The following is a 60,948-nucleotide window of genomic DNA, read 5'->3' on the forward strand; positions in this document are numbered from 1 at the left end:
AGATGGAATAGTCATTCCCATGTGATTATTTTCAGGAAAATATTCCCAACTTGAAGATACCTTAGGAGTATTTATCTAACCATGAAAAGAAGCTGTTCTTCTAGTTGTGTTAAAGAGCCAGAACTATCTTGAGAAGTGCTCTACAAAGGAGATCTACATGATTATACAGATAACACATCTAGCATTGTACTGTAAACTTTTGCAATGAATTTAGTTGAAACTCAGGCACTGGCCTGGGCTGGCAGGGCTTCACTGATCTGCTCAGGGTGCAGGACCATCTCCAGAGCCCTCAAAGCACACAGAAAAATCACAAGCAGGGTGGGTCTTTGCTGTATCAGCATGACCTAGACATGCTGTACTAGTGATACCTATTGTACATGTTACACAAGTAAAGGGTATGATCCTACAACTGGGCTTTGGAACTCTCCCACAGGCTGTCCAACACACAGCAGAACAGCTGAAAGTGAAAAGCTATGTGAGGCTTCATGCATCTTTAATTTTGGACAATGAAGCCTCCCTCTCTGGTTGACAGATCCAATGTTGCTCCTGGAGTGGATTTAAACAGCTGTAATGTCAAGGATTTACAAAAATTCAAGCAGTGGAGTATAGCCCAGGGCTCAAGCAAGCACAGTTTAAATGGTATAATTAGGCATTTACTAAGATGTTTCTTTCTGCAAATTATATTACCTGTTTTTCACACATACTTACAGCCTTTGTTAGTGGAGGCATAAGGTACTACCGTAAACCCTGCTGAAATATTCAATCTACATTTTAAATGCTGGATTAATAAAGCCAGCAATTCAAGCATTTATTAGAAATGCAATTTTCAGGCCTTTACATGCAACCGAGAGTTGTTAATTACTAGCCAGGTCCATTGGACCTCATACGTTCTTCAGGCATGGCCTAGAGAAGACCAGCCTGGAAGTGCAGAAGAGCAGGGTTGTCCTGGCTGAACGGCACATCGCTTTCCTGGTGATTTTGCATCCTCCCTTATCCTTCATCCCTCTTGTCTTTTTGGACTGCAAGGTCTCCGGCGGAGGAACTCACTCTCACTCACTTACACAAAGTAGTCCCAATGGAGACTGAGGTCTGTGGGCAGTATTCTAACAAACATATACATATATAACATTTTCAGAGGAATAACAAGATATTTGGAAGCAGGAATCATAGAATCATAGAATCATTTAAGTTGGAAAAGACCTTTAAGATCATGGAGTCCAACCGTCAGCCATGCCCACTAAACCATGTCCTGAGTTGTCTGCTTTTCCTCTTTGAGCTCCCTGCAATAAGAGCTGCTTACCAATCTACCAGGAGCCAACAGGTCTTGCCATCCTTTTTTCCCTTCTCACCCTGACCTTGCTACAGCTCTAAAATGTCAAGATATGATATTCCTAGTAGTGTTGAACCTTACTTTTTGAGAGACAAAAATCTGGGCACTCTCCCTCTGAAAGTACGACTTGCAGCAAGAAAAACACTCACAGGACATCTACTCTTCCAGATTAATTCCTCTTAATTCTTCTAATTCTTGAGGTCAGGAAATTATGACAGGAAATTATATAACACAAACAAAACATCATTTAAAGGGAAACTTAGATTGAACAAATAGCTTTCCTGTTAGGATGCTCATGATGAAAACTGCAAATGGCTGTCAAGGGCAGCCCTTCACGCAGGGCTGTGCTTTCTTTCCCGGCCTGAGTACTCGTCTCCTAAAAAATAGTTCACCTACAGCCTTACAAAAGACACTGAATCTGAAGCAGGAAGGAAGTAGCTGCCATACAAATGTGCCATGTGATTTTTAAAACTATTGCTGGTAGATATTCCTACAAAGAACCGCAGATACAATGGAAGTTAATGTAAAGGAAACGACCCTGTGGATCAGAAGCATTTTCACTTCTGTCACGGGAGGTACAAGAAGTAAATGACTTCAGCTTCTAGCTACAATATTTACCAGTACCTGCCACTTACATATATAAAAGTGGATGCTTAGGCTAGCACATTGTCTTAATTTTCTTCAGGGCTACTTTCAAGCAAACCTTTGAGAAGCACCGTAAGCACCACAAGCCCAAAGGCTGCGCAGCTGTGGCTGTGCACGGCTGGTGGGTGTCCAGGCACTGCCCCAGCCCTGGCCAGGACACCAGCATCACCCAGTTTGGTGCCTGGCCCCTCTGGAACAGCCACAGGTGATTTATCACTTGCTACTAACCCACCCCAGTTTCCCACCTCTGTAGAATGTATGCTGCTCTCTGTATCTGCAGAATACATAAGTCAAGAATAACTCATTCTCAGTTATTGTGGCGGCTGAAAGATGCTAGAAAGGAAATCTAAGTTGTTTCAATTCTTTCTGTGCAATTTGTTCAGCTTCAGAAAGGAGAGAAACATGCAGCGGCAAGTCTAACTGTGAATGGTTTTAGGGAGGGTGAATCTGTGGGTGTAACTATGTCATCCAGTGTACCCAAGTTCACAAAGCAGGCCTTTATGAGCCTGAGAAAAAAGGGCAGAGAAACAGAGAGAAAGAGAGAGGAAAAGAGAGGGGGGGAGAGGAAAGAGAAAGAGAGATGACAAGAAAGACAGAAGAAGAAAGAAGAAAGACAAAGATCAAAGAAAAAAAAGAAAGAAGGAAGGAAAGGAAGGAAACAGGAAAAAAAACAAAAAAGAAAAAAGAAAAAAAGAAAAAAAGGAAGAACAGAGGAGGGGAGAGAAATGTATACATCTTGTTTATAAATTATGACTTTCCACATAGCCTAATTTTCATCAATGAGTCAAAATACGAAATTTAACATTAAAAATGTACTCAGGAATTGAAACACAGCAAATACTATAATGATGGAAATATAATCGCAGACAGCAGTAAACCCAAATGGCTCAAGGGCAGGCAGACCAGCTCTGCACACTAGCACCAAACAACACTCCATCCCCAAATATCCAGAGACAAAATGAAACCAAATGAGTATCTCTGAACAACTTTTGCTCTCAAACTGTTCAAATCTATATCTGACCTCTGCTGGCCAGGTTCTTCTAGTCTCTTTACACGATCCATTTCCAGAACACCACACACTGGCTTCCCAGGCATGGCTGAGGCTGGTACGTGATGTTTTGCATATGGCTATTTTGATTCTTGTCACAGTGGGGGATTACACCAAGTTCTTAAGCAACTGAGGAATCCAACCATTGTTTCCAACTGTTTTCCAAACCCTGAGCAGACACCAGTACTTTGGAAGATGGTGAGTGAGGTATATGACCAGTCTCCCAACAGATACCCAGGCAGCGTGGCCTCGTTTCGCTCGCCTGCCTGGGAACTCCCCAGGTCAGGTTTCCCACGGGCTAACACACCTTATTGCCACGCAGCCACTGGGACAGCTATGACTGCATTGACAGAAAAAAACCCACCCTTTGCTTATAGAATACTTCCTGGCCAGACTGTTATTAACACAGATTTTCATGTTCATGTTCTTGCTATGTTTATATAAAACAGAATTGATTTTACTTGCTTGTTTTAAACTTATAGGAAGTGCAGAGAGAATGTGCCTGCATGGAAACATGATGGACTGGCCATCAAAGAAGGATGACTTCTCCTCTTCAACTGCAAAACTGCATCTGAAATGCGTGTGACAGGTAATTGATTAGTTGAACACATCACTGAGAGGCATTCACATACTGGGTATGTTACAGGGACCTGGGACAGCACAAATAAACCACAGTGAGATGCATATTGCAGAGGTACAAGTCTCCACAAACATCCTAACCCTGTGCTCAGCCCTCACAGAGAGCCATCACCTCACAGGGCTTGGGGATGCGTCCCTCGTCCCAAGTGCTGTGGGGCACATCCTGGCTCTTCGGAAATAATAACCATGTAATTTCATGTGAACATCGGACAATGACAGCTACACGAACACTAATCACACGAAGTCTCTAAAAGTCGTTTCAGACACAAAATGTAGCATTCCTCAGAATTACCAAGTCCTGTTTTAATGGCAGAGTTTGTGAGCTCTTGCACTATAATATATTGTGCGCAAGAGTCAACAGCTTCACATGTGCTTTCTTCTTTCAAGCATCAATTTGTATTACAGTTGAGTTTACACTGTAATCCTTGGCTACCCACAAAAACCTGTAGACTTTTAGATGCTTGTCCCCTGTTAATGAGACCACAAGACTGATTGCTTGGTGTTATGACATCAATGCGACCTCATATTTACATGGAAAAAATTACCGGCAGAAAATATCAGCACAAGTCAAACCCTGAAATCCTTTCCTGAGCAGAAACTGTCATCAAAATCAGTAGGCCCAAAGATGTAAGGATCACTCACGTTAAAGTTTCAGGGCTGTTCTTTCAATCTACATGTCTAAAATATACCTGTTAAAATGTGTCAGATCAGTTTGCTTTGTGTCTTTTCTTGCCAGCATGAAAAATGCCTTGATGATTGCACAATCAGAGTCCTTCAAAGAATAGCTCTGATTTGATTTAAAACACTTCATAATGCTGGCTTTGCCACATAGACTACACTTGCCTTTGGGACAAATGAGATACTTTCTGCCTATCAAGCTGAAATCCATGCAGCAGTTCTCAGATTTTAATGAGCAGAAAATCTTTGTTGGAAAGACAGGTTAGACCTGATTTATTTTTTTTTAAGATGAGAAAATACTGTCAATAGCAGCGTGAAGGAGCCAATGTGTGTTCACTGGTTACAGTAATTACAAGATGTTGTACATGAAAAAAGGATTAGAGCAGCATGGATTTCACATTTTGTAGATGTGGAAAATTTAGTTACAGGTTCATATTGGTGAACAAATGCCATGAGCTGATACCACTCCTATTGACATTAAAGGGAATTTCATCATTCATTTTCTAAGGAACAATTATTTTCTTTACTACCATACCCAAGAATCTTACCTGAGCAGCTCAGGGTTTTAACTTTGCAGCACACTCCCAGGACATTATAACACAGACAGTGCGGAAGACCTGATTTTGAAGACGTGTCTTAGTATAGGCACTCCTATGGGAACAGGAAAGGGAGCCTATTGTGTAGATAGCAGGCAGCCATGGAAATCAAGGACCGCAGGCTGAATTTAAGGGCGGCAACATGAGCTCCTAGTGTAAAGCAAAAGGGAATAATGTGATTCATGGCTGTATGAACAAGGAAGTAGTGAGTAGGAGTGGGGAGCTGATCTTATCTCTCCCCACTGCTCTGGTAAGACTAATATTGGCATAGTGCAAAAAGCTCTGGTGCCCGTATTTTAAATGGGAAAAGTTGGACACAGGTCAGAGGGAGGATGAGAGAAAATGTCTCTCTCTAGTGAAAGCCTGGAAGGGATTGCTCTGCTTACCTTATCAAAAAGATGGAGCCATGACTTGGCTAAAGTGTACAAGTACCACCACAACAAGATAATACCATATGCAAAAGATCTCCTTCATCTAGTGGAGAAAGCATAGCAGGAATCAACGGCTAGAAGCCGAAGCCAAACAAATTCATACAAAGAAACCCAGGCATGCATTATTAATAGTAAGAGCAATTAATCCTGGGAACTACTTACCAAAAGTAGGGTTGGATTCTCTGTCTCTTGATGTTTTCAGATCAAGATTGGATGTCTTCCTAGTAGAGATGCCTTAGGCAAACCCCTATGAAAGGGAAGCAAGGTGAGACATAATAGTCCATGATATACCATCAGACTAGTTGACTGGATGATCCTGTTGTTACTACTCACTGGCTCTATCTCTGCTAGTAAATTAAAGTGTCAAGACCTAGGCCCAGACTCCAGAACGTGATCACCCATGCTATTAAATTAGTAGGATAGTCCCTCATGTGCTGTTGGCCTAGGTCAACTAGCCCTCTCTCAGACACACTTAGCACAGTTTGGGAATGAGCGTAGTCCAGGGCTACAGGAAATTTGGACATGGGCACCCTATTTTGGGAAGGAAAGGAATGTAATGGCAGTACTGGTACCTGCTGACCAGACCACCCTTTGGTTGGCAAAATCCATTTTTGCCTGTATTACTTGCAAAGGCTTGAGTTGGCTATGGCTGCACAAGGTTCAACACTGAGCAAGAGAAATGCCTGTGAATCAGATATTCCAGAGCCACCTCCGAGTAGGTGGAATGATGTTGACACACTCACAGCTTTGATGAGCCCTAAAAGGGAAAAAGGAAGAATGTTTTGACATATTTTGAATATTCAGAAAGGATAATTGTTTCCTGCAGTAACTGACATTCCATAGGAGTAGTGTATTGCTGCTGGTCATGTCCATACTAGATAGAGATGTTGAAGCAGTGCTTCCCACACAACCCTCACAATTAGGCAACACGGAGCCTGATAACTGGGATCTTTTAAATGTCAACATAGCTTCCTATTCCAGTGCTCACTTGGTGCTCATTAGCAGCATTGAGTTAATGTGTTTTGCTGCTGATGGTGATGATGTACAGGGACCCAACTGCTACCCCTCAATGTCTGCTATAATAGGGAAACAAGGAGTGCAAGTTCATTACAAGATTTAGTATCTCATCTCAGGGATCCCAGAAGGATGCTCTTCACTGTTTCCAAGTGCTGGAAGCATTTCTTGCCTCCTGAATGTTAAACAGATACTAACCCTCAGGCTTTGTAGAGAAGGAAAAAATCCCATATACTCTGGCTAAAGCTTTAGCTCTAAACAATTTCTCCAGTTAAATTGCATCTACAATGCATGTTTTCCAGCACTGTTGAACCTGGCAGCACAGTAAATATTGTATGGGCCATAAAGACAGTTAGGCAGTAGTTGCTGGGCTTCCACTGTGCCCATCAGATGTCCCTAATGCATAGTCTGGTCTGTTGGGAGACATGGTACAAAAGACTGGCATTATAGCGAGCCTCTACATAAAGATTTCCAGACTTCATCTCCATTCATAAATCAACCAACACAGATCCCCCAAGAGAAAACAAAATACTGTTATCCCTTCTTCTGGTTGAAGAAATCAAGACTGAAAGGCTAGGTGCTTTTGATTCACAAGACATCCAAAGAGAACTGAAGGGCAGGTCTCCACTGCAGGTCACTGTGTAGAGACACAACGTAGCTTTGTAAGCGCTGCATACCTCCAAAACAGACGTTTTCCTCCACACTGAATACCACAGTGCCAGGACTAACCTAACAGACAGTATCTGAATGAGGGAGTCAAGCATTAGTTCACATATCTCCACAAAACACCCGAATGAGTCTTGTGCTCTGGGTGTATCGCAAGACTCTCTTGCCCAAGAAAAATGAGCAATTCTGAGTCTCACTGAAAGAGTGCCACAGTTGCAGCAAGGGAATGCAAAAAGACTGTAAAGTTCTCTTCTCCAAGCCTAAAGATCCTTTGCTGACAACAAGGTCATCTATCTCGGATCAAGGTTTATTATTTTTGTGAAACTCGTATCACTCAGCAGCTGGAGGCAATTTCCTAAGCATCTGCATTTTTACAATGTGAAGCCAAGGTGGGATGAAAGGGCAAAACCCAGTTAGCTCTCAGAAAACCTGGCACTCCTGGGCTTTGCAAGTTTGCCTTAGCTGAATAAAGTTGTCATTTGCAAGGTATCCGTGAAAAGCATCTGGTTTAAGTGAAGCAACACTGTGGTTGTGATTTTCCCTTCATTATACAGAAAAACCATATTTTAGAAAATTTCAGTCACATTTTATCCTGGCCTTAGAAAATTATGTTGTCATAAAAAGTGGATATAACACTGAAAAGCAGCTCTCTGAACAGAGGATACAAATATACTAGCAAAGTGTAGAGACACCCACAGTCTGGCCATCGCTCACCCCCAATCCAGACCAGCTTGCACTCTTGCAGTCACAGCTCAGGCACAGTTCAGGAGCTGGACTGTGGCCGATAGGCATTTTGGATGTGGCCACTCCGTTTGGGGGGGAAGGCTGCTTACCTGTGTGGCCATGAGGCATGCCACAACTCTAGACCATGGGGCAGAAAGCAGTCCTTGAACTCTTTTTTATTCACAGTGGTGCCATCTTAGGATTTATCTTGCCAGGACATGAAAGAACAAGAGCAAATGAGGCTCTCAGCAGCACAGACAGACTAATAACATCATATATTGGTCTTATTTAAGATTATAAAGAAAAAAATCAGATAGTACTCTTATTTGTTCTAGTCAAAGCATAGAGAGGTACAGATACCAAGGGCTACCAGTGTTGATTTCCATACTTTTTCTTACTCTTCATTCTGCCATTCTAGGTACTGAAACTGTCTTTGTGACATGGTATTGCATTTTTAGAGAAGGTCATGGATGGATCATGTCTGTAGATGCAGCACTGGTCTCTAACATTTTTTAATATTTTTATAGAGCATAGAGAGCAAAGGTGGTAATAAATTCCCAGGTCATACCCACACTGCTACCACCCCCTCTACGACAGTGACAGTGAGTCTTCTCAGATGGAGGCCCTGCAGTGTGAGAACTTCCAACAGAAGAAATGAAGGTGCAATAGCAAGAAGAGAGAGGCTTGGCAAATAGCTGAGCAAGAGACTTTACTGGGCATATTCAGACTTGCCAAACTGAACCCAAACACATGACCCTGCATCTGTCAGGACGTGTCCATGTCCACTATATGCTCTGTCTCGTGATGGACGTGTTGTCAGGCAGAGGAGCCTAACTCAGACATTTCTTCTCCACTCTGCTGTTGATGGTCTGTCGGATCATAGAATCATAGAACATCTCAAGTTGGAAGAGACCCATACTTGGGTCGTAGAATCATAGAATATCTGGAGTTGGTAAGGGATCCTGGGAGCATCCCTCACCTCATTGTCGTCATCCCATTTTTTTGGTCTTGTCTGCTTACTTTTGTAACACTTTCAGCATGTGCTACTAAGCTGGGTCCAGTTTTGAACTATGCCTCCTTGAAAACCGGAGCAACCTTGACTCAGCCTCCCATTCAGAAACTTGGGAGACTAAATGACTCTGTGTACCCGCGATTAAGCAGTGTTTTCCTAGTCACAGCAGCAAGCTTTAACAAAGTGTTTTAAATGAGCAGAACTTTATTAGAGGGAAGGGAGGGAAGGAAACAGAAGGAAGCATTAGTCTGGGAAACCTGAATTAACAGTCAGCAAGCGCCAGCCTTGCTCCTTAGTGTAGTTATTAAGGAATTAGCCTGGACCCAGCTTTCCGCTCACAGCCATGATGGTGCCGAAGGGATGGCTGCTGCCCTCCTCCCTGGTCAGATTCCCCTTGAAGCGTGCCTGTGCTCAGGATGGTTCAGTGGGATGACTGGTCAGGCCATTTCCAGGGCCGTGAGTATCCCATGGACAATGATCCCAGCCTCGCTACTGGTGAAGTATGTCCCCATGGAGCCCTTAGGCTAGGCAGATGCTCCCAGTTGCCCTAGACACCATGGTGCCCAGTAGTCTCCATGCCACAGGTTTTGCCATGGGCTGCTGTGGCTTATGCTGTACCACCTCTTGCTTACAGCTAGGGATCTGCTCCCATCTGCAGTCATCACTCTCTCAGGTTACCTCCTCACCTTCTCAGGGCCATCATCACACTGGTATCCATCTGGAGCTGCCTTGGGAAGCTGGGGGTGGCTCTTCTCCAGGCTCACTAATGGGGCCAGTGGACTCCACATCTTTTGAGATGCCCAGCCATCATGTTTAGAAGTCTTCTGGGTGCAGCAGTTTTCTCCTACTATGTGTTTTCACTGTACCAAGGCCAAAAAATGTAAAGCTTCTAGCTATTACTAATGTAAGTAACAATGATGGTTTCAATAATGCAATACTACGTGGTCCATAAGAGGATTATAACTCTACCAAACAGCCAAAAGTGATGGGAGTGCAAACAGAGAGGTGGGCTAAAAAAAACAGTGTAAGTAGTTACCTGGGGAAGCACTGGCCTCTTTGCAATGGAGAATGTGGTTGATAACCATCACCCCTCTGATGCCCGAGAAGAGGGATATGTGCTCAGGTACACAGGGAGGCATGATGCAAAAGGAGGGTAAGGAAAGGAAACACAGGGAACCACAAGGGGGAAAAAGGATGAGCAGAGCACATGATGTGAGACTGGGCAGGAGAGCAGGATGAGCAGAGAAACAGCTGATCCGAGACATGGTGCAGCCATTTCCTACCCACAGTGTTCCATCTTCCCTGAGGATACCCCTTTCTCTTCCTTGTCTCCCTTCAAGTCTCCACTACCGGCACACTCTGTGTCCAGGGGGCTGAAGACCAAGATACCTCCTGCCTGGACAGCCACAATGGCACCAGTGCTAGTGACATCCAAAAGAGCCTGGAAATCCTTGTTCCTACCTGGTACTTCTCCTCCTCCTCCTTCAGCATGTTTTGGCACTGATATCAGCCTTGAAGGTCCTTACATCAGGAATGAATTGCATTTAGTTCAGGTTTGCCAGCTGCTATTATAACCTGTATTTGTATTTCTCCAAAGCCTTCCTACCAGGTCCCAGGATATATTTTCCCTCTTATTACGTGTTACAGAAACTCCCTTCAAGCCGCCTCCCCTCCCTGTGCACACAGAGCAGCATGCACGGGGTTAACCGAGCTCTTCACAGCATTCAAATTTTTGAAAAACGGGCCATGGGCATTGCAGCTTTCAGTATGTTTCCTCCTGTGCGGAGGCGCGAAGCCGGAGCGCGCCGTGGGTGGCAGACACGAGTGACACGGTACAAAGTTCCAGCCAGCCTGACTGGGCTGAAGCTGCAGCTGAGTTAATACAGGCAGTGGTGCTGGCTCAGCCCGGGAGTGGAGAAATGTCTCTGTTGGGTACGATAACGGAGTGTGAGAGGTGTTGGGAGGTGAAAGCCATGGCAGACCAAGACTCCCAGTGCCCTCCAGCCACGCTGCCTCGCTCCCGAGGATGTGACTCACAGAGATACGGTAATCAAGGGAAACGTGAAATATTTGACGTTGCCCCCACCCTCTCACAGCAAAAAAATGCGTTGGCTTTCACGTCCTGCAGGTAGCTCGCTCGCATATGTTGTGAGTTCCTCGGAGCAAGGAAACAACCAGCGGCGTTACACTGGAGAAGAGAAATACCCGAGCGGTGCCGAGGATGACGCAGGACAAGAAGGAGAAGAACAAACAGTCCTCAGCACCCGGCGCTGGGAGAAGCCGTCCTCAGGCCTGGGACACACCGGCAGCCCGAGGGGCATCAGCTGGAGCGAAGGTGCCATATTCCCTGCAGCTGACCGTGAGGAGCTGTGGGATGAAACGGAGACTTTCTCTGTGGAAGAGCCCTGGTTCACATTTAATAAAAAAAAAAAAAAAAAAAATCAATCTGCTGCTGCATGCATAGCTTGGCTCTGTCTTGACTTGTGCGTGATTTTTGAGCAGCCCTTCTCATGGCTGGAGCAGCATCAGCCATTTTGTGCTTAGGCACAGATTAAAGGATGTCTTGCCTTTGGTTTCCCATTGTCTGTCCTCTCTGTACCACGTACACCTGATTTTAACTCATCCTTACTTTATAGGGAAGAGCAAAACACCCAAGAATTCAACTGCATTGCATCAAAGATAATGCTTTAAGAAAAAAAAAAAAAACACAAAAAAACCACCCTGGGTATGTGGTGAAAGGGCCTGTCTCCCTCCCTCCCTCCCTCAGGTGGAGATGAGAATTTGGGACTTTGCAATATCAGTCTGGCAGTTTGAGCTCCTGTTTCAACGGAACTTCTTCATTAAATAAATCCTATTTAAATCTGCTTCTTTATCACCAGAAGAACCACTCTGGGCAAATCTTACCTCTCTTCCTTTTGTAAATGACTGTGATGAGCTCAGTCATGTGCACTGGGTCTGCATTGTTTGAATTTAGTACCTAACAATTTAGTGAAATAAAATTAGCATTTTAGCCATTTCTTTCTCAGATTCTCATTTCCTGATTTCCCTTTGTTATCTACGTAGGAGGAAAGCAAGCGAGATCTTCTTCATCCTCTCTGGCTGTGAGGCAATTAATTCCTCTTTTTAATTGTGAAGGTGTTTTGCCATAAATGGTTTAACTTCTACACAGGTTGTCTTCTGCATCATCTCCCACTGCTTCTCAAAACCTTTAAGAAATATAACGTGTTATCGCTGCAGGGGGTCCCTAACTCCCACATTGTGCTACCTCTGGAAAATGCCCCCATGGGGATACCTGTTATGTCAAGCGCTTTTTTTAAATTGTAGGGGTTTTAAGCAGTCCTGCTCCCTGCCAGCCCTGATTGCATTGCAGTGAGCACAGACGGCTGGTGTGTTGTCCGTGCCGAGGCTGCCCCTCTGCCCCCTTCCCATGGGGTCAAGGTGGCTTGAATCCCTGCCTGCTCCAACAAGGCTGCTTTTTTGGGGAGCAATTTCTTCATTTACCACCTCTGTGACACATGTTCACCCTTGGTGAAACATGAAAGGAAAAGAAATCACCCCATAAGTACCCTGGCAGCTAGCAAGGGTTAAAAGTTTCCTCTAGAAACCTTCTGTATCCGAAGGTTTTGGTTAATATGAACCAAAATTATTTGCTAGAACATGTGTATCTGCTGTGGAGGGGGAAAAAAGGGAGAGATTTTTTGCTTAACACAGGAGAAATTTATTCCACGAAGGTAGCTAAGAGGTCAGTGTCAGGGACCTTTGCCTAGACCAGAGTTCAAATGTCCTCTCTACAAATAGCTGGACATGAGGACAGGGACTCGACCTTTAGTCTGCCGTCTAGATCTGAGTATAAAAAAACATTTCCTGTTTAGTCAGAGGTTGAATGAACAGTTAGAGGGGAAATTTTGGCTTGGGTTGAACCAAGAAGCAGAATTTTGGGGTTTCTGGAGAAGAGAAATACTTTTGTTACCATCTAAGATATTTTTGATCTAAACCAAAATGTTTCAAGACTCTTGGGGGAGATTGAACTTAACCCTTCAAAGGGTTTCTTTTGTAAATTTAAGATAATTTTTAAATTCAAGAGGCCTTTTTGCAATGAAAAGTGAAAAGTTATATTTGGCAAATACCAGGAAGAAATACCAAAGTAATATTTTCAAAAAATATGCCTCCATTTGAGGGTCAATATTTTTGGCCAAACTTAACCCAGGTCTATAACTAGATTTGGTCTTTCTAAAGGTGGGGTTATTTTTCAGGAAAAAAATGTACTGTTTGTAAAATTCAATGTAAAAAGCTTCCACGTTCTCTCACCACACCTGGACTAAGGACCTTGACTATTTGGCTATGCTGGAGTAGGTGACTCTCCCTCACTCATATTCTTTTTTTCATCTGTAAAAATAGTGGCTTCTTCCTGTGGTGAAACAAGAAATCAGTTTTCTGGTCAGAGCTCTTGCTGGGCTGTGTCTTGTCTCCTAGGGGTTTAACTCCATTGCAAATCTACTTTCCCATTAAATGCCTGACCAACACGTGGGAGCAGTTTATGAACGGCAACACCGTCAGTAAGCCCACACGCACGTGCCGGTCCACTGGCATCTCACCAGGCTGCTGACAGGGAAAGAGGTGGCAGAGGAATTGTCTAAGGCAGTGGCACAGTCTCTTGTGGACCCAGAGGAAAGCAAGACAAAATTATCCTTCAGGTTTGAGGCTCTTACTGCCCAAGGAAGAGAAAAAACCACCAACGAATGACTTTTGGTGAGCTGAGTATCAGGACATCTACCTGTAGGTAAACACGTGTTTAATATCTTGAGCTGAGCATCAGTTACACTACTGTGAGTAGTATCAGCTGGATTATGACTATTTTGCCATTCCTGCAGACTCAGAGGATGGCAAGCCGAAATCGTTGCCCTTATCTATTCTGCTTGTTTGCTCTTGTGGAAAGCGAGGGACAGGTTTTCAAGGGCTCATTGTCAACAGCTGTAACTGCTTTCAGCACAGTTCACACCCAAAGGCAGGTCAGTGAGCATTATTTTCACTTCCCTTGGAAATGTACTGAGAACCTCCGGAGATGAGATTTTACGTAATGATGAACGTGGTACAGCACTCCACAGGCAATTTACTGGACCTTGTGATTTAGACTAGCATGAAGAAGCAAGGTTACTCTATTAAAAGCCCACTCCTGCCTCTACAGTATCGTCGAAACAAAAAGTTTTACACAATCTCAGCAACAGGCATGCTGGTTTTCAATGGCAGCATGATGCACATGGGAATGCCAGTTTCACAGCCAGTGCACGTGCCATAAATTCACACAAAAAAATAGGCTTTCCCTATATTTATAGGGCCAGGATGTTGCCATGCATACAATTGTATTTTTAGATTTTACAACAGTTCCCTTCTGTGGGCAGAAACCTTATTGCCCCCAAAATAAATACTATGAAACCAAAATAAATGCCAAAGGAATACTGGCTTCAATATAAACTGCCTAACTTCTGTCTCCTTAACTGGTACCTTGCTTGTATAATAACCACTGAGTCCGAGTATGACCCTGAATGCTTGGTCGTTACCTCCACGGGTGTTGTGGGGAAAGTGGAGGCTCATCTCCCCAGGTGCTAATTCTCGAAAGTGTGTAGTAAAGTATAACATATGAAAGGGCAGAACTAAGCTTTACATCATTTTTTAATTCAATGACTCATTCATTCAAATAAGATTTACAAAGACATGCAATTTTGCTGTACGTAGTCATCAGGGGTGTGTAATGAATACCTAACTCACAGACTGAGAGATTTAATTGGATGTAGATCATCTTATGACCATGGTCAGAAAGCAAAAAGGGACTGTGCACCAAATGAGCTTATAACAAAATATGTTGAAGTCTCTGACTCAGTTGTTGTCTTATATAAAAGAGAAATGCTAGAGAATTGTGAAACCTTGTAAATTATGCAAGGAGGGAATTTAATTACTTTTATTGAATTTATAGATTTTTTTGCACTGCTAGCAGCTTTTAATTACTCATTACATCTTGAGCCCTTGAAAATCAGAAATAAGAACTGCAGGTAAATTTGTCCTTGATACTGCTTTTAGAGTAATGGAAAATTAAACCTATCTGTACAGGTTATTTTACAGTGGTATTTTAATTCATACATAATACAATGAAAGAGAAAAACAAACAAACAAACAAAAATCTGATTCACTCATTTCTTCCTGAAAACTTGTCAAAAAGATTAAATAAACATTTCTCAGCAAACATGTAACAGCATTTTTACTTCCACTAGAAAGGTTTTCCCACTTTGAAAAACTCCAAACATATTTATTTATGTTACCAAAGAGCATTTCAGAAAGTTACCACACACACGCATCTATTTTCTGGCCTGCAGTTTACTGACAATACTGACATATTTTCTTGCAAATAAAAGGTGGAGGAAAGATAAAAATATAGTATTTATTGCTAAATATATAAAAATCTAATAATAAAAATTTGACACATGGATTCATTGGAAGAAAAAGCTATTTTTTTCTCATTTTAACTTCTAAATGTATCATCAGGAGGGAAAAACAGAAATTTAAGTATGCCTCATTATCTTCCAAAGCTGTTCAGTGCTAATGGAGTGAAAGACACAGTGATTTGATTTTTTTTTTACACAGACATCTGCAACTATTCATTTTATAGAAAATACCAGAAGAAAAACAAGTGAAAATGCATTTGATAATGACTCATACTTCCATTTGTAAACATGGCATAAGCACTTGACAGAAGTAAATGATAGTCAGATCTGAGGAGTTATGGAAAGATACATAATGTACTTTAGCCCAGAAAACTGCCGATTATTTCAAGTAATGCTGACCCCAGTCTCCCTCGACCCTTAACATCATCACCTTGCCCATGGCAAAGACAGTTACTGGATTTAACTGAATTCTCAACTACATTTGTGTTGCTACTATTGGGTTTAATGTACTTATTTAGTTTGTTAGGTAGTTAACTAGTTGAGTGAAACTAAGAGTGGAGTTCAGTTGTCTGTGATTATCAATACCAGTATTGCTCAATATTTGGGATTGCATCTCCATTGGTCTTATCGACCAGCAGGGACTAGAGTCTAAATAGTGTAACAGGGAAAAAAAGCACCACATTGGCGTCCCTGTATTTTTGCAGTTATTAATTCCCACTTAGTCTGCACTCTGCACATCCTCAGGGTTGCAACAATTCTTGCTGATGGCTGATCTCAGTTTAGTAATTTCATTTCTCTGCTTCTCATATAGCACAGTGATGGCACATATAAACAAAGCACGTCTGTTTGATTTGAGTATTTTGACATCTCTTCTAACATCTTTACAGCACGAGCACAACAATAATAAATCAGTACCATTATTTATTATTTGCACCCAAAAGCTTTGGCCAAGCTCAGGAGATGACTGTAGCAACTTCCTTCTGCATAAAAGTGATGATTAGGTCTCTGCCTCAAAGGTGCAAGGCGACTATAAAAAATAATTGGCGTATCTTCAAGGTTTCCTCCCAAAGCCAGGTTGTCCTGGTAGCCTGGAGGAGGTGACGGGATGCAGAGGGTGTTTTGGGGCTGGATGTGCCCAGATGCCGCACGGGACGGCACGGTGGCCCAGGCCAACACCACGACGTGGGTACCGGTGCTTGTGCTTGGACGTGTGCCCTGCGAGTGTGGAGTTTGCTCGTGCAAACACACGCAATGGGGCTGGGCTTTCAGCCTCCACCCCCTACCCCCAGAAGTTGACAAACCAAGCCCCAAATTACACAAGGTTCATTCATCCCCCCACCGCATATTTGTGCAGTCTTGCCACTCTCGAGCAAAGTTTTCAGCCAAGCAGTGAAGAATTTAGTGCTAAACACTGAAGCAAAAAGAAAAGGATAAGAACCAGTGGCGAAGAGCTGCGAATGCCTCTTGCTCGCCTGCCCCAGTTTTGGGTTGCACCGCCTGTGTGACTCAGCCAGGGATAGTGAGCGCCGGGAGGAGCCAGAAATAAATGTGTTTGGAAGAGGAAATTGAAGGAAGAGAAGTGTTTTCTGTAGGGGAATAGAACAGTATGTAGGACTGCGTGGTGGAAATCCAACATAAGCCTCATGCAAGTCTAACTGCTATGAAACCCCACAACTGTCTTCTCATTCCTTAAGTAATTGAGGCTTCAGTTCAGGAAAGCATTTAAGCTCAGGCTTCATTTTATACTGTCAGTAAGTGCTTTGCTGAACAGGGACTTAAAGTATCAAGCTTGTTGAATGAGATTTATCCCACCTAATTTTAGATGTTTGCAGCGTGGATATCTACACCAGAGCTAGTGACCCCAGGCTCTCCTCTTTAATGGGGAGAAATCAGCATTTCTGGAGTGCTGATCGTCAGGCCTACTCTACCTTAGAGTGAGAAATACCATTCAGTAGGAGTGTTTGCAAGCAGAGCTTAAAATAGCTGTAAACATCTACAATCCAGGTACCTACATTCATGTACCTGAACCACAACAACCTCTGATGACAGATAAGTAGAAAAAAACATACCAATTGGAAGGTATCAGGCAAATGCAAACCAAATTTTTATAGATAAATGAAACTGAAAATTATTTTCTTGGTGAGAAAGTTACAGTTTTAATTGTTTTTAAGACAAACAGCAAAAGAAAAGAATAGACCATTGCGATTCCCTTGTTTAAGGCATTCTTTCTTTCATACTTACATTGCCTGAAATTGCCCCTCTGCCTCCATTGGTTACCGAGAGTTCCTGCTCACCAGCCTTTTAGAAAGCTGCAGATAGGTGAGATTAATCTCCTCTTGTGTCAGACAGATATTTCTGGAGGAGGAATCCCAAACATTCAAGACATTTCTGCAGGGTTATTCGACTCAGAACTCGTCTTTCTCTGATCGTTGAAGACCACTGCTCTCCTTGTGTAGGCAATTGGGATGTAAACTTCTGGGAATTACTGCAAGTATGGGAATGCCTGGAATCCCTGTGGGAAACAACTGTAAACCCTTTAATCCTTGTTATCTCTGAGAGCACATATTTTTGTTTGCTTGATTAGCAGTGGAAGAGGATGACCGATTAGCGTGTTGGGCAGTAAAGCATTGCGCTGTTTCTCTGTTTGCCCTCCTCTGGGAAGGTGCTGGTTCCTGAGCAGACACCACTGAACAGAAGAGCCGCAGCAGTCCTCAGTGTGCCGGGGGTGGGGGGGGTGGGGGGGGTGGGGGTGTCAGGGAATGTGTAGCAAATGTAGTTGTTGAAAGCACAACACAGCAGCAAATACACTTTTGTTAAACTTAAGGAATTGGTGCTTAATGTGGTCTGACGCCTAAAGCAGGAGTCAAGGATGGCCATTCAAGCACTGAACTGAGGCAGTAAGTTAGGAGTAAAATCGTTTGACATTTCCTTCTATAAACAGTGGAGACAGACAGCTCCAGAAAACAATTCATCCTATCCCAGGGAAAAGATTGGAAATTTGTGGGTTGAATCTCTCTCTCAATACAGCAGCCTCTTCCTAACTGCAAGAAAGTCACCAGATCCTTAACCAAGGTGGATAGTCCAGTCCTTAAATGTTACTAATATAAACTATATGCTTCTTAGCATTGGAAAAGTCTTTTTCTCTGCAATTCTATGACATCTACCAAAATGAGATCATGCTAAGATTCTATGTGCTATCACAGGGCAGCTGATAACAGAGCTCTGGGCTCTGTGAAATCTGCAGAGGGAAAATTCACATACAGGACCACAACACATCTTTCTCTCTTGACATTTAAAGCTTTCAGATTCTAACACATGGTAGAGCTTCTACCACAAGCAGTAGCCTGGGAGCTACATGGGGACCAAATCTGGTAGACAGTTTATTTTACTTGGGGACAGATTCTGTCTGGGTGTTTTGTGGGACTCGAAGAAGAGGAAATGATTCACTGACAAAGGGGGGAACAGATGCCTTGACTCACAGTTTCCTGATCTAACCACTAGACAATTCCTCTAGCAATTCCTTAGTGCATCAAAAGGATGGATTAGTTTCTTAATTCCTTAAACATCATGAAATGGTTGTCCTGGATTATACATCCAGGCTTACCATACTGCCTATTGAGGGAAGATCTCTAGGTTTTATTCTGCAAGTTTGTAAAAAAAGTGCCAAAATAAGTGTATTTGCCCAACAATCTTGTTGATGCTGATGGAACCAAAGTGCCAAGTCTGCTGCACTGCTTTTCTCATATGTACATGGCTGGGGGCTTTGGGGTTGATATACTCAAATCTCACTTAGTTCATAAAATTCCAAATGTAACAGAACACGATTTTTATGCCTAATTCTGTAAGATTCTGGATGATGGCTAAGAAACACAAAAGGATTATGTCCGCAGGAAAGCAAATTTAAGACATTACTGTTCAATTAAATTGTTGTGGAGTTTCACTTTCCTTCCAGTAAATAGAATTTCTTTGTATCTGTGGCCACTATGAATTGTTTCTAGATCATACAAGGATAATTAGAAGAGTGCTTTATGAGGCATGGATGCCAAAACCCTTATAATTACATTTAAGCTGTCAGCTGTACTTGAGAGTCTTAAAGTAAACTCACCACTACCAGATTGTCTCATATATGCAGTTTCTTTTATAAATGGTTTCTCCTGAAGAGAAAATACACTATTTTCAAGGCAGTTTGCTTATGTTGACAGATCAGTAGACTGACTCCACAGGATCCTCTTGCAGGAGCTTTCACATTCGCAGCCCAGGCAGTGTTTCCCCGTGCTGCCTCGCAGGATGAGTTTAGTTTTAGGACTGTGCCATCTGCTGTTGGAATTGCAAATTTCCCTGGGTGTGCACAGTCTGCAACCGCCAGCTCCCACAGTCTGCCCGCGCACGGCTGTGATTTTGTTCCCACGTGAGGGACACAGATGTAGGGTGACTCTGCCTGCCATCCCCACCAGAGGCTTCAGCCTTCCCAAGACCGTTCATTCCCCTGTTTTGAAGGGCTCTGCTCTGGCACGGACACGTAAGGGCCTCCCTCTGTCCCTGTTGCTCCGAAGTAATTTTATCAAAGGTGGTATGACGCACACAGGATGCAGGGCCATATTCTGCATTATGAAATTTTAATGGAAGATTGAACCTCCTTCTTGGCTCTTCAGTTCCATGAGTAGATAAGTGCACAGACAACTAAGGAATGAGCAATTTCAGCTTCCCAGCATATTTGCTAGCTCTAGGTACCATTACAATTGCTGTTGAGTCAGGCTGTAGCTCCAGGTGAACTGAGCAGGAATGGAAGAGATATATTGGAGATTGGTCCCACAAAACGAGGAGCAAAGGGCACCACAGCTTCTCGAGGGCAGTGGGGAGCATCCCTCAGCAACATGGGGATGCTGGGTCTCAAAAAGTGGTTTAAAACCAAGATACTTCTTAGGATGTCCCATGGCTTAGTCTGTCACTGCCCCTGCCTGATCCTCATGATGAGGCTACTGCCATCCCTGAGACTCAAGAAATTCACTTGCTCACAGAAGTGTTTTCCCGAGGTGAGGAAAATACGGCCCACTGGATTGCATTAGCCCTGCCTGCTTTTGTCTGGAAGCTGTCTTGGTACATGAGTTAGTAACACAGTTATTCCAGCTGTGTTTCTAATCACACAGATGGACTCTCTTAGGTCTCACGCAGCGGTCCTGTGCTCAGGGCTCCAAAACTTTCATCGGACTTAGGGCTGTTACTTGGGCTCTGCTGGGCAAGAGGTCTGGGGTTGCAGGCGCTGCTCTGCTTTCAAGGTCTGATCTTGCAAAGAGTTATTTCCAGACTCTTGCAATGGCATCTTAATAGCCTGTGATGTCCTGACCCTTCATCTGTGCATTCACACAGGACCATGACTCAAATGCATCACATGCCCAGTCCTTAAGGCACACGCAGTACTGTCTGCTGGTGGCTTCCCGTAGCACAGAGTACTGCTTCGGGCAGTCCAGTGCAGACCTCCTCACTAGTACCAAACAAGGCACTTCTTGATCTGGAAACAGCACAGGCACATCACCATAGTACTGCAAATAATCTAATTTGTCCCGTTGGGAGGCAGAGTGAATTAGGGTATATATTGTGCAGGGCTGATACAGTTGTACGGTAAGGAGTACCAGGGCAGTATTTCAGGACAGCATTTCACCCTCCTGCACAAATGCACCCCCACATTTGTGCATTTGGAGCAAGCTGTGACAGCTTTAATGTGGCGATGAATCATGTGGCTGAGATATGAACTGAATGTCCTCCACTGGGAAGCAGCATTTTTATCAGGGCTTCGACACAGCCAGCACACAGCAGGATTGGACCATCAGGGCATGTTGAATTCCCAGTAAAAAAGTGCTAACCAAGTTCAAAATGCCATCAGTTTTCTGAATCGATCAGTTTTGGAATAAACACTCTGCTCAGGTGAGTATTACCTTAGCTGGGGCTTAGATTGGTGCCATCTCCACCACATCCAAGTGCCCTCCCCCAAGTGCTAACTCAGCACTGGTGGTTTGGTCAGCAGTGTGGTAAATGAGTCTGAAAATTAGCTGCTGAAAATGGAAATAAAGTACTAGTTTCTGTTCTTGGAGCTTGCTGAAGACTCTCATCATTTGTAGATCAGCATCTCAGAGGGGCTGCTTGTGCATGAGCATGAGAAGATCAAGAACAAGGACTGAACGCCAACCACTGCCTTATATTTTAGTTCCCATTGTTTATATGCTACTGGGATCACAGAGCTTTTGAAAACTAGACTGAACAATAGAGATATTTATTATTGAAACTGCATTACACTCTTAACCACAAGTATCTCTTATCTGACAACATGAAAGCAATACCATTTTGGGAAAACTCAAAACGTCTGTGCATCTGGGTAGTCAGATTCCTCACAAGGTTAACCCACATCCTCTGCAGGCGCATTTCTGAGCTCAAAGGTCCACCAGGGAGGACTGGTGAGGGAAGTCATGCCAAATGTATTTTCAATTTAAAAATTTCAACAAGGGGCACCTTCCTGGCAGTCACTGCAGAACAGGCACGCTGTGTTCCATACCTGTCTATGGCAGCTCAGGGAATCAGGTAGTTGGTATACGAATGAGCTCCCCAGGGGGGACAAAGTCATAATTCAAGAGACACAACTGACCTGGAACTTTTTAATCCCACTCCTGGTTCCTGTTATAATTACATCCAACTGCCTCACATCACTAGCATGTTATCTACTGACACTACTAGGAAAGGAAATGTCTTATGTTTTAGACACAAAATTATGTTAGCAGTTAGTTAATAGGTTTGCTACTGAGAGTTGTAGGACCTGGCATCTTTGGCATCTAGACTGTATAATGAGGGGGAGGTATATGCCTAGGCATCAAATGGAAAAAGGCCAGCACACCATGCAAGAAACTGTTTAAACAGGCTGGTTAGAAATACTGAGAGACATATGCCTTAAATCCCGTCTGCTTCAGGATTTAGGCAGTTTTTAAGGCTTGTTTTTCTCTCTACAGCATGAAGAACTCCCAGATCAATAAGCATCTTTAACACTCACAGCTGGCACGACACCAGTGCTCCTCCAAGGCTTTAGGTGTCCGTCAACAGCTCCTGCGCTGAAACATCACCACACTAGCCCACGGCTTGCGGGAACCTGCCCTGATGCTACTCACAGGCACAGGAAATTCAGAAGTTAAAACTGAGGCTCACAGGGAGAGCAAAGGGTGGTGTTGCCTGGAAAACTTGTTGCCTCTTGTAGCCCATGGGCTGGTGGAGTTTGAGGAGCGCTGATCTGAGGAGACAAGCAGATGAAGGATGTGAAAGCAAAGCCATTAAGTCCTGAGCTAAATGGCTTGGCCAGAGTTACCCAGCAGAGCCGGGAGGTGAACACGGTCCCCAGGGGGCATGTAAACCAGAAGGTTATGTTTTCTAATTGAGAAGTAAAATGGAAAATATCAAGAACATAAAAAAAAAAAATCCCTTTTGCAGACTGAAAATGTGGCTAATATTGCTGTCCGTCCTCCGCTTCATTTAATCATCTTAGAACTTGCTTGTAACAGCAAATGATTCATTTTCAAACAGAAACATGATGAAGTGTCAGCAGAGACCCTTGACATAATGATGGCCAGCATTTCCTTCCAGGATTTGAGCTTTTCCCACAGGACATGCCGTCCACTCCAAACCCTTTTTCTATGGGAGCTGCCTCCCCCCCTTCACGCTCCCTGTAACCTGAGGCTAATTAGAGGATTGCTGTTAAGAGGTTACGTGATGCTGAAGACCTTTCCCAGTTTCCCTGACTTCAGGTTTCGGAGGGGGCCTTGGATCAAGGGCAGGACTACAAATGAAACAAGAGGGCTGAAAGCAGGAGGCAGAATGAGCTGTGACTTTTTGACCGCGAGGGCTTCGGCGGGAGCAAGCCGTGATGGGAAGCAAGCTCCTCCCGGAGAGAGGCCTCGGGGTCCAGCCGTCGCTGCCGATTTCTCTTCAGCGGGTGGACCCGGGCATGGAGCTGCCTGCCCCAAGGCCACCATGGCTCTGCCCGGCAGCAGCACGGCTCGGGCAGAAAGCTTGTCCTGCCTTGCTGTGGCTGCCCACCATTTCCAGCCTGGACCTCCTCCTCCTGAGATGCTTTGCTACCCACATTCCCGAGCTAGGCTTAAAAATAGGACCGCCTCTGATCCACGCTGGGTAAACAGATTTTAGTGCCCTGTTTTGCATGTGTTGAATTGCATGTTTTGCATGGTAGCTAAAGGGCATGGTAAGCTGTGGGCAGCACAGTTATTGATAGCTGAGAAAAGAGCCATCTCGTCGCCTTATACAGTGAGTTTAAGCTCAATATCCTAAATTTAGGAAAATGTTACGTGAAAGGAACCTGGGGTGTAGGGAACAGCTAAAGGACTTGAGCTTGGCTTAAACATGCACTCCTATAGAGGCTCGGAAAATTACAAGATACTCCCATCTGAAAAACACCTACCAAACGCAGCCGTCCCTTCTGAAATGCTGCATTATTTGGGAAGAAACGTGGAGGAACAAGTAACCTTATGCATGGGATCTCCAAAAGCACTGCTGCAACAAAACGTTGTCGTATGGCACGGCTGGCAGGGTGGTGTGAGAACGGGGTGGTGGGATGGCTTTGAATGCTAAATTACGTCATGTTTTAAGAGAGACAACCCCAGAAAATAAACACTGCCAGTCTAAGTTACGATATAGTTGCCATGGCAATTATAAAATGGGAAATCATTGCTGTCATTGCTTGCATTGTCACATGCCTTATGGTGAAATTGTGGCTCCCTGTGTTATGGAGGGAGACAAAAATTGTTGGGTTCATCCCAAGAGGCTGTGTTTTTTTGGGCAGGGTGAGCAGAGGAGCAGCAACCCCACCGAATCCTGCAGGTTGCTCTGACACTGGCTGGATCCTTGGGGCACAACTCAGGGACACAAGCCTGGGATCTAGACAAAACAGCAGTTTGAAAAACCTCAGTGCTTAGTCATTAACAGAGATTTCTTCTGCAGAGCCAGATCTAGAAGCTTCTTCGTGATGACTCCAGGCCTTCAACCTGACTGCTCACAGGACAGAGCCTTCACTAAAACAAACCTTTGTGCTAACACGTGCATCCCAGGCAGCTACCGACCATGGGAGAGACTCAGCCCTTTGCTGCGACATCGCCTTTGAAGGAACCAGGGTCACACGTTTCGTCTTAGGCAAAGGCCAGCAAAGCTCCCTGGGCATACAGGGTTCACTCATAGGACACTTATGAACTGAGCACTGATTTCTGCACATCCGGAAGACCACAGCAATCTGCAATGTCTGAATTTTTGGGGCTTGTCTGAACAGCAATGCCCAGGAAGGATGATCTCCTTCAGGTATAAGAAGACCTGGGATTAAAGGAAGAGAAGACAAAGCAATAAATGATCTATGACCAGGTTACATCTGGGGGGCAGCAGCCCCATAAGTCTCAGGTCTGACTCCCCATGCTGAGACGATTCACCCCAGCTCCCCTGGCTGTCCCTCTAGAACACGAGCTCCAGTGATGGACCAGCTCTGGGTACTTCGCTGTGGTCTTTTACAGCCAGACTCACCATTTCTCTGCCTCCAGTGGGAAAGCACTGAACACAAACCAGGTCTGAGCAACCAGCTCCATGTGTACTGTGGCCAGAACAAATAGGCATGTACCTACAGAGCACCATTAAAATATACCCTCCGTAAGCTACTTTTATTTGCAGGAGGTATGCCAGGAATATAAGAAATCAAATGCATTTATGATAATCCTTCACTACAGAAAATGATACTGCGAACAGTGCAGAAGCAAATTTTAATCCACTGACCACACATGCCATACAGATACGATGGGACAGACTGTCTGAAAGCAACACTAAGGCATCGGGGTTTTGTCTGCTAATGTTATCATACTGACCAAGGCTACCAGCCTATGCAACAACCATAAATCTCTTCAGTATCCGTAGAAAGATCTATCTGTAAGTGCTCCAGATTCCCTGTTAATCACAAAAAGATTAACCTTCTTCTTCCCAACATTGTGATGAGATTAGTCAGAGCTGACAAGATAGACTAAGTGCTGTAGAAACATTATTTCTCCTTTGCAAGGGAAGGAACCAAGTACGGGGCGGTCACCTGCTGGCAACCAACAAGTCCTGCTAGTTTGTGGATGCCATTTACTCTAGTAGCCCAATAAATATTTTTGAATTGAAATTACTAAACTGGCTAGGAAGCAGGAAAAACATGAGCAGGCAGCTCCACTGGAGCCCCTAATGCGTTGGTGAGGAAAATAGAGCTAAAATGATCCCACAATATATATGCTAGGAACAAGTGAACAGGTTCAAAAGGCTGAATATTACTTCTCCATATGATGATGCAGAAAAAGGATGTCAAGGGGATGTGCAAAATAAAAGCCTCCAAAAATAGCACAAGATCTGGTGGAAATGCCTTTTGGTGAGACCTATAAAGAGATTTAATAACTTTTATTTGTCAGAAGTGAGTTGAAGAGGTAACACACTTGTGACACCGAAGCACTTTCTCAGGAAGAATACAACAGCTACGAGAAGGCTATCTGACAGAGAAAGTCACAGAAATCAGCGGTGGAAAACTGGAACTAGATAAGTTAGCAACAAGATGTAAGTTTTTTCACATGGAGGATGACTAAACATGAGAAGAAACCATGAAGGATGTGGTGGATGCAGTACATGTGTCAGAGCTTCATGTCTCCAGATCAAAGTGGAAGATCCTCTCCAGATACCGAGATTATGGGAACATATCTAGGGAAAACTTTGTGGCCTTTGATACCTAGATCGCATGAGAATATGATGTGGTCTGAACACTGTAGCATAAGCCACCCTTTTTTCAGTGGATACGTATTCGTAGGTTTTTGACACTAAAGCCTCCCTGTGGGTGATGATCGCTTCCCTCCAGAGTGTCAGCTGCGTCTCTCTGAATGCTGTTTTTGATAGCACTAAACTGCATGTCATCACTGATTTACTCTGTGTTCACTGTGTTGTGCGCCAGTTTGGCATAAAGCAAGGACAGACACTTATCTTGATTTTAGGAGACTTCCTTGTAGTCATCATCATCTTGAAAAAATGCACACGTGCTGCCGATCTCTGATAAAGGGACCTAGGAAGTTTTTAAAGCAAGAGCTTGAGCTGGCTGTCAAAAGAAACAGAAAATTACCAGCTGGTTTCCCAGACAGCTGGATCAGAGACACAGGCTGAACAGCACTGGGAAGAAATATGCATGTAAAGAACATAATAACAGTCCTGTCTCCTGCTGCTGAATAGACAAATCTATTTTTCTATTGTATAAAATATTTATAATAGTCTGTTGTAGGTTGCACTCAGCTTTTTTATAGAGGAGAAGGGAATAAATTCTCCTGCCAGATTCCCAGATCTCCACTGCTGACGGGATGTGCAGAAAACCTACCAGTGGTGTTGTATATTCATGCAGCTCTGCACAGGCTTTCATCCAGGAGAAGAGCAGGTGCTAAGGGTGCAAGAGCGACCTGGGGCACTTAACAGCTTCTTTCTGAATTGTTTGACAGCGATGCAAAGCTCTTCCCCTTCAGGAAAGCCAACTATGCATATTTTTATGTCTACCTCTGCTTTGCTCTCAAGGCCTTTGATTTTATCTTTAAACCAGCAGTGTTTATAGTTCTCAAGATGATCGTGTTCTGCTAAACAAGTTCCTTTGTCCCATGCTGTTGCTGACAAACTGCTAGTGAGACAATTTTACTATTCACTAGCTTCAGGTTTGCCTCCAACTTTTTCGCTGTACCCTTTGAACTGACATTGTTGCATTAATGCCTGCTATGACTTTGTCTGCCATGCATGTCATTGCTATAGCCTATTAAAAGCAGTTGCAGCCGTGCTTACCACTGGCTTCCTCCTTCCTTTTGAAGCAGTTTTCTTTGACTGGTCTTAATTAACACATAAGCTGGGAAAGTGCCTTCTTTCCTCCTTTCAAGATGTTTTTGTTTCTTTGTTTTAATTTCACGTCTTTGGCTAAATAGATGATTCCAGCATGTTCTTTATGAAAATGAAAGGGAAATTGAAGCTTACACAACTTTTTATTAGTGAAAGAAACCCAGGCCATGGTTCTTCTTTGACTGCATTACCACTGCGTGCTTATTTGACTCTATTTCTTCTTCCTATTCAGAAAAGCCAAGTAACATGATTTGAGACCTCTTCCAACTCAAAGACTTTGACAGCAAACAAAGATGGATCACTTACCAACCGAATGAATCATGTACAGGAAACCAAGGCAAGTGTTAAACATATTTACTAGGGGAATCAGTTAAGAATGGTATGCTGAAGATCTGCAACTAATTAACACCAGTTCCACGTACTGAAACCAGAGATTGAAAAGCTATTAGATAATTAGTAAAAATCTATAAAGCTGCATTCCTCAAAGCAGCCACATATGCCAAAAGGAAATGCCGGACTGCTACGCCAGATATCAACTTGTCAAGGAATTAATCATCTTATTTAATGGCAAATACCTGGCCACGTGGGCAGCCACGTAAGGAGCTGAATAGTCCGAACAGATGGAGCACTCCTCTCTCATTCCTGGTTATTGTCACACTTTTGCCAGGCGTGCAGCTAGCACGGTCCTCAGTTTCCTCATCGATAGGCTAAGCAAGCTAGGTAGTTCATCAGCTTCACGTGTGTCCATGGAAAGTCACCAGTGCACCAGGGCTTCAGACAGGAGAAAAAACAGGAAAAGTTTGTGAATTACACAAATACGTTAGAATTCACCTGCTGCGCAACTGCAGACGAACCTCGGGATTCGGTGCGAACACCCCTTCGAGCCTGTAAACAAGCCGTGGGTTGTGAGATCGTCTCAGCCTGACAATTAGCTTCGGTACAGCCCAGCAAGAGGGTCGCAGCCGGAGCGGGGCCCCACGGCAGGAGTCGCTGCCCGGGGGACATGTCCTCGCTCTGCATTTCATTACCCACGAAAGCCTGAAATGGAGACCTGCGCTTTGATCTCGGCCGTGTCCGAGCATCGGCCCGCCTGTGTCCACACGGTGCTCCCCAAAAACAGCTCCCAAACGAGGGCTCAGAAACCAGCTACCAAAAGGAGAGCTGCTCCCTGTCACTCAAACCGCTGCAAAACCCCATTGTTTTCCATGTAGTTACCCCAAATTCCCATAGTCTCAGAGAGGGGAGGACGAAGCCTTGTAGTTTTACGAGAATGGTCTGTTCTGAACAACGCAGTAAGCACCGATTGCTTCTAGTAGGGAAGACGCAGCTCGTTCTCTCCCCTCACTCAAGGTTTTCTGAGCAGCTGTTAGAAAGAAAACTCACCTGCCTTGTTTCAGCTAGGGTTTTCTGAACTGCCAGCTAAGGGAAGCTGATTAAAGAGTATTAAACACTGCCAAAAGGTCTTCTCGCTGCCCCTTGAAAGATGTTTTTGCTGAGCTAGTTTAAAAGCTTCCTCTTTACATCTCTGACTTGTTTGAAATCACTAATTTTTCTATCCCATCTGTTGCTGGTGATTAAGCACGGCAGCGTCAGAGTAGGGTACTTCTCTTAGCTTCCGTGGGTGACTCCTTAAGTCTACTGTTAATGTGTCAGGTCAGGACCTTATAATTTCTGTGAAATGTTATTAAAACAATTATTTTGTTCCCTATTTTTACAGAAAATTTCTTTTTTTTCACAGTTCAACAGAAAATTGAAATAAAAGTTTATGCTTTAATTTCAGCTAGAAAACTCTGGTTTGCTTTTACTGTGAAAACTGCCCCAAAAAAGATTTTTGCCTTTTTTTTTTTTTAATTGTGATCTGGTTTTGCCAAAATCAAACTGTTTTCATGAAACATTTAAATATTAATAAGACTGGATTTTTTCCCCAGAAAAACTCCCAAAGCCTACCTTCATCATTTCAGCACCTCGAATGACTAATGCTGCACGCAGAAGCAGTCAGGTTCAAATAAGGCCCATTAGGCATTAGCGATGGGACTGTTTTGTCAGTGTACAGTAACTGCATTTTGATCTGCAACAAATAGATGGTTCCAGCTCCTGATCATTGGACTTTCCTTCTGTGTCTGAATGGAGAACAACTCCCCATCAGACATTTGCAACGAGTCACACTTAAATAGGAAAATATCTTCTCAGGCTTGCAATAAAGTTTCAGGCTTTCCTTATAACATGACATCATAATAATTTGTGCTATTTTCATCGACCAATACTGTAAGTGATATGCTGTTAAGTTAGCCTGTATTAATACTAGAAAAAGGTCTAATATGGTGATGCTTATCTTTGATAATAAATGCCATTACAGACCAGCCACAGTAATTGCCTTTATTTTGCAGAGGGGAAAAAAAAAACCCAAACCAGAAAGGAATGGTGCAAAGCAGTAACCTCATAGTCAGTTAAGCAATGCTGACTCCTGAAATGTCTTTCAGCTTATGGTTCCTTGGGAAAAAGAAAAGCAAACTAATTTAGATGAGCTGAAAGTAGTGATATTTATTTATGATCCGAGGTATAGACTGTACGCTTTTTAACAGCTCAGACCTGGAGAGATGTATCTTCATTTTACGAACTGAGAAATCAAGACGGGGGGGGGGGGAGGACAAGTATCAAATTAAAATGTCATAAAACTAATCACATAACTGTCATTTTTTAACTTCAGGGGAAGCCCCCTGTCTCTGACATTTGCACATGACTACTCAGTTACCAGCTTAGGGCTCCAGATAGGTACAAGGCAGGCATATTCTCCTAAGAAATCAGTATCAGGGCTAGGAACAGAAACACTGACATTTCTGAGGTTTCAGACCACAAGATTAGTCAGTGCTGAACTTTAGAAGGTAGGCAGGACGAGACAGGCAGACAGAAAACAGATCATTTGTGGGATCTATGTTTAAACAGAAGCTTGCCATTCCAACAGCATGTGAAGTACCACCATAACCCCGCGGCACTCTCCTGTATATTAAGCATTTCTCCCTCCCTCTCCAAACCTGCTTCTCCTTATAAAGCCATTCAGCACCTCATTTTATCGACAATCTTCCTGTATTTTGTCCGGAAATTTCTAGAGTGCTAGGTCACCTCATGGTGCTTTCAAAACCTAGACTTGTTCAGGATGAGTTGGAATTAGGCCCGGGACATGGGAATAATCAATCTTTCATCCCTGAGGAGTTGGCAATCCAACGGAAGGATGGATAACGAGCCTTCCTCATCGCTGTCTCTTGCACGGGTATGTGTTTGGGTTTGAGCTCCAGCACTTGGATCCGCACTCAGGAGACAGCAGTCCCCACAGGGTGTGAAATAAAGCCGGGCCAAAGACCATTCCCTTACCAACCCCTTCTCTGCGCTGGCTTTACTACAAATATGATTTTTTATGCTATACAATTTACTTACTGTCGTCTTTGTAGTAATGCCCCCTTGCCCTGGCGAGTCCCACAGAGTTTGTGCCAGGTGCGAGACATGACTGTGCTGAGACACATTTCTGAATTAGGGGCTTGTTCCTTCCCTCCACTGCTATTCACTGCGGATTTCTCAGAGGTTGTCCCTCTAGAGTGGCCAAGATCAAATACAACTTGTCACTTTAAAAGAAGCTCTAAGACTTTGAAACAAGGCTTTCTGAGAGCATCACCTGCCCTTATTCATCAGGCGGGTGGAGAAATTTTCCATCCAGCAAAGCAAAGAGGTTTGTGGTTCGGGGCGCTCTGCTTAGCGTTCTGCTGGCGGTGATAAACTGTTATTTCCCCGAGGATCAGCGCTAGACGGATCATGCGCCGCGTTACACGGGCAATCCTTGGAATCGCCACAGGGCTGTTGCTGGATACTGACATATTCGTAACGGCGCCTGAGCGCAGAAGCACATTCCTAAAGAGTCTTCTGCCTGGACGGGAGAATTTTGGACAAACGCATCACTTGCCACCATCGCTGTGCCTCGACCAGACACCCGCCCCCAAACCGATGCCGCTGCCCCGCAGCCCCGCTGCTTGGAGCCGCACCGCGGCCGCGTTCCCTTTCCCGCTTTCCTCCTTCCACAGCAGAACCTCACCCCACGCATTAACCCCACGCAAGACACCCCCCCCCCCCGCCACGCAGCGCCCGGGCTCCGTCCCCCGTCCCCCCTCCCCGCCCTCCCGGCCAAACCCTTCGCAACGAGACTCCCGTCAGCACCGACGTGTCCTCCCCCCCCGGACCCCCCCTCCTCGGCTCCTCCGCCCGGCCCGGCCCCGCAGCCGCACTGCTGCCCGCTCCCCCCTGCGGCAGCCGGCGCGGCGCCGGCAACAACTTTCCGTGCGCGGCGGAGCGGAGCGGAGCGGAGCGGAGCATCGCGTCCCGCCCCCCCTCCGCCCCCAGCCCGCCTCTCCCCGGCGGGGCTGGGGGGGAACCGGCGGCGGCCCCGGGGTCGGCCATGCTGGGTCCGGCGGTGCGGCTGGCGCTGGGAGCGGGGGAGCTGGTGCCGGCGGCGGGGCTGCCGGGGGGGCTGCTGGCCCTGCTCTGGCCGGCGCTGGTGCTGGGGGCGGCCGCGCTGCTGGTCCTGAGGGGGGTCCTGCGGCGAGGCCGGGCCGAGCGGGGGGGGCGTCGGCGTCGGCGCCGCGCCGCCGGGAAGGCGCGGGAGGAGGAGGAGGAGGAGGAGGAGGAGGAGGAAGAGGAGGGGGAGGAGGAGGAGGAGGATGGCCCCGCGGGGGCGGCCGCGGCGCTGCCGGCGCGGCAGCCGGAGGAACAAAGGCGCACGGCGCAGGTAAGGGCGGCGGGGGGGCGGCTCACGGGGGTCTCCCCGGGGACCAGCTTCCTTCCCTCTCTCCTCCCCAGCGTCTTTTCCTCCTGCCTGTCTTGCTTTCTGCAGCCCCGCCGGGCAGCCCGGGGTGCACCCCCTGCTCCCAGCCCCGCAGGGCTACAGCCATCCCATCCCATCCTATCCCACCCCACCTTATCCTATCCCATCTCATCTCATCTCATCTCATCCCATCTCATCCCGCCCCATCTCATCCCACCCCATCCCACCCCATCCCATCCCATCCCATCTCATCCCATCCCATCCCATCCCACCCCACCTCATCCTATCCCATCTCATCCCGCCCCATCTCATCCCATCTCATCCCACCCCATCCCATCCCATCCCATCTCATCCCATCCCATCCCATCTCATCCCATCCCATCCCATCCCACCCCACCTCATCCTATTCCATCCCATCTCATCCCATCCCATCCCATCCCATCCCACCTCATCTCATCCCATCTCATCTCATCCCATCCCATCCCATCCCATCCCACCCCACCTCATCCTATCCTATCCCATCCCATCTCATCCCACCCCATCCCACCCCATCCCACCCCATCCCATCCCATCCCATCCCATCTCATCCCATCCCATCCCACCCCACCTCATCCTATCCCATCTCATCCCGTCCCATCTCATCCCATCTCATCCCACCTCATCCCATCCCATCTCATCCCATCCCATCCCATCCCACCCCACCTCATCCTACTCCATCCCATCTCATCCCATCCCATCCCACCTCATCTCATCCCATCTCATCTCATCCCATCCCATCCCATCCCATCCCACCCCACCTCATCCTATCCTATCCCATCCCATCTCATCCCATCTCATCCCACCCCATCCCATCCCATCCCGTCCCATCTCATCCTGCCCTATCCCATCCCCTCCCATCCCATCCCATCCCATCTCGCACACCTCGGCAGCCTGTCTTGCCTAGAGATGCAGCCCCCCAAACCTCTTTGGGTGGTTTAGGGGTTAGGGGGCTCAGCATTCCTCTCTGAGCCCTGTGGTGGCATCAGGATTACAGTGCAAGGCAGCAGGTTGCTAGAGCCTGGGATTGCTGGTATTGGCCTTTCTTCTGCCGCTTTGTCTAACACTGTAACTCTATATGGGCTTGATCCCATCTGCAGGGAATTAAGAAAACTCCAGTTAATGTCCATCATATTAAGAAGGACAATGCGACTATAGTATCTCTGCTGTGGCGTTAATACAATGTGCTAATAATGTGTATTTACTCTGAATCAAAGCTTCATTTTTATTGCATTAATATGTGCTAGTAGCTGTGAGCTACTAATACGTATGTCAGCTACTAATACTATTACCGCATTAATATGTTCTTGTAGCTGCGAGCACCTTGTTGAGTATATGTTGTGAGTTTGACATGATGCACTGCGATCAAGTTTCCATATGACATTGTCATGATTGTGTCACTGACTTGCTGTAAGCTGTCTGTAGCAGAAAATCTCAGCATAATTTACAGAAAACAATTTGTCCAAGGTATTGCGATATGGGAAGTAAAGCTCTCAGGGCAACATACTGAACATAAGTATGTACTTAAAATTAATACATCAAGCATTTCTGAACATTTTTGTCTGTTACTAGTATGTCCTAGGTCTCACTTCTGAGAAAGACAAACAAAATTAATTTGCAGGGTTTTTTTAGGTGGGCTATAAAATAGGTGGTTTTGTTCTTCATGAACACAAATGTGTCAGGCTTTCCATCATAACACTAGTTTTCACGGGTTTATTATTCGGTCATGGAAGTTTTAACTTTTAGTTGTATTGTAGTTACATTTTAATAGGCTATTCCATTTTAGTGTATTTTGTCTTTCATCAGTGAGAACAGAATCGTGGCCTGACAACATAGGTATCCCGGAATTAGTAAAGAACAATCAAATCAAAAAGCAATCCAAACAGAACTGCCTGTGTCAAGGGATGAAGAGGGATTTCAATAACAATTTTATTATAGCTTTATAATCATCGATACTAGATGACTTGGCTGCAGAATGAATTAAAATTTTGCAGAGACACCAATTATTGGAGGCAGTGCGGGACAGAAAGGGGTAGACACCCACATTGTTGTCAGAGACAGACCCGGTGCTGTAATGGTGGCGGGGTTATTAGTTCAAGCTGAAGACATTGATTCAAATAGATATTTTCTGGTCAGAGATGCTGTACCTCACAGGCCAGAATAACAGAAACCAAAGAAGAAGAGAAAGAGATAAACTGAAGGGATAAATTTGTTTACAGTCATCTGCAGTTTCTATCATTAATCTCGTCTTTTGCTGCACTGAGAGATTCCTACTCTTTATGGGCCGGACTTCAGCAGTTGCATTTACACAGAGTAGCATCATCCTCTATATGAGACCCACTGGTTATTCTGTAAGTGCAGAGGAGGCAAAACATGGTCCTAAGGACGTGGAGGATGAGAAGAGGCTGATCAAGAAAAATAACTTAAAAGATCCTAAACAAAGATAACCAAGGGAGAACGTCTTACATGCTGAAATGAAAAACTCAGGCACATGACAGTACCCTGCCCTTTCTCCTCTCTATTTGTCTCTTTTGCTTTCTTTTCCCTACCCTCTTTTGCTTTCTCCACTGCTCCTTGTCATTTCCCATCATGTTATCTCTGTCTTTGGAACATCGTATCCTTGAGGCAAAAACTTTATCTCCTTACGTAAGTGTAAAACGCTGCATGCTGCTTCGGCACTTAGCTGATGCAAGGATGCCAGAACAGCAGAACACCTTTAATATGCCCAAATTTGCATATGAAAATCTCTACGGAGGCAGCCTGAGAGATATTATTAATAACAAAGTCTTCCGTCCATAGACATGGCCAATGCCATAAGGTGGGGTGCACAGGTTTTGCAGGATGGGAGCCCCTCTCTGCCGCCTGCTGAGGTGTGAAGCCAAGAGACGAATCGCCTCCAGTGCTCAGGTGTGTTGATACATCCCAGCAGCCAAACATCTGCGTATCCTGGAGTGGTGGATAAGTCAAGATCTTAATTAAAAGAAACTAGGTGGTTAATTATTTTTTCAGTTTGGAAATGTGTGTTTGTCGGTGATTCCCAGCCGCTGCCCCCTGGGTGGGCTGTGAGACTGCCTTCCCGCGGGATCTGCTCTTGCAGGGCTGCAGTCCCTCTGATGCCGGACTGACCTCCTTCCCTCTGCCTGCCCCGATCCCCCACAACAAGAGGCAGCCAGCGCCTGCCCAGGGTGCCCTCAGCTCCCTGTGGGGCTCCTGCCCGGGCTGCAGCTCCCAGCCCCAGCCCAGCCCTCCTCCATCCTCCTCCATCCTCCACAGCCACCTCCATCCAAATCCTTCCCAGCTCCACGTCACTCAAACCCAACGGTGCACGACTATGTTAGTCTCTCCCGATGCCGGTGCTGCTGGCGGTCAGCTTTCGAGCCTTTCATCTCACTACGTGTTAATTTTGCACGTAGCAGAGTAACAGGATGGAGTGATTTCTAGTCTCGGAGCAGGCTGGGCACTGTAAGACCCAGTCTGAATTGCTGTCACAGCCCATGTGAAATTAAGTCTGTTGAACAAACTTTGTTCAAATGGATGCATGGCCTCAACACAATCATACAAGCACATCTTGAATGTAATCTCGTTATGCATCACACATAACAAGCGATATTCTGGCTGTTGTCACACACACAAAAATCTCTAGAAATTATGCTGGAGGGTGTTTATTCTTTTTCAGGATAGCCTTTTCCCTAATAAAGAGTCTTCTAGGAAATTGCTAACAAGACTTGTTGGAAGCCAACTGATCCGAACAAGATTGCTGTTGAGTTTTGGGGTTTGCGTTTATTCAGAGGTTTTGGGTTGTTCTGCAAACTTGTCAGTTCAAAAGAAGCGCTTTTTGCACAAATGCAGTGATACCATCTTCCTTAGGCAATTTATAAAAATACGCATTATCTGATACATCCCAAAAGAAAGCTTTCTGCTTTTCAGAAGTGTCTTTATAAACTGGAGATACTTTTTGCCTCTTGCAGGGGTGGCTTAACAGCACCAGAACTAAAGATCAATCCCCTCAGCTCCAGAGGTATGCAGATAGACCTTTTCTCCTACCTTTTCAGGTTACACGATAGTCTTCATGCCAATGTAACAGGGCTGCACAATTATTTTCATACAGCTGTCTCAGATGAGAATTGAGTTCGGAAATATCCTGGAAAGGTGTGGGACTTTGGTAATTGCCTCCACAAAATGGAGCCTTGATCCCTTGTTGTAATGCTGCTCTAATTAATTAGAATAGCAAATTCCAGGAAACTGATTTCTTCATCCCTCTTTGCAACAGTGGTTTTAATCCGCTCATCCTGGGGAAATTCTTCTGTCTTTCCCCAGACATCTTGTCAGAAGGTAAGAGCAGCTGAGCTGAGGCAGGTACCTGTCAGCTCCCCGTATTTATGGCTGCTGTATATGGCTTCTCGCGTATCCTGGGAAGGCTGGCCAGCGGGACGATATATAACACAGGCAGCAGCATCTTAGGGCTGCTTCTCTAATTTTTCTCTTGGAATTGCTTTCAGATATGAGTGGCTACAGCTGCAGTTCTGGCTCCTGCTACTTGTCATCAGCCTGTATTTGTTACCTGTTAGTGCTCAAGGGGTTCCTATGGGCAACTTCATCCCTGCAAATATGTGCAGAGGAACAGGTTTTCTGTGCTGATGGCTCAGATCATTTTCCCAAGGTTCTTGGAGCATCCACTTGAAGGGAACACCACCTCTTTCTTTCCTCTGCTGGGCGCCTTAAGCGAAGGGAAAAACTTCACATATTCCCTGTGCGTATTTCCCATATAACTCTGTCTATTCATTGCGTGTATTTCCCATGTGATTTTCCCTTCCAACAGACTCTTCTTTCTTACTGGGAACACATTTGTCTGAAGTGATTTTGTCAGGGAAAACTTTGTATTAACACATCTCAATAATAGCTATTAATAATAAGGTGATTAATTTCTACAATATTGATCACAAACCAAGATCCTGCTCTTTTTTCCCTCTCCTTTGCAGGTATGTGTGTGTAGTGTTGCGAGCGGGCATGGCCCAAAGAAGTGCCTTTAGGTTTTTCTGCCATGCGTGAAGAGCCTGTTTGCTTTGCTAACAAACATAGTATGTTTTTGTGGCTTCCCATTGTCACCTTAGCGGAAACTGCCACAGTGTTATCGTTTCTCTAGCTGTTAGGACTGAATGATTAATTTTCTTTGAAGCTGGTGCCTTCCTGTCTCTCTGGTGGAGTCCTGCTCTGCCTAAACCCCATCCTTTCTCCTCTGACAAACGCAGGCTTGTCCTTTCCCATTCACCTGGTTCCTATTGGTTTAGGAGGTCAATCTCCCAGGCCCAAGTCCATCACCGGCACAGGACCATGTGGCAAAGCCCGACTGGCCAGCAAGTCTGCTTCCATTTATGAAAATCTGATTCAGAACGGATGAAACTCAGTGTGCTGCTTTATTTCCCAACGCGTTTGTCACGCCGATTGCTCATTGTCTGCTGATGGAGCAATACAAGCTGTTGGCCGGCCGCAGCAGCGCTCTGGTTTGCTTACCCAGTGGCTGAGCCTGTGCTTCTGTGTGCAGGAGGGAAGAACCCATCTTCAGAGAGCAAACAGTGGACTGCAAGCGGTGTTGCAAATATCCGACTCATAACACGTAGCGTAGGAAGCGAAGACCAGATCTTCCAGAGGATGCTGAGAGAGATGAAGACCTCCTGCTCAGTTTTCACCTTGTTGAAGGTCTACTGAGAAAGCTGAAGAGTGCAGTGATATCTTGTTCAGTAGTAACACAGCGTGTTTCAGGGAGGTTATTTAGTGCCCCAGTTAGAAAGTCCTTTTCTTTTTGTTCTTTTCTCCCCTCCTCCCTCCTGCCTTTTTTTTTTTTTTTTTTTTTTAATTTAGTCCATGCTGGTGTTGCTTTTGCTGTACCAATATAGCCTTTTGGCCTAAGTCCACCACATTTATGTTGTGGTGTAACATAAGGTGAAAAAATATTGGGTTTTGCGCTGGGAATGAGTACTAGGAAACAATTTAATTGAAGTATTTCTTAAATCTGGAAATGGTTTGTGTTCACAGACCCCCTGCCAGAATGGGGTAGTTTTTGCTTCCTTTCATTTCCAGTGTCCAACCCACATAATTCGAGCTTTCTGAAAGTGTTAGCTGAAAACAATTTTCTGAATCTTTATTCATGTTCTTAAATGAATTCCCTGATTTCCAATGTGTGAAGCATATAATAGCTCCCCTTGGGTTTCATACGCTGAGTTTATTTTGTCCTAGTATCCCTCTACTGGGGAAACCTTTGCATGCTTTCTTAAGGAAGGCAATTTTAAGCACCTTCCCCAAGTGGGACGAAGGGCAGTTAGTGAACCTGAAGCTAATGTTCACAAAATTTTTAATTAATCCTGTAACCATTTGGTGGCACTGAGATTTGAAAGCAGTCTTCCTTATCTGATAGATTGTAAAAATGATTAGTCTTACAAAACTATTGAAATGCATAAAGTTAAGTGTCTAGGGGTACAGTTTTATGGCTTTGAATACATGGTTTATACATTAATGATTAAACCCAGTGTTTTTTAACATATGAAGACCTATCACTTACTTTGCCTTCTTTCTTTGTGACTTTATGTAGAATAATATTAACAGCGTAAAATAAATTAAATGCTAGCTCAAGAGAATAAAGGTTTCAGAGCACTCATCAGAAATATAACCTTAGGTTACATAAGAAGGAAAAAAAGGCAGGGGGTGGGAGGGAAATCCTGTTCCACTGGGTCACCAACCAAATGGCCATGAACTAAAAATAATCTTTCTATTGTTCCACAGAATGTGAGTAGAAATTAATATGCTAAGTCTGATTCCACTAAAAGTCCTGATTCTGTTTCTCAGCATATATTTAATGTATTTGGAATTGCACTGATGACTTTATACAGTCACTTAATGCGGTGGGTTTAGTCGTGTTCTCCCTGTACAAAACTACATTTTTCATTAAGAAAAAAATTACCCTGACAAAATTCATTTCTCTTTAATGAGTCCATTAGATTAAGTGCAATAAAATCATGAAAATTCCTTTTGCCTTTTCAGAATGGCCAAACGGCATGATAAAGAGGCATGACTAATCCTGTATCCTAAGGGCTTCGAAAGGGAAGAATAGGGTAGGGTGGGGTTCCTGAGCCTACAGCAGGCTTACTGCCTGAAAAGGGGCTGGTTAAAGGCAGGATTTAATACAAAAGGTCAGGCTAGAATAATACCTTTCCACTGAAAAGAAGCTGAACTCGGTAAAAATACTTGGTGATGAAAAGAAGGGAGTTGCTTCTATTCCTGAAGGATGGTGGAGAAGCAACAAATATTTCAGGTTTGAAAGAAGAGCATCACCGGGGTGGTAGGCTATTTGGTGTTCATCAGTCAGTGCTCAGGTTTGGTCTTTTTCTTGCACTCAGCTGCTCATTAGGAAGGACGCAACAAGGTTCAGGAGCCCCAGGTGGGTACTTAGGGCTGCATAGCCAGTCAGTCATCATGAAGACCCCTGGGATATAGTAAATGACTGTCAACAGTATATTTTTAACCTCTTAGTCAGTGATGGAGAGAGAGAGGGATGTTTGACTAGCACATGAAATATCATTTAAGTAAGAAATGTTGTGCTTGTCTGGTAAAAGCAGTCAGATTGGCAAAGCATTAAAACAAAGTGCTGCAGTTTTTCCAGCCTCTTGCTTGCTGTCATTTATACGGAGAGAAGGTCCAGGAACGTGATCCTGCCCCAGCTGAGACAAGTCTGTCAGAGCCAATGTAGTTTGCATCTTCCCTAATTCTCTGTTGCACTCAACATTTTCCCTCTGGAGTTCTCCCTGCCTCTGTGAGGGCTCTGTACAGCCTGGGGCTCTGCTCACTGATGGCAGCCTGGGGGAAGAAGACAGTTGCGTGTCCTTAATCTTGACAGCTCCTCCTCTCTGTTTGTGGTCCCTCATGCTTGCAGAAGCATCTTAATGTAAAGAGAGGCTAACAGGAGGTGGGATGTCTCTTATCCTCTGTGTGTGTCTGAAAGAAGGCAAAAAAGCATCCTCCTCCCTGCCTCCTAAGTTGGTGCTGCTGTTTCTGTTCCCAATGGTGGAAGTCTTGCTGAAAGTGCTGGAATTTGGGAGGTCCATTTGCACGGCCTTTAGAAAACGGGGTGAAGATTTTGTTACGCGAGCTGGGAAATCACCAGGGTTTGTCGAGATTGGGAAGGAATATTGCGCTTACATGTTGTGTGGCTTCCCCCAATCATCCCTTCTTGTATTCATTCAGTTTTCCTGAAGTCCTGTGTCATATAGTGGGAAGTCATGCCCCTGCCCCCCCAACATTTTATATTGCAAAGGAATTGTTGTTCACTAAGACATGATCTATTTGTATTTTCACACATTTAATTGGACAGAAGCATATGCTGAGAAAGAAAGAATAGTGTAAGTGCAAGATCTGCCATATCTAAAAGTGGTTCCAATTTTCACCAAAATTCCCCTGGGTTTTGTGTTTTATGTCTCCCATCCTATGTGAGAGGCTGCCTCCCTCCCTGCTGCAGGCAGAGTGGGATTTTCTCCCCAGAATTGGTGTTGTCTGTGTGTTCAGAGTGGTATGTTGCAAAGTGCACAATCTGGGGGCTTCCCCTCCTAATAACTGCGGTGTGCCAGTTGAACGCCAGCCTGCTAGGTCCAGGCTCACACCCTTGTTCACCACGAGCTGGTAACTGGTCCAGGTTTCCAAGCAAGCACCTGCAGGGACGAAGCATTTGCCAGCTTGCAGGTGCCTGTCATGCTGTCTTTAACGTGCACTTCAAATCAGACCTTTCTGAGACTTGTGAAAAATAGCTCTAAAATCTCCAAAATACCAAGGAAGTAAGCATTAACAGGGCTGAAGGACTGCAGCCCCGCTGGCTTTGCTGCGAACAGGCACGGGCAATCACCCACAGGGTTTTATTTGCTGGCAACTAATTATTGCAAACGTCAGCAGAGATTATTTTTTTGGTGTCTGAGAAATAACTCTGGTTCATCTCTCGGAAGAAGCTGCTTCAAGTCCTGACGATGTTTTGGGATAACACACACACAGACTTGTTGCTCTGTGGAAAAGTTGCCTCGTGTGTCCGTGTGAGAGCTGTAATCTCGCCCGTCGCAAGGTGGCTCTGAGCCTTTTTGCTTCTCACATCTGGGGTGGTGTCCCCATCGCCTAAAGGGATGTGGCCACCCAGTGACCATTTTTTTTAAAAAAAAACCAAACCAGGGTTTAGCTTTCCTGATATACCGTGCAGTGCTTCCCAGAGCGTGCTGTTTTCTGTCTCTCCGTTAATTGCAGGTGTTATTCTTCAGCCCTGCGACAGCATCTGGGAGAGCGCAGAGCGGGTCCCGCTCCTCTGCCGCCCAGTCAGAGCAGGTTTCGTCTTGTATCGCGCGTGTGGTTAACCTCTGCCGCAGTGTCTGGGGGACAGAGGTGACCGGTGAAGGCGGGGAGGAGGAGTAGATGGTGGAAAGCATCGGCGGTCTTCCCTTCCCCAAGGGGACTGCAGGCACCTGAAGCTCCTTCAGCAGCAGCTTGGGAGGGGGTGCCGGCTGTGTGTCAGGGGGAAACAGAGGCAGGCACCTGTGGGAGGGGGGTCTGCCTTCTCGTGGGTGCTGCTGCCTCTGTGCAGCACGCAGTGGCCCTTGCTGGCACGGCCCTTGCTGTCTCAGCTGCAGATTTACACCTTCCCACCCCTGTAGCTGGAGGTTGGCCATTGCCAGTGAATTCTGAGACAGCCGAGTCATTAATCACACTGTAATTTGAAAAGTCCTTAAACTTTCGTGGTTTACTTTACAGGATCTAGGTAGGATGAAAGCTATTCATTTAGTTGGTCAGATACACTTGAGGGGGAACATAAGGTCCACCCCAACCAGTAAACAAGAATTAAAATAAGCCTTCTCCTGTCTATGCTGCTTTTTTAAGACAGGCTTACCCTATTTGAAAAACAACTTTGATCCTAGACAAATCTTAGGATAAACCACAAATATGTCTGCTTTGGAATAAATCTATGTGGGGTTTTTGGATTTACATTCATAAAGGCTTAGCTAACACTAATTAATTTGGAATAAATTAACTCAGATTGGAACAAGGCCACAAATTCTAGCCCAGATTTGTACTGGAGGTTTTTTAGCTGTGTCTTTCAGCCTATCATATGTATTACAAAAATGTATTAAAATAATTGTGTGCATATATATATTTACACATACACACCCATGAACATACAAATTCCATAATGCATTTTTTTACTGTCCCTCTTCTAGGTTCCAGTGAATGGCCAGCTTAGAACATCAGCCAACATCAGAGAGAAAAAGCTCCTCAAGGTACCAGTAAGAGTTTTAGAGTTTATATATTAACTTTCAAGAGACACTTGTTTTAAGAGTGTTCCTTATTTGATAGTCCTTTTTAAAGATAATTTGCTCTTCCCGTTGTTGGAGCACTTAAGAGATGACTTGGGAACATAAGACCAAGTAACTCTGGCACACTCACACTGTGGTGCTTGTCACTGTCACCACAAATGGGATGGTCTTGTGGTCCAAGCCCAGAAGAGGGAGCTGGGATCTCCTGTATTTCAGTTCCAGCTCTGACACAGGACATTTCCTTGGGTCTGGGCGAGGGTTTTCTCTTGGGCATTGAGCACTTGTACTGGTGTGGAGGAAAGTGTCTGTGCTTTACAGCACACGGCAAGTGAGGAGCAGCCCCCCAGCCTGGGCAGGGAAGCGTGTTTCTGGCAGGGGTATCTGGCCTTGGAAAAGTCAAGAAACGCTATGTTAAAACTAGAACATTCAAAACAGAAGGCTTAAGGTTAGCTCTACTGTTTCATCAAGCCATATGAAAAAGGCCTCAGCCACTGCTATGCCCTTTCAGATGAGTGTAAACTGCAGATACCTTCATTAACAATAGGCTGTTCCATGAGCGTTTTTTTGGTTAAGCATAGGCAGGGTCCTAACTCCTGATTTCAGTGTTGCTGATTGTACAGGGGGTAAATAATTTTAGGTTTTCCTCCTTCACAGGAAGAAAATAAGGTGTTAGGAATGATGAATGCAAATCTTACTATAGAGCAGGTGCCTGAATTAAAACGTGAGCTTTCTAACCTAGCAGATAAGTCAAATTTTGTAGGCCAAAGCTATAGCATTCATTGGTTTGGAGTTTGCAATAAAGTCTGCTCAGGAAGACTTTTGCACCCACTTAAAGACTCCACCGTATGGTCTCCATTTCAAAACTATCGCCCTGACTCTTTTTTTCTTCATGATGAAATGTAACAAATACCTGTTTTATCTTTCTGCCATCTATCTCCTGTATACTGTAGCCTAAGAAGAAGAGGAAAGCCCAGTGCTCAGACAAGGAGGTGCCAAAAGATTTGCTTTCTGTGGAAAAAGATAAACTGCAAGAGGAGGAAGGTAACAAAAGATCTGGTTCTTCTGTTATCTGATTCATATTACCAAATAATAACATGGGATGAAATATTTCAAAAGGGAGGTCTTCTTTACTATTCTAGTCTTCTGCATTATTGGGTAGAATTGCCACTTTGAGAGTTAATTCTATCATCTGCTCCTTACTACGTGTAACTACACGGACAGGGACCATGTGCTTTCCTGCCACACTTCTCAGAACCTTACCACATTCACAGGGATGGCAAATCTGCAGGTGAGGAAGCATTTCTGAAGTGGTCAGAGGTCCACTGGGTAGCGGGTTCCTGTCTTCATGCTCTAACTTCGATCCTGCAGCCTCTGCCATGCTGACGCGCAGCTGAAGCTGCGGTCTTCCCCGGCAGCGTTTTTGTTGTGCCCATGATTGAGGCTGGTAAAGGCACTGGGGTAGTATACAGCCAATTTCCAGCACACCCGTGGACAGAGCCAAGATCTTTGGTTGCAAGCAAATCTGCAGAGAAATCTGGCAGAGGCTAGCAAGGCTCAGGCAGCTAGAATTTCATTGGAAAATACATTGCATTCCATGAGCCCCTCTCCGCCTCCCCCCACCAAGGGTCATATTGAAAACAACAAATTCTAAGCTTTTCTGGGCTTAAAAGATTATAATGTGATTAGTGTGGTGGTGAGAGCTAGAGAAGCCCTCGCTGCTGTTGGCCCAGAGTCCTCCCTGTGGGCGCTTGTGTCAGGAGCAGAATGCCTGCAAGGCTGCTGGAGGAGAAGGGGAAACAGCAGAGGCTTTCGTCAAACGGGTGTTTCGTTTTTTGAACAGATGAGCCACCTGAACTGTTTCACATGTTATTCAGGGATGCTTCCGAGAAAGGAAGTGTTTGTCTTAGTGAACCAGGGGCTGTGTTTTTCCCTTTATTAACTATTTTTGCCAGTCTCTCCCCTGACTTCTTGGGTCACGGAGAGCATGGGTGGAAGCAGAACGTGGCCCTGTCGGTGTGAATGAATGTGTGTGGAAATCAGGTGCGTGGCAGAGGGTCTCCACATCGCAGAGTAAGTCATAGGGTATGCTCAGGGCTAGAGAAAGCCAGTAAACTGAAGCCTTGTTTGACGGTTAAGATTTTCAGGAATTTCTCTCGCTGTCAGACGTACAAGGCGGTTGATGTTCTGTTGTGACATATTCCCTGAGGGAAAGGGGTGTCACATCAGGCTGACACAAAGGACAGAAGAATATGTGCAGTTACATGAGTCAGGACACACGACAGACAGGTTCACGATGGGAATTTCTTATGTAACGTGTTTCTGCAGAGACAGCAAGGGCTGCACGCAGGGAAGATGCTGCACAAGACCAAGGCAGCAGTCGCTGCCCTGATGCCACTTTTAGAGCCAGCATCCAAAACTATCATATAGCTCTTTACCTTGGTGCTAAGCAATAAAGGCAGTAAAGGAAGTTTCTTGCTAACTTCAGCTGAACTGTGGTCTTTGTTGTAGGAGTTTGGCAGACCAAGATCAGCAGCCGAGAAAAGAGACACTTAAGGAAGGAAAGGCTGAAACAAAAAGGTAAATGTGGAGGCTCAGTTTACACACCTGATCCGGCTGGGCTTGTCACCCCTTCTCACTGCCCAGCATCTTTCCATTTGCTCTATTCATCGTTTGGCAGCAAAATCTTTGCACCTATTTAGGCTGTTTACTTAGGAAAAGACAGCTTTGGGAGCTCTTACTCGGGATCTTGCCTTTGCTCCAGGCTTTTATTAAAACACATAGTATTATCCATAGGACTTGGAAAGCAAATGTCTGTTAGATCTGAGATCTGCTAAAGGTTTGGTGTAATGTGGATTAGTTACTTTTGCGTGACTTGATAGATGAAGTTTTCTGACAGTGGATATATAAAAACTTGTGTAATTTGCACAGTTCCAAACAGGTTCTTTAATCCAGGCCTTCCCAGAGTAAACAGCTATAAAAGGGTGATATACTCTTATCCTAATGAGATAAAATGAAACAATGCTTTGTGCTCACTTCACATTTTTCCTCTGGGGATTTTGAAGTGTCTGCCATGCACTTACACCTATATACATATCTACTAATTATGTTATTATAATCACCGTATGAAAGCAGGTCATGGAATCAAGGCATTCGGAAATGTTTTAATTAGCTGTGATAAAATGATTAATATAATAGAGAAACCTGTAAGTTTAATATATTAGAGTAATTTAGAAGCTAAGATAGAAGTTGGGAGTTGGAAGACAGGTGGAAAAATGTGGGTGTTTGTGCACTGTCTGCAATAAGACTGTCTTAAAGTGCTCTCAGATGCTCCACTAAAATTGAAGATCAGGGTAAGTGAACAGCAAATTTTAATTTAAAAATATACAGACATTTTGGGACCACTTTATTATTTGGATTATATAGTTAAATATCAAGAGTTTGGATTATCAAGAGTTAAATATCTGCATGACAGTCTCTAAGGGCTTAAGGTGCTGAGGTCTCTACTTGCTCCCCAGCAAAGTACATGGATCCACATTTGGCTTTATTCGTGTCAGTTGGCCTGTTGGTATCGGTGGTGCCAGCTGCACGTGCAGAAGGTTAACCACAGGTTAACCACGCGTGGTTTAACACGAAGCCCGTGTAGGCGTTAGGTGCTTTGCTGGCCCAGGGCAGGAGAGCTCGGCAGACCAAGTCACAGCTGAAGCACCAGAAGTCCTTGGTGCGATCCTGGAGCCTGGGCTGTGCAGGGGGCTCAGCCAGGTGATTGTGGTGGTCCTGTTTAGTGTGGACATTTACAGAGCAGTGAAATGTGCTCTTCCAGGAAGAAGCCCTAACCCTGCTAAGCGCCAATTGCTGTTTCCTAGTAGGGAAGAAGCAGCAGTAGCATCATTAAGGTGGGGTTGATGCCAGCAGCGATCCCCTCCCCACCAGAGTCACAAGAAATTGAGTCCTAAAGTGCTTTGGGAGTCCTTTGGAACAATAGATGTTGGAAAAACACGTCGTTATTTATAATATCCCTATGCCTGGCGCTGATTTCTCTAGCATCCTTGAACTACCAACATCCAAGAGGTTTGCTTTCTTTTTCCCTGGAGGTCCTGCTGTCCTCTTTGTCTCCCTTTACTGCTCTGGGTCCCCAGCTGGCCGCTGGAGGCACTGAGCCACCCTTGCAGTCACGGAGGGATGCCCAAGGCCTCTGCGGTTTAGCGTCATCTCCTGTGGGACTCATTGCTGGACTGCGTGGTGCCTTCCTTCTCACATGGCCTTCACGTTTGCTGCTTCAGTGTCCCATCCCAGGGGCACTGCTTTACTGTCATTGTATCTGACAATAATTTCAGTTGGAGTATAGCCATTACGTCTGATGGGTTTAGATCAGGCTTTGCTGTGTTGTTTCCCCTGTACAAGCTCTTCATTGTAATTAAAAATAATGATGACCCCTGTGATATTGTTTATTCCCGAGAAGACCCCAGCAGAGCATCCCTGGGTAGCTCAGCGGTTGAGCCAGCCTTTGACTGGGATGAGAAGGGAGCGGTGTGGCCACTCACAGAGGACACCAGTGGCAGCGGAAAAGGTGCTTTCATTGCCAAGGCAGAGTGTGGGGCTGTGCTGAAGGCCTCAGGAGCCATACGGGAGGAACTGGCACCTTCCCGGTCAGAAGAGGATGTTTTCTCCAATGTAGGTGAGTGTCGACGTTAAGTGTTGCAGAGGGAAAGCTTCATGAATTACCGCGTCCGGCAGAGCACAGCCCCACCGACGTTAGTCCTGCACACACACAGGGTTGTCCACCCCCTTTGAACTCTGCTAGCTGTCATTTATTTTCCAGCAATGTGAAAAGAGGGATCTTTATGGCAGGAATTTCTTCTGTGTTGCAGACTACCGGTTGAGTGCAAGTTGTTTTCTGCCCGCAGGTATTTAGTGTTTGGTTCCTTTGCAACCAAAGCCTTTCCTTCCAAGGATGCTCACATGTGGTCAGAGATAGGCTTCAGGATATATCTGTGTGTTTCAAAGCAGTATGAGGCAGGGTATTCCTAAATCAGTTTGGGTATTTGATAGTTGGAAGTAGTCTGTGCTGTGTCAGTGCTGTGCTGTACCTACACAGTTTGCCCAGCTTTCCAGCTGATTCACTCCTTCTTTGTGTCCAAATAAGGTCATTTAGAGCTACTTTGGGTCTCAGTTGTGCCTTTGGGACATTCTCTGTGTAACATAAGCTGGAGGTGGGAAACTTGTGTCTCTAAAACCTCAGACACCTTTAAAGCAGTGAAGGGATGGACTGCCAGGCCATTAGGCTAAAGATTAGGAGACGCTGATATCAGCTCTCTCACTGGTATTTGATGACTTTTCGTTTCCATCATGGTTTAATTTTTATGGCAAAATTATGTCTCACATTGTATTTCTACTGTGGGTGATACTGTAGATTCTAGAGAAATACCAATAATTAATAATGATGTGGTAAATGGACTTTATGTCTTTCTTTATATCTCTCCTTCTGACTTCTTGCAGGGGGTGGGAGAGTTACGAGTTAAAAGTTAAAGTGGTTAATGCTGTTTTTTGGTTAATTTTCAAAGGATTTGATTTTCATTACAATCTCACTGATTAATCAAGCTTGATGGCTGGATTGATTGGTATATAAGGCCATATGATGACTCGCCTTCAGTAGCAGTAATCCAGTACTCTGATGATTCAGAAAATGGTCTTAGGTTGCCCTTACATGAGTTGCTTTCTCTGCTTTTTTTTCAAAGTATAGGGTTGATGGGGGGAGGACGCTAGTACCATTTTTTACTTAATGCTTTCAAAAGGCAAAATTCCAAGCTGATACGTGATGACAACTTCTGCCAGTTGTACATAAAGGGGACATCAGTTCAGATAAGTGAGGAGTTTGATTAAGCCCAGAGAATTGCCGTGCTGGTGTGACGTGCACTTTGAAGGGCTGAGAAGGTGTACAAGGTGACTAGGCTGGACTCTCGCTGTCCATACAAGATAACTTCTCCTTGCTTGGTCCTTCTCCAGCAACAGCAGTGGCTGCAGGCTTGGGATGGAGAGAACATGGAAGGGCTGTAATGAGATTGGGAGCGTCAGGTAGAAATTGCAGTCGCCAGCTGTGAATGTGCGATCACATTTTGGGTTACTGTTTGTTTGCATTTTAAATGCAGGAACATGGGATATTGCAGAAGTAAAATCCTGTTCTGTGACCTTTGGGACGTTATCAGAGCTGTCCAGGGAGTTAGGTGAGTGGCCTCCCTTTGGATTTCTATCTGAATTCTTCTATCGCTTTCTCAGGTGCTTGGCTTAAAAGTACTCTCATTGCTTATGTATGGTCTTTTCCCTTGGAGCCACATTTCATTAGTCGCTCTCCCTTGTAGAGCTTGCTTGCATGTGCAATCCAGTGCACGAGCGTTTTAAGGAGTGACATGAGAATATTCTATTAAGCGCTTTCCAAACTCGTGTCTCATCGTGGAATAAATTTAAAAAAAATTACCTCCCCAGCAAATTCTTTCTCCGTTAGGTTTACTCGCACAGAAGGTTTCTGTTGTGTTCTGATGACCAACAAATTCAGAGAATTTCAGACCGAGGGAGGGAGCAAATGCCCAGGTTGGAGAGGCCCTGTTAGAGGCTGCCTGGCCAGCAGCCTCCTCTCCAGCACAGCAAGGGATTTTCGGCTTGAGCCTCTCCATGCAAGGCCTTGAGAAGGATGGAGCATCTTCTGGTTTTGCATTAATCTTGGGCCTCATTTCTGGCTTCCACTTTGCCTCTCTGCAACTGTCTGTCCTTCTCACTGCCTGGTTCTGAGCACTGAATTTTTTAGAGATGCTAAAGGCAAGCATAGATACATATAGATAGACATCCGTGCACAAAACAGCATGTGCCAGAACACTGAAATTAGCTTCTAAAGCCAGACGTGGTAGTCAATATAATACATGCCATATTTTATCATCTATTTTCCAACACTGCATCAGTGGATTCAAGCAGTTCCTAATGTACAATTACTCAACAGGGAGAAATATTTGTTAACATCTGCATTTATGCAATAAAAAAACAAGCCGATAGGGAGCAAAACTGCATAAACAAAGAAGTTCTTTTGGTGAAAGGAAGAAAGGAAAAATCAGAGATGGGAAAAAAACCCTGCTGTATGAAAGAAATTAAGAAAACACTAGTCTGTTATGTACAGATCTTAGAAAGGGGCTAAAGGGATTCATTCAGGGAGGCATGTGAATCCTACCGGTCACTTTAGTTGTTGAAAATAATAATAAAAAAAACTTTAACTCTTCTTTTTCCTCCAGCAGCTCTCTCTCACATGTCCTCTTTCTTAGACTAATCCATTTGGTAATTATGGATTTCTGTTAGAATGAGCAGAAGCCTTCTCACTGAAGGCAGTGGGAGTTGGAGCTGGATACACTGGATGCAGCTTTTGTTCTGCAGGAACTACAGCTCCCTTCTTACATCCCCAGCAGAGATGTGTCAAAAGTTTACATCTCTGAATATTGTTAGTGTAGCCACTCCTGACTGGGTTGTTTCTCACGACTTACACATGTAGTGTCCTCGTCCAGCCTTCGTTAATAAATCCACTGTGATGAGCAGCATAGATTAATGCGTGGCTTAAATTACATAACATCCAGGCATCGTGACGTAGTGAGCAGATAAAGGCATGCTTAATTGGTTTTAATACTGTGAGTATACCTATGTGATTATCTTTTAGGTTGGGGGTTTTTGGTTGTTTTCATTTTTAAAAAAGACGCTTTCCTGTATGCAGATAATGTGAAGAGTAAATCATCTGAGGACAGTCCTTCCAGATGCTGTTGGCACACCAGCTCGACTTTCCTCCCCGCAGACGATGCGTGGCAGGGACAGGGTACGTCTCTTGGCTCTTTTTCTATTGAAAGACAAGTAAGCGTACCAACGCTGATACCTTTTCAGTCTGTTTCCTAAGCCTCAAAAGTCAGGGTCCACCTCCCAAGTGGCTCATTCGCACAGGACTGGTAGTGAGGGAGAAATTCAGTTTGGGTCTGGTTTTGTGCCAGTGCCCAGAGCTACGGTGAACTCAGTCAGAGTAGCAGGTGCCCGGCGTGGGACCCTTGAGAAGGGCGAGAACGTGCATTTTATTTATGTATTTACTTAGAAGGTAACAAAAAAGGGTTGCGGTAGGTACAGTCTTGTTCAGTGTGTAGGTACTGCTGTGCAAAGTGTAATTAGAGTCTCTGGGTGGCAAGACCAGCTGTAGGGAGGCTGTCTGAAGGCTCTGGTAGCCCCGCGTCCTCGCTCCAGCAGTTGCACATGGCTGTTGCTGGCAGATAAGCAGAGGAACAAGGCAAGCACAGGGCGATCCTCCCCTCGTGTCCCTCCCCACACCCAGCGGAGTGGGTCAGGGACTTCCTGAGCCCGAGGCAACAGCACGGGCTCTGTGCTTCCAAAAACCCCCACATGTTAGCAATCATCTCAGATTACCAAATCTGTGAAACGAATTCAAAGTCATAACTGAAGCATTGTGTTCTCTCCCTCCCATCACTGGGTGGGGAAGGTGGGGCTGAGTGGCCCCTTTCCCTGCAGCCCCCGGCCCGGGCTCGGTGGGGTGGCCGGGGAAGAGCCGCGGGGAGGACAGGGCGCTGCTAGAGCACGGGGTACCTCTGCCAAAACTTAAAATTTCCTCTGTAATACCCAGAACCCAGATGCAGAATCCAACTCCAGTGGACTGTAGCAATCGGAGATTTCAGTCTTTTTATGACTGGTAATGTTTTTTTTTACTTTTAAAGGCTGCTTGAAAGGCCAGCGTGGGTCCTGAGTGGCTGGAATAATTTGGCATGAAGAGTGTGGCCTTTTCTCTTGACCTTTATGGTCAGGATCGAGTGAAGTATCTATTTATACCCCCGTTGTTGGGAGGCCTTACCCTGCTCTTGCAGGAATGATGGCTGACAAGCCAAGCAGACCCCTTCTTGCTCTAGCTGTTCCGATTGCCTTAACTACAGGAGAGCCCAGAGAGGTTGAATGCATTGAGGAGAAAAGGCTGCGGTTGTCTTGCTTCTCTGCCCAGCAGTAACTGAGACTTTGCAGCAGATGCATCAGTTTGGCCATCAAAGGATTTTAAAAATAGCATGGTTTGCTTTAAAGGAAAAAAAAAAAACCCAACCCAGAAAACCTCCCAAAAACCCAACCCCAAGTACTCCCTTCCCTTAGTGCTGTTAGTTTACCCCCACGTTGCTGCTGGTGAGCACCCGGCCATTTGCAACTGGTGAGCCCAGGCTCGCCGGTGGAGGAAACGTAGGTAGCTCTTCAGCACGTTTCCTCGCGTTGCATTTAGCACGTGTCACCCTTGGCACGCTGATCTGCAGTTGCAAAGCCAGGCAGAGCTCTGCTTTTTCAGTGCCGTGTCTGTCTGAGAGCAGAACAGATAGGAGCAAATTCAGCAGCTTGTTCTTGCAAACATTGGAGCAGAAGCATTTTGATTGAAAGCAGAAATGGAAGGATTTCTGCCTGCCTTACAGCTTGCTTCTTAGCAGTAGTAGTTTTTTTCCTTTGAATCATGAGCTTTGATATCGACGCAGAAGGGAGTGTCACGAACATGTATTCCCTGAATTTAGGTGAGGTAATGGTTGGCATTAAGGTCTGCGCTGCAGGCAAAATCAGCTCTTTGACAGTTAAACAAGGCCTGTTAGCTCTTGCAGGCCTGTGAACTAAAAAAAAAATGCCATTCATAACCTGAATATGAGCTGGGGTCATTTTATCAAATCCAGATCAGTACATTTAATGAGTCTCTTTGTTTCGTGCTGGGCTGGTACAGAGGAAGGAGCTGGATGCTTGACTCCTGCCTCTGCCCCGGCTCGCGGAGCAGACTTGGCCAGCTCCCCGCTCTGCATCAGGTTATCTTTTTGTGAAGTACCGGTAATAATAACAGCCTAACTCACAAAAGGTTTGAGGCTTAAGTGTTGTTGCAATGGAAAGCATATATAGATAGAGGGAGAGAGGGAGCGAGCAGTTAGGGAACTGAGTGGTCGCTGTGATATGGGAGCGTTTAAAAGACTGATAAATCAGGCTGGTTTTGTTGTTTAACAACACACTGCTAGGTTGACATTCATTCATGATACATGTTGCCGATGGTTAATTCTTAATCGTTGTCGCATCAGGAGCGCTGCGCCCTGTTCTGGGCTCGCCAGTCCAAGATGGGCATGGGCATACTGGAGCGGGTCCAGCAGAGTCCATCCCTGTGTGTGAACACCCGATGGGTGGGTGCCTCTGCTCTGCCCAGAGAGTGGGCAAGAGGCAACGGGTACGAAGTACAGGAAATTTCCACGTATACATAAGAAAAAGCTTTTTTTTTTTTTTATGGTGAGGGTGGTCAGGCTGCAGAAGAGGTTGGCCAGAGAGGTTGCAGAGTCTCCACCCTTGGAGATACTCAAAACCTGGATGGCTACATCCCTGAGCAACCTGCTGTAGCTGAGCCCGCTCTGAGCAGCGGGGTGGGACCGGACGATCTCCAGAGGCCCCTTCCAGCCTCAGCGATTCTGTAATCCTCGTGCTGTCATCAGTCATTGTCTCTGCATATTCAAACAATTAGTCCTTAGCAATCTAAGCCTTCCTTAGCTAGCGGTATGCAGTGTCTTGGGAGCTGAAGCCACATGGTTGGCACTGATGGCTGCGGTCCCTGCAGTCCCACCAGGAGGTTGAGGTGGCCAGGACTCTTCCGTGAGGGAAGGGGGCCCCAAAGTGGGCAACTTCTTTCATCTTCAGTTTTCCCTGCTCATTAGTGTTTGCATACTTTTCATCCCTGCCAAGAAGAGAAAAGAAAGGGGGGTGTGTGAATCTCTTCCGCTCCTGGCATAATTCACTTTATTTTTGAGCCTGGGAACTGCTTTGGTTTTGCCAGGCACCTTTCTCGCCTGTTCTGCAGGGTTGTGGAGCTCCTGGGGGACTGAGGTGGGTTGCAAGCAAGAACCTGGCTGGAAAATGGCATTTAATAGCACTGGTTTTGTAAAAATGAGCAGTGAGTATTACCAAGATGTTGGTCTATAGATGCGCTGGAAGAGATCACCTCCATTAGTGCTAAACCCACCATGGGAGCAGGAGCACTTGCTGCTGCACGGCAGGTTCTTTTTTTGTGTTCATGGTTTTCTCCTGCTGAAGGAATTACTGGCTGGTTTTAGCCTGTGCAAGAATTTATGACCCAAGGAGAACCAGTTGCTGATTTAAAAATATTAGAGAATATTCAAAGTTTAAAGGCATTCCAGGAGATGTCACTGTCGAAGGGAAATACACTACACAAAAGGAGAGGTTTTAAAACAGAGCTCTAGGATAAGTACATTTAATCCGATTTTCCCATCAAATCCAGCAAATTGTAAAGAATCTTATATTGCACTGAATTTTACTCTGAGTTTATTTTAAACACCCCTGGGACATAATGCTTTAGGAAAAGTAATTCTGAGATGGGGCAGAGTCACCACTGCCTGGCCAAGCTTCATACCTACCCACATGACGAGGGCGAAGTGTGAATGTAAGCCCATCCATTGCAGGAAGTTAGCCATTAAAACTATTTTAACGCTTAAAAAGAAGTACATAAACGTACTTTTTGAGAGATCAGAAGTTAAATAAGTGAAAACGACAGTCGTGGTTTCCAGTCCGTTTTGCTTGCACACCCACGAGAGCATCCCTCGGCAGAGCTGCTGCCGTGCAGCTCAGGAGGGACTGTCATTCCTCAAGTCTCAGTGCCATTTCACCAGTCCCTGCGTCATGCTGTGTACCTTCCCGGTAGCCAGAATTTACCTCCTCTCTAGCAGCAGCAGCATGGTTTTGCCTTTATTTTTTGCTGCCACGGCACACTTGTGGTATATCAGCGCAGAGGCAGAATGTGCACCGCGTGGGCTGAGGAGCTGGGGCTTGCTGTGTCCTCACCCTGATGCACCTTGTAGCGTAGGTACAGCGTGGGGAGTGCAGGACAGCTGAATCCTGCAGAATTTGTGAGCCAGACCCTCAGGTAACCTAACTGGGGAGAAGCAGCAGAAGCTTTTTGGTGGTGGTATCCCATGCTGCAGCTTACACAAACTGTTCTTCAGACATCCAACTCATCCATGTATATTGTGCACCTCTCAAACCTAGATGCATTCATTTGCCTAAAATACTTAGACTGGAATTTTGTTGGGGAATGCATTCAAAAACACTTGTTCCTATCCCTTTTGAAGAAGGAAAGAAATAGTGTCTATGTACAGGGCATGGATTTTAAACTGAGAAACTTGAGCAATGTTTATAATTGTGTTTATAACATTTGGCAGCAAACTGGACAGAGCAACTTTTTGGAAACAGTTTTCTTTTATCATCCCCAGCATGCTTTTGGTTTTGGCCCTGCTTCAACTAGAAGTTTTTCCATCCAGCTTGGGATTTTTTTGTATTTGTTTTTATTTTAAGAGACGTGATCAGCTAAGAGTTATTATTATATGTTGTGTTTTCAAAGTCTTTCTCCCTGTTAGGATAAGACCTAAGATTGTTACATTCAAACCATTAAAAAATAATCAAGTAGTCCTTTCAACATCTTATGCTGATTTATCTGCTATTTTGCACCTCATTCAGTCTGGGAAAAGGAATTAGACTTGTCTGTTTTGCCTTCTTGCCTGAGGATCATTTGCCAGTGCTTTGTGGAGAGGCAGCTGAGGGCTTGTGGCCAGATTTTCAAAGGTACCAGATGCTGGCAGATACAGAAACCCAAAAGATTTTCAAAAGTTTTTTGCCTAGCCCCTATGAATTGATCAGAACTGATGCAGGGTGAGTGTTATCTATTTCATGCATATTTAGAGTTGCATGTTAGGGAGCTTTGGAAATCTATGCCGTGATGGTGCCTTTCTGGCTTACATTCAAGAAAAGAAAATGGAAAAGGAAGATGAAGTCCAGAATGCACTTGGTTCTATTTTTTATAGGAAAGAAAATGCCAGTGAGAGCATTAACAAATGCACAAATCCTTTGCTAATATTACTCTTCCATACAAATAATTGCCCTGAGGATGGTGTGTTGCAGTGAGTGGAAGAGCCTGCTGAGTCTGCCAATGTTTCTGGATATGCCTGAATCCTTCTCCATGAAATTAAAAGAAAATGTTTGACAAGCCATGCTATTAGTTTTGTACGACTTGTTTTCCTGAAGCGCAGGCTGGAAGGGCTTTTGTTCTTGTATGTGTTTTTCTGCCCTTCTTTAATTTTCCTCCTGTCCTGAAGAGTGCAGTCACTAATTGTGAATTAGCAGTCAACGTACACTTTTTAAAATACGTTTAAGACGCATGCGCATACATGCACACCCAGACATCCCATTGGCAAGCAGGAAGATGACAGATATTCTCTGCAGCGTTTGTGTTACTAGCGTGAACCCGGGAAGTAGTATGGATTTGAACATAACTCACTCATATGTTTGTCCTACTAGATGATCCTTCAGCAATTGACCTGGATTCTGACTGGAAGGCTCCCACGGAAGAGTGGGGAAACTGGACGGGAGATGAGGGGCATCAGACGGGGGGCGAAAAGGAGAAGGTGAGGCAGTGGCATTGATGACCAAGGGAGACCTGCTGCACTGGGGTCAGCCAGACCGGGGGGTCCAGCCCAGCCCTAGAGCCGGGCTCCTCCGGTCAGGAGGGCTCTCTCACACTGGGAGGAGGCACTTGGTGTGGTCACTCCCCTGAGTGGCCTTTCTGAGAAGCTGGAGCTGGGGGACACACTTGCAGGACGTGTGAGATGGGTTAGGGTAGCTGGCTGGTTCTGGGAAATCATGATCCGGACGGCATCGCTGTCCTGAGCAGCAAACATCAGGCGTTTGCCACCCTGCGGGAATGAACTCTTTCTACTGCTGCTGACCTTCCCAAATACCTGGGACTTAACAGAGGTGTACAGAGTCCACAGCTGACACCAGCCTTCACACCTTCCCAGGCGATTGGGATGTATTTATTTAAGTGAGGGGGTTTGCTGACAGTGCTACAGTCGTAGCTTAGGTGGAGAGGTAGAAGCAGAAGGCTTGCTGTTTAAATGCTTTCTAGAAGCCCAGGGAAATGTCCCTCTTTGGCAGCAGTGGGAAGGAGCGTGCTGAGCTTTTTGCAAACAGCTGTCTTAAGCCGAGGTGTGTACCTTGTCCAGAGAGATGTCCTGCTCGTATGCTGTCAGCACACGCTCTTGGAGGTAATCAGTTTTCCTGAAAAAAACAGGAATCGGACATCCTAGACCTCCTCTTATAAAATCTCTGATGATTTCAGGATTTGCCAAAAGGCAAAGCAGGCATTCATTTCTGCCTTTCCGGACTCGAAAGCAAAACACAGGAGAAGAAGAAGAAAATTGAAGTGAAGGAAGCAAGGGGTGGAGCTGGACTGAGGCATGTGAGTATTTTGTATTCCCAGAGTAGCGTCTGGTTTTCCAAGAGCAGAGGGGGATGTCTTCTCCATTAGGATGATGTGACCTAAGGGGGGCTTTTTTTCCTCTCCATCTTCTGGCTTCCTCTTCTCTTTTCTTTTCTCCCTGCCCTCCCATAAAAGAAGGGTGAGCACAGTGACCAGTGGGTTTTTGCAACACGGTATTCCCTAACATACTTACAAAACAGTTTGATTTTGCAATGCAGAGAGGAGCAGATGGCTTTAATCATGGAAGAAAAAATGCTTTCTCAGGCAGATGCACTCCAAGTTTAGTGTACAACTGGGCTGTGTTTTATCTATGGCAGAAGGTCACCTGGAGATATTAACAGTAATGCAAAGGCGGTTCCCAAAAGCCAGTGTGAAGATAAAGCGAGACCAATGTTATACCAGTGAAAAGCTTATTGAGAGGAAAATGTCTCAGAGTGCAACAGACAAAGGCTGTGGAAAATGTCAGCTCATTTGGGATGGGAAGTACAAAGGAACAGAGTGTTGACTGGGATTTGGACCAGTCCTTGGCTGCGATGTCCTTGCTGCTCAGTGAAATGAGGAGAGGGCGGGGGGGGCACCCCCCAAAATGTCCTAATTGTTTTTTTAGCAATATGTTGCTCTGGTCTCATACAGCTGTGTAGTATTATTTGTCTTCCCCTCAGACCCACTGTGGTCTCTCCTGATCCTTGGGACAATTGTGCTCCCTGAACTTCTGATGCTTCCATTTTAAGGGAAAAGCTTTTAACTAACTCATTGACCACAATCCTTCCAATGGTCATTAGGACAGCCCATGAGTCACCAGAGTGCTGCCAGGCCTCTCTCTCTCTTGCACATCCAATTAGTTGCTTTAGCTTTGTATGTACCTTAATAAATAATCTTAATAGTGCTGTGGACTGTGGTCATTTAGCAGTCACTGGGCACATCTTAGTCTTCAGTCTTACTATACAATTACAGCACTTTCACCTCAATATATCTTGCTGTTCTTCTATTCACGGGGGAAAACAAGGGGAAAGATGGTAGTGAAAGGCAATTTCAGTACTTTAATCCTTTCTAAAACAAATAAACAGGAGGTAGGTAGATGACATGGCAGAATATTCTAACCATTTAAAAACGAATTTGTCCTGCAGTTTCTTTAAATACTCTAATTCCCTCCAATAATGACATTTTCTCTCATATTTTGTACTTGCATATGCTTCGTTTAACTCATATGCTTAGTGAAGCATATTGTTTCAATTAAGCCCCAGCAAGGTTTGGAAACAAGAATGGAAGAAGGCCCAAGGGACTTGATATCTACAAAACATAGCAGTGATGCAGTCTGTGCTTCCTTCAGAAAATCCTTGGACGTTGCTAATAATTCACCCAATAACAGTAAGTGATTGGTTTTGCACATTTGATGAATTTTGGTTTCAGAATAATGCGTAATCTGAGAAGTGTTCACAAATGCATTTTTAAGTGAATACGCAAAATGCTTCTCCTTTAGCTGTACGTGTTAATTCTTAGAGAGGCTCTGTTCTATTTTTTTCTGTGACACATAGCTGTTCCTGCTCCTGCCAGAGCTAATGAGCAAAACTGCTATTGCATTTAGTGGGAGTAATTTTTGCACAGCACTTTTAAATGTGAAGCGGAAGCAAATGTATGTGTGAGTCAGAGCCCACTAAAAACATAGAGCCCTCCCCATGACTTTGGATTACCCTTGTAAGTAGGTGGCTCTTGTAAAACACATCTAAGAACCCCAAAATACCCTTCTTCAGGCGAAAAGCCAACATTTCCCAGGGACCTGATTGCACATGGAAGGTTTGTGCACTGGCCCCTGTTGTTTGTGTGGCAGATGTACCTGGAAAAAAGGAGAGGAGGAAGAGGAAGAAAATGAAGAAAGAGACTTGAGGGAGCTGCGCAGCTGCCAGAGTGACAACCCAATGGGGCAGGCATGCCGATGAGCTGCAAGGATTCTGCTTTCTGCGATGCCGCGCTGAGCCCAAAGGAAAGAGAGGCTCTAGGAGACCTCCCAGCAAGAGGAAGAGAAGAGGAGCAGTGAGCCAGAGAGCGTGAGTGTGTGAGAAAACGGAGAGAATGAGCACGCTGTGCACAGGAGGTGGCATTGAACCAGTGTGGCTGTTCATTACAAACTGCTGCCCTTGATTAAAAGCTGTTGAATGGGTTTTGACTGGTCGCATTAAGTCCTTTCAGTTTTTCACTGTCATGTTGTTTGTCAACTTGTAGTGTTATATGCCATTGTAGAAATGGTCGGGACATACCTGACCGTGATTGTACTTCATTTCCACGGAGGCTCCACCAGCTAGTCTGGTCTCCTCTGGCATTTTTGCAGAGGTGCTCTTCAACAGGCTAGTAATGTACAGAAGGAAGCATTGTTCAGAGACAAAGGGTGAATAACATGGATCGTTCTCAAACCTCCTAAATCTTTTAAATCCTTATTGGCTGCTACAGTCAGCTTTTTGCCTCATACCCTGACATATAAGTATAAACTTTTCACCCACGTCACGCTAGCTTGCTCCACAAGGGAAAATTTCTAAAGGAGGTTTTAAACTTATTTGGAAAGATGGTCTAAACCCTTTTTTTCTCCTCAAATTTCATGGTGGGCTGAAGTTTAAAGTCTGTATGTCCAAAGCATGTTGCATTTGTACTTATAGTAGACTGAAGTAACTTTTTGAAATCATTCTTCTTAATCTGATGTTTGGAAGTTTTTATCATTTTGTTACTTAAATATTCTAATATAAACTAAATTTGTGGCCAGAATTTTTTACAATGTCGTTTTAGTATTTATTGAAGAGTCTGTATTTCTCATTGTCAGAGGGCTTATAGTATGGAGGAGGGAATGTGTTGCAATTGAGTAGTGTGTTTTATAAATAATGCTGAGCTGACACCACTAAAAGCTGAAGCCCTTTATCCCTAGAGGAGCCGCAGCTCTAGCGGTAGCTGTGACGGTTTCTTCAGATGGTCCTGAGACTGTGCCTCCACCTGACCCAGCCTAGGAGTGCTGCCTCAAAGGATGAGACAGTGATTGTCAAATCTCCATCTGCATTCGACTTTGTGTCTTTGGAGATTGCGTGGGAAGATTATGTTATTAATGCATGTTAAACGTATGCACGGTCCTTTTGTAGACATTGGGCTGATGCTGTGAAACTCATTTCACGTAGGACACTGAGTAACCAGGGATGTTTGTTAATGGCGTTAAAGCTCTACAGCAGCACTCCTGTTTGCATCAGGGAGCCAGAGGAGAGCTCTGTGCTTCTGCCATCACAGCCACCCAGTCCCTGATGCTGGCTTGTCTGAGCTTTACCTGCAGCTCAATACTTTTACCTGATAGCCTTCATCTGTTGCGTACCTGTCAAAGCAGCTATATCCTTCAGAGAAGCAATTAATTGCAGCAATGTATTTGTGTTTGGAGTTTAGCTACTGTATGTTAAAGGGCAGTTCTCTTGTGCTGTGATTTTGGGGGTAGCTAGCTGTACAGTGTGCCCTGAAATTTAGCACGGCAGGATTGTTTCAAACAGACAGGTGAGGGGTAATCTTAATTGTTACCACTTAGCAGCCCATTGTCTAGAATCTGCACATCTTGGTGTTTGTGTCTCAGTATAGGGGAAATACAGGCAGTTTATGAATGGACTCAATAGACCAACCAGCTTTTATCTGGAAAGTAACTGGTTTGGAGCAGATGCATAACAAGAAAATACATGGCCTCACTGGAGAAACAAGTACAGCAAGTTCAAGGATTTAGACGATGTGTTAATGGGTATGTGGGTAATGAGTAAAGTTCTGCTATCTCTGAAGCCAATGGAAAACATTCATTGACCTCATTGGGGCCAGGATGTTGCCCAAGGTCTTTGTTTAGCATTGAAGATAACCTCTGTCATCCAAAAAAAAAAAAAAAAGAAGAATGAAAGAGATGATGGAGAAGCTCACAAGATTGGTAGACTCCAGATTGTTTCTGCTTTTTTCTCTATATCTGCTTGGAAACTTTTTGATGTCTGTGTAATTATGTTTTATTTCAACATGTTACAGTATTTCAAATGTTCATTGTTTTTATAATTAAAAAATCAAAACTTTTTGCCCAAAGCCCAGCCCTCATGAGCAGTTTTATTTAATTATTTTGTATGTATGTGAGTAAGAGCATGTGGTTTTGGCTAAAAATATTTCATTTTCAAGCTTCTAAGGAGGTACTGTAAATGTTTTTTAAGAGATTTCCTTCATCTGAACCCTTTTATGTTTAGGAAATCATCATGACGCTCTTCTGTTGTTGGGATAAAAGAACAATCCAAACCTGTAACACTGAGAAGTTGACT

At 44.9% G+C, this 60,948-nt stretch overlaps 1 protein-coding gene across 1 annotated transcript; it reads left to right on the forward strand.

The window, feature by feature from the left end:
- The first annotated feature begins 31,570 nt into the window (after nucleotides 1-31,570).
- LOC142041190 (uncharacterized) lies at nucleotides 31,571-60,721 on the forward strand. The gene is made up of 11 exons (XM_075049846.1): nucleotides 31,571-31,900; nucleotides 42,211-42,270; nucleotides 43,257-43,347; nucleotides 44,815-44,883; nucleotides 46,766-46,981; nucleotides 48,453-48,527; nucleotides 50,051-50,149; nucleotides 55,687-55,793; nucleotides 56,507-56,626; nucleotides 57,886-58,015; nucleotides 58,476-60,721. The coding sequence occupies exons 1-11, from the start codon at nucleotides 31,571-31,573 to the stop codon at nucleotides 58,529-58,531; spliced, it is 1,353 nt and encodes a 450-aa protein (XP_074905947.1). The 3' UTR covers nucleotides 58,532-60,721.
- The last annotated feature ends 227 nt before the right edge of the window (nucleotides 60,722-60,948 follow it).

This window comes from Buteo buteo, chromosome 17 (assembly GCF_964188355.1).
Source record: "Buteo buteo chromosome 17, bButBut1.hap1.1, whole genome shotgun sequence".
Taxonomy (NCBI): domain Eukaryota; kingdom Metazoa; phylum Chordata; class Aves; order Accipitriformes; family Accipitridae; genus Buteo; species Buteo buteo.

Excerpts from the sequence above, each read along its gene's own strand:
- LOC142041190 (XM_075049846.1), top strand. The coding sequence starts at position 31,571 with ATGCTGGGTCCGGCGGTGCGGCTGGCGCTGGGAGCGGGGGAGCTGGTG. Across the intron at positions 44,884-46,765 it reads GGAAAGGCTGAAACAAAAAG|ACCCCAGCAGAGCATCCCTG; the intron begins GTAAATGTGGAG and ends ATTCCCGAGAAG. Across the intron at positions 58,016-58,475 it reads TAATAATTCACCCAATAACA|ATGTACCTGGAAAAAAGGAG; the intron begins GTAAGTGATTGG and ends TTTGTGTGGCAG.